The following is a 65,180-nucleotide window of genomic DNA, read 5'->3' as shown; positions in this document are numbered from 1 at the left end:
CGGCTAGCTAGACAATTTTAAGTCATAGAGGAATATAAAAATATATCATTAAGAACAATAAGTAGATCCCTTTGGCTCTATAACCATGTTCCAAATATTGCAATCCATTATTTAGAATTTTTTAAATGGAATAAAGTTTTAAATAAATAAATTAGAAGTTAAAAACATATTATGTTACGATTAAGAAGTTTAAATTAATTTATACACAAATTTTTTTTTCTAAAAAAAGTGTGTGTGATTGTGAATTTAAAGATTTGTGAAAGTTATATATGGGTGGAATGATGGAATAAAGTTTTAAATAAAAATTAGAAGTTAAAAACATTATGTCACAATTAAGAAGTTTAAATTAATTTATATGCAATTTTTTTTCTAAGTAAAGTGTATGTGAATTTTAAGATTTGTGAAAGTTATATATGCGTGGAATGAATTTTAAAATAAAAATTAGAAGTTAAAAACATATTATGTCACGATTAAGAAGTTTAAATTAATTTATACGCAAATTTTTTTTTCTAAAGTAAAGCGTATGTGAATTTAAAGATTTGTGGAAGTTATATATGGATGGAATGACTAAGATGAATCAAAATTTAAAGTAGTATTTATAAAGACACTTCTGGATTAATCTCAAAGTAATCTCAATGTGCTTCGTTACCACATCATGGTTGTGACATCAGAAGTTACTACGAAGCACAAGGTCTCATGGATTACTTCAATATGTTGAATGGTTCAACATACATGACACTGGTTAGACACTTCTGGGTTAGAGCACAGGTCTACGACAGGAAGGTTGCTAATTTGGAAGAAACAGAAAAGGTGCTGATTGATCCTACTCTGGAAGGAAAATCAAGGGAAGAAATGGGTCTGGAACCATTCACATGCACAGAAATCAGGTCAAGCATCATGGGCATCCCTGTTTTCATTTCAGAAGATATTATTTTCTTTGTTCTCAGAAGACCTGCATAAGGAAATTACAAAGGCGATATAGGTAACAGCAAGACCAGTCCTTGGAATGAAGTGGTGAATCAGTCAATGTTCAACAACACAAAGAAAGGTGCACAATGTGATCTGAGCATGGAGAAGAAAATGCTCCTGAAAATCCAAAATGAAAATCTCCTACCAAAAGGTGGTGGTAGTGATCAACCCTCCCTGGAGCACATAATTTTTCTTCATTACTTCATCACTAAGGAAAAAGCAAATGTTCCCAAGTACATTTTAAAACATATGATGAAAGAGCTCAGGGAAAACCAGGATAACAGGAGACGCTAGGTTCCCTATGGAAGGCTTATCTCAGAGATCCTTCATCAATGAGGGATTCTGAAAGCTCTCAAAGAAGTAAACTTCTTCACTGATGAATAGCTTGATACTGAAACTGGCAAGATCATCAATGGAAGAACTTTCAGGAACATGGATTTGATTAAGAAGGAAGCTTATACAAAGCTCGACACGGATTTAAAAGAATCAGATGCAATGTCCAATCTAATGGATTATTTTCCTCCAATATGCAAACAAGATCCTCTTGATGTACAGATGAACTTCATAAAGATTCATTTTGCAGAAACCAATCAGAAAATCATGCTTGAAGATATTCCAGACACCATGTATGGTGGTGCATTGCCTGTAGATAAAAGCAGGAAGACTAAGAGAAAAGCACTTAGAAAGGATGAGTATTTGTCTAAAGAACCTCAGAAGAAGAAAGCTAAGAAAGCCAAAGCTGCTTCTAAATCTGAAGTAACTGGTTCTGGTCTGCCATCTATCCAAGAAGAAGTTCAGGATCTTGATGTTGATAAGGTTCTAAACAAGAGAACAAGAAGTGGCAAGACTGTTAGCATTTCTCAAACTCAACCACCTCAACCTTCAATTCCACAAAAGAAAAGGAAGCCTGCTATCAGGAAGGTGAAGATAACAGATTATGTGTCTGAAGATGAAGAGCAGATTGTAGCTGCTACTGACTTAGTTACAAGAGAATTGAAGAATAAGAAGGCTGACGATGCTGCTGCACTTGCTAAGATAAGGGAACTTGCAAAAGAAATTGGAGTTCCTGTATCAAGCATAGCAAGGGAAGATGCTGGAGTTGGTGCACAGTAAGTTGTGAAGGCTACTGAAAAAGTACAAGAGTTGGTGACTTCAGAAGCTGGAAGCTTGTTGATGATTGCTGGTGAGAAGACTACTGAAGAAGTTCAGAAGATTGATGCTGCTTGTCCAGGAGCTGCTGCTCCAAAAGTTGATAAAGGTAACACTAATCTCCACATAATGCTAATGTTATAGTAGTATAATCTAGTTCAACCACATCCTATCAATCAACCTCCTCAACCTCTTTAGACATGGATGATGTTCCCTTGAACAAAGTCTATGAAAACTTACAAAAAGCCTTATCCCCATCATCATCTACCAAGCACCAGAAAAAGCCCAATGTTGATACTTTTGAGCCTATGTATCCAGTTGTTCAAGAAAGGATACAAGATATGGCTTAAATGAGATTTAAGGTGTGTGAAAGACTACCTGCAAATCACCCTTTTCAACCACCCATGATTGAACCTCTTAGCTTTGTTCCTGCTGATGTAGAGGTCATAGGTGAACATGTAGGTCCCGAGTCTTCAAACCTCAATGAGTCATCATCATCTCACCTCACTACAACTACCCAAACTTCAGAGCCTTCCGTTTTAAAGAATCTTGTAAGTCATTACTCAGGTGAACTACCAAGTTTTAAGCCCAACCTAGAAAGAGCCTTTGAAGTAGCTTCTGGTGAATTTGCTTTAGAAAGCCCCCAACAACAAACATCAAACATACAAATGGCCTCAACAACCTGCCCTAATGTCTCTACCTCTGAACATGTTGTTCCTGGACAACTTGTTCCTGATCAAACTGAGTTTCCTCCATCAATAGAAAAGGTCAATGAACCTGATTTTATGATCACATCAGAAGCTTCTGATGTTGAGCAATCAAACTCTTCCTCTACTGTGATTGTAAACTCTGTTCCTGATCAACCCTTAGAGACCAATATCCAAACTGATACCTCCACAAATGTCCCTCAACCTTCAAACTTAGCCATTCAACCTTGTGCTTCTGCCAAAACAAATGTCCCTTCTCCATCCATCTTGTTTCTAGATTCTACTATCTTAGCAGATGTGTGTGAGAACATATTTCAGGAGCTCAACAAGCTGATTCAAGGTAGGAATAATCTGATTTATAAAGACAGCTATGAGAAGCTATAGAAGAGATTAAAGGATAGAATAGACTATGTCTTGACTGAGCTTCAGAGAACATGTCTTGATGCTCAAGACTCTGCTCAAGAAAAGTTTCAAGATTGGGTGAGGGGAGTTGATAACAATCTGCAAGAAGTGAAAGTTTAAAGAACTTGGGTGCATACTTCTCTATGCTTAAGGTAAACAAATGCTACAGATTTCATTCCAGCAGGTATGCACCCAAGAGAGTTAAATGTCAACTGGTTGTCAAAGGTGAATGTCAATCCAGTCTCTACAGAACTAGCCTTGCTGCAAAGGAATGCTGAGTTGGAAACTGAAAACAGGCAGCTAAGGAAATAAATTCTTGAACAGAAGCTACTTCTGATTGAATACAAGTCTTCTACAGAAGCTAAACTGGAAGAAGCAAGAGTTAGAGAAGAGAACTTGATCAGAAGCAATGAAGATTTCAAGAAGGAAATAAAGCAACAGGCTGAAGAGACAAACAAGTTGATGAAACAGATGATGGAAATGTTCCAGACACAAGCCCAACCTTAGATTGCACACCGTTAGCTTGTTTTTAAAACTGTTGTTTGTATATTTGCATGTTTCTGAATTTTATTTTGCTTCTGAACTAAGTTTTTGCGCTATTAATCAGTTATTATGCTTTTGAACTACTGTTTTTGTCCTATATAAAATTTCTCTCATTATGTTTTTCTCATCTCTTTCTTTTTGTCTTTAGTTTTTATACTTTTTGTTGATGACAAAAGGGGAGTAAATGTATAGTATTTATAGGCTCTGAGCCCCATTGATTTAATTCTAATCAAGTTAAATTTATATGATCTTCTTCTTATCTCTTAGTCTATTAATGTGAGAATATTCTGAGTGTTAATTCGCTTTTAATGATGAATTTAATTAACATGGATAGAACTCAGGGGGAGCTTAGAAACCTCACCTTAAAGTACTATTAGACTCAGGGGGAGCTTACAAACTTCAAACCCTCATAGTCAACTTGTTAATTAGATTAACAACAATTGTACATTTTAAATACTAATGTTTGTCATCAACAAAAAGGGAGATATTGTTGGAACAAAATGTGTTTAACAATACCCTTTCAGAGTTTTGATGATAACAAGGTATTAAAAAATTATCAATTGGATATGTTAATCTTTGTTCAAGTGTACATGACCATAGACAAAAATTTGACATCTTAAATAGGTTTTGGAAGAACAAAAGAGAGCAGTGGAATCAACAAAAAAAGAAATCTTGAAGCATCTGAAGAAAAGTGCTCCTGAAGTTTAGTGCTCTTGAAGTGATGATGTCATCAGAAGCAAATTCATCAGAAGCACCTCACCAGAAGCAAAGGATCACCAGAAGCTGATGTTCATCAGATGATGCAAGACTTAAAGGTTCAAAAGTTGTTCAATGGATTTAATCTCATCTAAGCATTGCAGAAGACCAGAAGAGTGAAGCAACATCTATTTTGAAAGGATTTGAAGGCATTGTATGCTTGTTCTTTGAAAAGCGTTGACAAAGTACAATTGTACGAAGTGTACAACCACTACCTCCACTACTCTGTTTTTGTCCCTGCTACAAGACAAGAAAAACAACTCTGCCTACAACGATGTTCCTTCACAATTGGAATGGATTTGAAATTGATCCTTTATAAAACAATAACCATATCAGGCAAAAGATTATTGGTGATTGATCAAAGCTTCAAACGACTCTATTTTGATGTGCTGGGAATTCACAACGTCTCTTTCACTCCTCTATATAAAGGAGTGAAGACTTATAGAACATCCATTCATGGGGAAAAAAAGTATGTCTTTAGATATAACATTAATTAATACTACTATTTTGTTTTAAAATATGATAAGTGAATTGTAAATACTACACTATCTGTTCTACAACGAGTTATCTCAGTTGATTGTTTCGTACACTACTACAAAATTGGGAAAATATAGCGCCTCATAAATAGCGCTTTTAACACTAAAGCGCTATAAATTAAAACATGGAGGTCTTAGCTAGCGCTTTTTTGAAAAAGCGCTATCTATCATTTTAAGTATATATAGCGCTTTGTATTGAAAGCGTCAGTATAGGCTAAATAAAAATAATAGTTATTTAAATAAAAAACAAGATTAATCGTATATGGCACTTTTTATGAAAAGCGCTATATATAAATCAACCTTAAATAGCGCTTATAGGTTAAAAAAAGCGCTATTGTATGCTTGAGAAAGATAGCGCGTATAGGTTAAAAAAAGCGCCATTTTATTAACTGATTTAATGTACATTAACTAACAGGTCCCCTGTTCGATCCCCTGCATAGCATATTTCAAATATTTTTTGAATTTTTATGAAAAATGGATTGCATCTTTCAAAAAAAAAATGAAAAATGGATTGCAGTAACAAAGCACACCTTTTTTTTTAAAAAAAAATTTGGTACAAACCTTTTTTAATTCTTTTATCATATATATAACAAACCTTTGTTATGTATATTATATATAACAAACTAAATCTAAACTTTTAAAAAAAAAAAACAAATCTAAACTTTTTCCCAAAAAACAAATCCAAACTAAAAAAACAAATCAAATGTCCTGGTCCCACTAAATCCTACTTTTCCATAAATCCTACTTTGCACGTTGCGTTTTTTGTTTTTTTATTTATATTTGAAAAAAAAACGCTTTATACACTAACAACAAAGCGTAACTTCTTTTTGTTATATACTCAAAAGTAACAAAGAATCCCAATTTCAATGGAAATCCCTATTTTAATGCATCCTAAAGATAAAATAAAAACTATAACATAATTTTCATGAAGTTTGTGTTTTTTGTTTTTTTATTTATATTTGAAAAAAAAATGCTTTTTTTTGTTACACAAAAAAAAACGCTTTATACACTAACAACAAAGCGTAACTTCTTTTTGTTATATACTCAAAAGTAACAAAGAATCCCAATTTTAATGGAAATTCCTATTTTAATGCATCCTAAAGATAAAATAAAAACTATAACATAATTTTCATTAAACGTATTTTTTAAAGCAATTAATAACATAACCCAAAACTACTTTACTCAAAACTTTCATTAGATCGTGTGCAGGAAATTCAGTCCAGAACCACCACCTCTATTGATTCATTCATCACCAACCACCTATATCTATCAATTCATTCATCACCATCACTCGCTTCCTTCGATCTATTCCAAAACAATAACCGTCTCTTTCGATTCATTCCAGAACAACCACCTCTATCTCACTCTTAATTGCGGTGCATCATATCGTCGCTGCCGTCGACCAGTTACAACTTTTTCAATACTCGATTCTTCATCTCAGGTACCATCTTCATTCTTTCCTTACCTCAATTTAACTCAAATATTCTTTAATTTTTTCATATTTTCATCTGGATATTTTAGGTTTTCAAGGTTCAAACTAAATTTAAGACTTCACTGTTAGTGATTAGGATGAATTTGACCATCGAAAATTCAAAATTTTTGTTTGATGAATAATTACTGAAATTTGACAATTGTTTATTAAAGATTTTGGGTTTAATTAAACTCTACACAACTAGTAAGATGAATAATTTTTCTTTTGGTTCAATTTTTTTTTATATATATAAACAATAACACTTTTTGTTTGTGACTAGAATTATTTTCTAATAAACTAATTGAATGATGTGATAATATGATATACACTATGCATACGCCTTTTGTATAACCTACTAATCAATTCCATAATCATCCATCGTGACTTCTACATGGCATACCATATAAACTAACTTATACAATTACTTATTATTTTACTTTTTGTAGTGTCCTTGCCAAAAAAATGGTATAGATTGCGGGTACTTTGTGATGAGGTTTATGAAAGATATTCTCATTTCAAAACTAAATGAGATTCCAAAGTTGGTATGTTTTTTTATATTAAAGTATAATATCTATGTATAATTAAGTTTATTAAGTAACATGGTTATTTTTAATGTTATAATATATACAGTACATTGATGATTTCAAGTGTGTGACATACTCAAAAGATAAACTAATAGAAATCTAAGAAGAATGGTGTCGGTTCATGATCAGCCTAAAAGTTATATGATTTTTTTTATAATAAGGTGAGTTTAATGTTTCTAAATATATTTGCTAGAAGTGGTACGTAGTTGTTTTAATTTATAATCTTGCTTTAATTTCTACTCATGATCAGTAGTACTTTGAATTTATCTCTAATATAATATAGCGTTATTGCTTAATGGTGTTTTCTGGTATATATTCAGGTGGAGGAGAGTGAACGAAATTTGGAAATGAATGATGATTTGCGTGCTTGTTTTGGATAAAAATGTTGAGAAGACCAAGAAGATAGATGAAGACTGCATGATACCATAGAAGATATTGATCTTTATGTCAACTAATTAGTTGTAACTCTTAGAGATATCCATGTTACCATATTAGAGGCTATACATTTCTGACTTTTATGCTATATATACATACATTTTTTATGATATGGTTATGTTTTATTCGATAAATAATAGTCTCAATTATAATGTGCCTAAATTATATACATTTCCCTTTAAATTTCAGACTTTATATATATATATATATATATATATATATATATATATATTACTTTAAATTAATAAAAAAAACGCTATCTGGAAAGGAATTTTTTTTTGACAAAAATAAAATAAAATAAATGCTTTTCCTAGCGCTTTTTTTCCTTTATAAAGTGTTATCTAAACCTATTGTTACATAGCGCTTTTAAAACAAAAACGCTGTTTTTAAACTTGTCTTAGATGACGTTTATTTTTGAAAGCGCTGTCTAAGGATAACCTTTGCTAGCACTTTTTGACATAAAGCGCTATATAAACCCTGCTATAGCTAGCACTTTATACAGGAAAAAAAGCGCTATATTACCTTTACCAGCGCCATTTACAATAGCGCTTCAAAAGCGCTACCTAAAGCCAAAAAAAAGCGCTATATAAGCCCATTTTTGTAGTAGTGGTATATATCAATACATAATTCTAACATTTAATATCTTTAATTATATATCAACATAAATTATAAAGTTGATAATTTAAAAAAGGTTCTTGTTAAAGAGTGCTCTGGGACACTTTTTAAACATTTTAAATTATGTAATTATTTTTTTAAAATGTTAAACTTTTCAATTTTCAATGTATTGATTACACTAACTTTGATAAAATTTACCACTCAGGGTTCTTGTTAACATTTCCCTTTAATAAATTTCACCGAGACAAATATAACTGCACATTTATATTTAAATATTAGTAAACAAAATGTGATCAAAATATACTACGTTAATTATGCACGTAATCATATTAAATTCTTTATTGTGAGCCAAAAGAAGTAGTAATTAAATACTAATATTAATAATAATAATTTGTTTGTCAAACTAATAATACTACTACATAAATATATACATTTACACTATGAATCTTCCTTGAAAAATTTATATGCCTATGAATGTTTATAAAAATGGATGGTGGGAGTATTATGAAGGAAGAAAAACAAATAAAGGGGAGAACAAGTTTGGCTAGAAGTGGAATGGAAAGGGAGTGGATAGCTGTTTGTTTCATTTGAAAATTGCTGTTGACACATGTGGTTTGGCTGAGAAACACGAGTAATTTACCTAAATTCCCTTCGGCAGTTTACTGCCCAATTTTGAAGAAATCGGCTGCAGTTAACTACCGAGGAAATCCTCAGTAGTTAACTGCCAAGGACCTTCTGCTACAAGTCTGGCAGAAGCTCTCTCATCTCCATTATTCATCTCATCTTCCAATTTCTTTTTTCAAATCTCTCTCACAAATCTCTCTAAAAAACCTAACCAAATCCAACCAAATTTATTCAACAAAAACACAAGTAAGTAATTATAATGCTATTAACTTAAATTTTAGTTGTTATAAATGTTTTTATTTTTTATTTTTTGAGTAGATTTATTTTATTTTAATTTTTGAGTAGATTTACATGTTATAATTCATTTTTAAAGTAGATGTTAGTTGATTAATGTTGTTAAAATATTTGCATGATGTTTATGTTATAGTTTAAAATTTATTGGTTATATTTTAATTTGGTGTTTTAAATTTATTTTTTTATTTTAGTTTTTAATTAGATTTACATGTTATAAATCATTTTTAGATTAGATGTTAGTTGATTAATTTTATTAAAATGTTTGCATGGTGATTATGTTATAGTTTAAAATTTTAGGGTTATTTTTTAATTTGGTGTTTTATATATATTTTTTTATTTTAGTAATAGTATATGATTTATTTTAAGAGTAAATATAAGTTGATCTATGTATAATTTGCACATCAATTGTTTGATGAAATGTTTGAATGAGTTTTTCATTGATTGTTTTTAATTTCTTATTGTGTGGATTTGAAACAATGGCCGGGTGGATCGACGTTCATGCACAATTCAACGGCGGAGAACCTCATAGGTTGAAGGTTCAGTGCCTTGGTGTAACGTTAAGAGGTCTCAAAGATGAACTGGATGAATTCAACCAAGGAGTCAATCCCACAGACACAAGGAGGGTGCAAAACGTTCGGTATAAACGTCCAACGCTCGACGAGGGGAGGGTATCATTCACTTGGGTGAAGTTAAAGAACGACAAAAACGTGATGAGCATGTTTTGGGAGCACATCATGTTCCAGTGGATCGATATGCGGGTGACGTTGGTGAGATCACCTGAAGATATCATCAAGAGCTTGATTCCGCCAGAAGATCGTCATTAGTTAGGGTAAGGTGCATTCCAACTACAACAATTGTCTTACCTCTGAAATGGGGTAATTCAAACTTGCCAAACGGCCAGGAGTCAAGCATTTCGCTCGGCATTCATGTTTTTCCTTTGAAAAGATTAAATTCTTGTTAGGCTGGTTTAGATGAAGGTATTAGGTGTCAAGGAATGGACCTCATTTCGTTGGCACTTAAATACCATCATCTAAATCAAGCCTAACAAAAATTTATTCTTTTCAAAGGAAAGCATGAATGTCGAGCGAAATGCTTGAGTCCTGTTGTTTGGCTAGTTTGAATTACCCCATTTCAGAGGTAAGACAATTGTTGTAGTTGGAATGCACATTCCAACTATAACAATTGTCTTACTCTGGATGGGGTAATTCAAACTTGTTAATCGGCATGACTCCAACATACGATAAGCATCTTCAATGCTGGTATTCAAGTGTCAAGGAATGAACCTCATTTCGTTGGCACTTGAATACCATCATTGAAGATGCTGATCGTATGTTGGAGTCCTGCTGCTTAGCAAGTTTGAATTTGCCCCATTCAGTGGTAAGATAATTGTTGCAGTTGGAAGGTACATTCCGGAATGTAGTGTATGTTGGAACAAAATGTGTTTAACAATGAACCTTAAAGAGTTTTGATGATAACAAGGTATTAAAAATTGTAAATTGGACTAGCTAATATTTGTTCAAGTGTACAGGACCATAGTTAAATTTTTTACATCATTAATTGGTACTGAAGAACAAATAAAGAGCAAAAGAAATCAACAAAATTGAAGCTTAGACGCTCCTGAAGGCAATATGCTCCTGAAGACAAAAAGCGCTCCTGAAGTCAAGTTGCTCCTGAAGAGAGAAAAGCGCTCCTGAAGTCAAGTGCTCCTGAAGACTAGTGCTCCTGAAGACTAGAGGTCTTGAAGTGCCACGTCATCATCAGAAGCTACATTATCAGAAGCTGCCTCATCAGAAGCCATTTCACCAGAAGCTGAAGATCAATTGAATTTGCAAAATTCAAGGATTCAAGAGTTGTTTCATGGATCGAAATTCATCAAAGGACAACATAAGACTAGTGGAACATTGCAACGGTCGTTTCAAAGGTATTTGAAGGCATTTGCTGGCAAAAGAAACTAAAGCGTTGACATTGTACTGTGTACGAACTGTACAATCACCTTCTCCACTACTCTGTTTTGTGTCCACGCTACAAGACAAGAAAACAGCTCCAGAATACGACTTCGTCTGCAAAGATGTTCCTTTGGATTAGGATGGATTTCAAATTGGTTCTTCATAGGACAACAACGAAATCAGGCAAAAGATCATTGGTGAAAGATCAAGCTTCAACAACGACTCTTTTGATGTGTTGGCAATTTCACAACGTCTCTTTCACACCTCTATATAAAGGAGTGAAGACTTAGAGTTTTATATACAACTCAACTACAATTTACAAGCGCCAAAACTCTGCTAAAATTGTTTTGCTTTCAAAGTTACTTAGAATTTCTGTTTTCAAGTTCATATCTTAGAAATTCTTAAGTTATTGAGTCTGTATCTGATTTGTATTGTGAGCACCTCTGATTGTATATCAAGTGTTCAATCATAAACAATTTTCTGTGTAATTTTGTTTATTTAGAAGTCTCTTGCAGTTGTGCTTGAGCATAGAAGTCTCTTGATTGTGTTCTTGAGCATAGGAAGACTATTGCAAAGTGTGCTTGAGCAAAGGAAGTCTCTTGCTGTGTGCTTGAGCATTTGTAATCAGATATTACATTTTAGTGAACTCTCCTTCGAAGTGCAAGGGGGACAGGACTACTTCCGATTTGTGGAGGGAACCTGTATAATTGCTTTGTGTCTTTCTTCTTCTCTCTCTCTGTTTTTATCCGCTGCATTTAGATTCTGTTTATCACATCAGAAGTTGTCTCACTTAGCTTCTAAACTGTGTGTTCAGTTTCAAAGAGAAACGAAGAATTTTTCAAAACACAATTCAACCCCCCTTCTTGTGTTTTTCTCACCTTCAATTGGTATCTAGAGCCTTAGTCTGTTGTCTGAACACTTAACAGTGTAATAGTAAAAGATCTGAGAAAAACATGTCTGGTGTATCTCCTACTCCTACTCCTGGTCATACTAGCTATAATAATGTCTCACATGATTATAGTGATAGTAAGAAATCCAGTGTTGGAAAGATTCCAAAGTTTAATGGAGATGCTGAAGAATTTTCTTGGTGGAAAACCAACTTCTATAGTTATATCATGAGTTTAGATGAAGAACTATGGGATATACTAGAAGAAGGTGTTGGTGACTTGGTTCTTGATGAAGAAGGAGTTTCTGTTGATAGAAAGAAACATACTCCTGAGTTGAAGAAACTCTACAAGAAGCATCATATTATCAGAGGAGCACTTGTCATTGCTATACCTAAAGCAGAGTACATGAAGATGAGTGACAAATCCACTGCTAAAGCTATGTTTGCTTCTCTCTGTTCAAACTATGAAGGCAACAAGAAGGTCAAGGAAGCAAAAGCTCTTATGCTTGTACATCAGTATGAGTTGTTCAAGATGAAGGATGATGAAACCATTGAGGAGATGTACTCAAGGTTTCAAACCTTAGTCTCTGGACTACAAATACTAAAGAAGAGTTATGTTGCTTCTGACCACATGAGCAAGATACTCAGAAGCTTGCCAGCTAGATGGAGACCAAAGGTGACTGCCATTGAGGAAGCTAAAGATTTAAACACTTTAAGTGTCGAAGATCTTGTTAGTTCACTCAAAGTTCATGAGCTAAGTCTTAATGAACATTAGTCTACTAAGAAGAGTAAATCAATAGCTCTTCCATCCAAAGGCAAGTCATCAAAAGCTTTCATAGTAGTAAAATCTGAAGAAGAAGAACCATCTGGTTCAGACTCTGAAGAAGATACTGCTGAGATGGCTATGATCTCCAACAGACTTCAGTATCTGGTCAGGAAGAATAGAAAGTTTCTGACCAAGAGGAGTGGTTTCAGAAGCTCAAAGAAAGAAGATCAGAAGGAATGCTTCAACTGTAAGAAGCCTGGACATTTGATTGCTGATTTCCCTGATCTTCAGAAGGAAAAGTCAAAGGACAAGTCAAAGAAGTCAACATTCAAACCAAGCAAATTCAAGAAGCAGATTAAGCAGAGTTTAATGGCAACCTGGGATGACTTAGGAAGTGAATCTGGATCTGATAAAGAGGAAGCTGATGAAGATGCAAAGGTAGCTATTGGGTTAGTAGCTACAACAACTTCAGAAGCTGGATCAGAATCAGATTCTGAAGATGAAAACGAGGTATATTCTAAAATTCCCAGAGATGAACTTGTTGAGTCACTTAAAGAACTTCTTACACATTTTGAAGTAAGAACCAATGAGTTGAACGATTTAAAAGAAAAATATGCTGATTTAGTAAAACAACAAAAATCAACTCTATTGGATCTGAAAGCTTCTGAAGAAGGACTCAGGGGCTTTGACTTCATTTGTAAAACTTATGAAGATAAGCTCAGATTCTTGTGTCAGACGCTACAAGATAAGTGTAATGAAAAACTTTTAAGCAACCATGAAATTGCTCTTGAGGATTTTATCATGTCTGGCATTGACAGAAGTAGAGTAGCTTCTATGATTTGCAGCATTTACAGAAACAATGGTAAAGGGATTGGTTTTTCAGGAGGGAAACATAATGAAATCAGTCTCAAAGCATGTTGTGAATGCATCAAGGAAGGATTAAAAACCTTCTTGGTACCTGAAGGTGCTGAGTTGGAAACTGTTGTTCAATCAGAACCTGAAGCTTCTAGCTCTAAGACTAAGATTAACTCAAATCCAAAGAACTCTAAGCTAAAGGCTATGATCAAATCTGATTCCAAGACTTCAAAGATCAGGATCTTAAAGAGATCAGAACCTGTTCCTCAGAGTCTGGTGAAACCAAAATCTGAGGTTCTGAAGTCTAAGTCTCAGAAGAAGACAGTTACAGCTTCTGAAGTACCAAAACTAAGGTGATGGTTAATCAGAAGCAACCCAACTCACAACACAAGGTACAAGAAGCGAAGAGTAAGATTTCCAGCACTAACCTGAGAGGACCCATCAGATAATGGGTACCTAAATCTGAAAATGTCAATGATGCAGGTATGTCTAAGAGCAGTGCCAAAGCAAAGATCATGGTACCTAGACAGCGGTTGCTCAAGACACATGACAGGAGAAAAGTCCATGTTCCTCAGCCTAACAATGAAAGAGGGAGGAAATTTGAAGTTTGGAGGCAACCAGTCTGGCAAGATCATAGGTACAAGAACCATTGGTAATTCCTCTACCTTAAATAATAATGTATGGTTGGTAGATGGTCTTGAACATAACCTTTTGAGCATAAGTCAATTTTGTGACAATGGTTATGATGTGTTATTTGAGAAAACCAACTGTACTGTAATCAACAAGGAAGACAAATCCATTGTGTTCAAGGGAAATAGGGTAGAAAATGTCTACAAAATCAATTTTTCTGAACTGGTTGACCAGAAGGTGATTTGCCTTCTGTCAGTGAATGATAAGAAATGGATGTGACACAGAAGGTTGGGACATGCTAACTGGAGATTAATCTCTAAGCTTAGTAAGTTACAACTTGTCAAAGGGCTACCAGACATTAACTATCATTCAGATGCACTCTGTGGTGCATGTCAGAGAGGGAAAATTGTGAAGTCATCTTTTAAAACCAAAGACATTGTTTCAACCTCCAGACCCTTGGAACTACTTCATATTGATTTATTTGGACCGGTTAGTACTGCATCCTTATATGGAAGTAAATATGGATTAGTCATTGTTGATGATTACAGCAGATGGACTTGGGTGAAATTCCTGAAGAGTAAAGATGTTGCTTGTGATGTATTCAGTAGTTTCTGCACTCAAATACAATCTGATAAAGAATCAAAGATTTTGAAAGTTAGAAGTGATCATGATGGAGAGTTTGAAAATGAGCCATTTGAATCTTTTTGTGAAAAACATGGAATTGTCCATGAATTCTCTTCCCCTAGAACTCCACAACAAAATGGGGTTGTAGAGAGAAAGAATAGAACTTTACAAGAAATGGCCAGAACCATGATCCATGAAAAAATTTAGCAAAACATTTTTGGGCAGAAGCAGTGAATACAACATGTTATGTCCAGAACAGGATCTATATCAGACATATTTTGGAGAAAACAGCATATGAAATCTTTAAAGGAATGAAACCCAACATCTCTTACTTTCCTCAATTTGGATGTACATGTTACATTCTGAATAACAAGCTCTACCTAAAGAAATTTGATGCCAAGGCCCAAAGAGAAATCTTCTTAGGTTACACCGAAAGGTCAAAGGCATATAGAGTGTATAATTCAGAGACACTCTGTGTTGAAGAATCTATGCACGTTAAATTTGATGACAAAGAGCTTGAAGATAAAACTTCAAAGCAAGATGAAGGTTTTGCAGAGATACAGGTTCCTGAAGTTACTCCAGAACCTGATCAGATAGCTGAATTTGAAGACAGTCCAAAAGCTGAACCCACATCAGAAGCTCAAGATGAAGTTGCTTCTGTGATGTTATACCCTAATTTTGGACCTAAAAATACTAGCTCAACTCTTTTCTTACCTTTCAAGTCATTTGAATTTATCTCTGATCAATTGCATCTTTCTCTGCATTTTATTTCAATGTCATTTGCAAAATTCATGGAAAAAGGGTATTTTAGTCATTTCCTATATCCAAACTCATTTTAGTCCTTTAAAAATTGTTTGAGTCTTTTCAAATAGTTTGAATAAGTCCTTGTTTCAATGTCATGTCAAAATTCATTTCAAAAAAATATCAGTTGAGTCTTTTTTAGTCAGTTTAGCTCCTAGGGGGCATTTTGGTCATTTCACATAAAATTTTGGCAGAGAGAGGTTACTTTAAAGTACCTCATTTAGGTAATTGGTTCGTTTTAGTCCGTTTTGTTATTTTTAAAACGTTTCACTTTACGTTTAGTCAAATTTACCAATTTTTTTAGTCCAATTTTATTTTTAATTTTGTTTTTTTTTTCTTAAAAGTCCTCAAACTTCTAAAAATTATTTTCAAGTCCTTTTTTGCTTATTTCGAATTTTATTTTTAAGTTTTTTTACAAATTGCAAAATAGTCCTATTTTTGTCCAGTGTTATTTTTTAGTCCTTTTTATTATTTTGCAGAAAGGTCCTTGTAATTTTCAATTTTGCAGAAAGGTCCTTTTGTCAAAAACTCAGCAAAGCCGAGCCAACCCAGTCCAAAGTCCACATGTCAACATTCTATTGGAGCATTAGAACACATGGCAACCTATATAAGGGCCACATCACCAATTGCACAGGGGGGATCCCAATCACAAGTTGCCAACTCAATAAACACGTTTTCATTTCTCTCTCTCCTCTCCAAACCCTAACCACCGTAACAGAATATCACCACCGTAACAGAATCATATAACCACCACAACAGAATCATAAACCACCGCAACAAACTCTCAAATTCGCACCAATTCTCAACCAAATTCATCACCAAGCATACAAAAATCAATACGAATTTCCAGAAAATCAAAGCTGAAGCATTCAATTCAACAAAATCCTTTTGAATTAGGTTTGTTCTCAGTGATTTTCTACGAGAATCATCATCATCGAACTGTTTTCCTTCATCTTCTTGCAATTCAAGTCAAAGACGATCACAAGAAGAAGGTTTGAGGAAGAGAAGAAGAGAGATTAAAGAGGAATCGAACCGGTGAAGAAGGAGAAGAAGATTCACCGATTTATTTTCGGTTTTGAAGGTTTCGAATACTTACCAGAACAATCAAGAACGAACGCGTGGATCTTTTTGTTCGAATCTCCAAATCAAATCCAGGTATATTCAAAAAACCTTCTCGTTTTAGTTTATAATCTTCATCGAAAGTCCATAAGCGAAAGTAAACGGTGAAACAACGTGGATTAACAAGTTTAGAACTTGTTCATACGAAAAAGTTCAAAAAGATTCAAAAAGCTTTGAAACCGAACCCTAAAAATGTAATTCATAAGGATTCACCGTTTATTTTTCGAATCAGAGTTCAAATTCATCATCAGTGGAGAAGATAGAGTAGATTAGGGGTTTTGTTTCAAGAGATTCGAAAGAGTTTTGAAGAACCTAAACCGAAAAGTTCAATTGTAGATCTACTCTGATCTAAGCATCTTTTCAAGAAAACAGTTTCGAAATTGTAAAGAGGAGACTCAGATGAACACAATGATGTAAAAAGATTTTAGAAAACGTTCAGGTGTGGCGGCGCCGCCGGCGAACCACCACACCTCCGTCGTTGTGTTCATCGGAGAGGATGAAGATCATAAGATGAGAGAACGAGAGGTAGATAGAGAAAGAGTTGGAGGAAATGAATCAGACCGGTGTCTTGGAGCTTTTATAGACACCTAAACCGGTCCGGTTCAGATCCGGTTCATTCTCCCTCCATCACAACCGTCAGATCTCGTCCTGATCCATGTGGATCAATCTGACGGTCCCTGAGTCTTCCCTCTGATCCGTTCCTGCTGGTGTTTGGGCCTTGGGCCTTTGGCTTGCTTTTTCCTGATTTTTTTTGCTATTTGTCTCACTGTCTATGCTTTTCACACTCCTAGTCGTATTAAAATTACTTGGAAAATTCTATAAAAATCTGTGTATGTTTCTTGTTAATTTTGTAGTGTTTTTTTTGCAATTTCTTGTACTGAAAACTTGATAAAAATAATGTGTTAGTTTCTTGCGTTAATTTTGAAGTTGATATGTCAAAGAACTTGTGAAAATTGGTTGATTTCAATTCCCACGCTTGATATGTGTTTGTGATCCATGATGTGTGACTTTGTGATATTTTTTTTACTGTTTAAATGTGTGTTACTGCATGTGAATATTTTTGTGCTTTATTACTTGTTTTACAAGTTTTGTGTGTGAATAAATAATGTGAAATAAGCCTAACTTTCGTCCTAAATGCTCGACATGTTGCACTCCCTTAATCCTCTTTGGGAACTTGTTAAAATATAAGGATTATAGGTTTTGTTCAAGCCTTGCATTGTTGACGAATCTTTAGGCCTATTTTGCACTATTTTCGCCATGTTTTGTAGTATTTTTCTTACTTTTGTTGTAGTGATGTTTCCTTGCTTTTATTTCTTGACGTTATCATACACTACTAACCCTTTTTGTTTCATGCTTCATACACCATAAGCATTCCATATCTCATCTCCTCCCTCACTTTAATTTCTTGCATTTTAATTCATACAAGACTTAGTATGTAAAATTTAGGGATATTTGTACTTTACTTTTATGCAATTTAAATTCTTGCAAGACCATAGAATGTAAACTAGGGCATGATGTAAAGGACAATGGACTCTAATGATGTACACCGACACAAGCACCGACACATGCACACACATCACATTGATAGGTTTAGATGTATGGCTAGGATATGCATGTTTAGATGTATGTTTAGGATTGCATGTTTAGATGAATGCCTAGGATTTACACTTAGAGAAAAATCTTTTTCCAAAAAAACTTGAACAATATCACTCAAACCATTTTCTCAATAAACCTTGGGATCCAAAATCCCATTGTATTTTCTCTTTTATTTTCTTAATCAAGTTTCAATGAAAATTAATCATACTTGACCTTTTTTCCAAAATCACTAATCAAACCTCACTTTTTCTTAAAGTCTCATGCCTTCAAGGCCCCTCAATCTCCATTCTTCAAACTCCAATTTTCAAACTTAAAATCAATCAACAAAAACAAAAACATTTTTTGGAAGAGAACTACGGTGGATTTGATCCCTTAAACGGGTACGTAGGCAAGGAATCAAAATTCCTTCAATTCTTCACTTAGTAAACTTTAGGTTTAAATAAACATTTTCAAATAGCTTTTAAAAATAAAGCGCGCACGTAGAAAATAAAGACGGTTCCTATAGGATACTATAGTCGTTATGGGTGCCTAACACCTTCCCATAGCGAAAACCACTCCCGGACCTCGATTCTCAAGGGTTTTGCTTATTTTTCCCTTCCCAAGAAAAAATGAGATATCAAAGGTTCAAAAGGTTCAAACTTAATCAATGTTTGACACCCGAAAAACCAAGATAAAACAGCTGGCGACTTCACTAGGGAGATTCGAGAGTTACGCCTAGTCTTTATTTCCACGCTTGCGCTTTTTTTTACTTGTTTCTTTTACTTGCTTTCTTATGTGAATAAATGTTTAAATTCTTGCAAACGTGTAGGGTGAGAATATCAAAAGTCCTACACCCGGGCTGAGTGAACTTAGGATTTAGGGGGGATATAATCGACAATTCATTCCGGGGGTTGCCTCGTGCATTGGATTATGCGATCAATCCCACATAGCTAAGGCATTTTGGAGGTGATGTTGTCGGCGCGTGTTGTCGCGTTTAGGCACTTTACTTCTAATTGTTCTATGACGCTATGAACCGTAGATAACCAAACCCATCCATGGCCATTTTCTAGGATGTAGTGCGGAGGCTAAACCGAGTGTTGTCTCGAGTTTTAGTCGTCACGCGATACTACACTCAAGTTAGACCTTCTTACGGATAATCATGGAGCGAGTGTTGTCTCGTGGCACCATGATATACGCAAGAGAGGTTGCAACTTGGGAACCTTTTTAGAACCCAGTTACTATTTCCTAAAGCCCTAGTTTCACCGGACACCGTGTCCACCCATGACTCCTTGACTTTGAATCTCAACCCACCATGTTTTATCCGTACTTGAATGTGATCATGCATACATGCATACATGCATAAACTTTTTCCATGCATTTATCGGAGGACTTAGACAAGTCATCTTTTGAACATCACGGATGTGAACACCAAGTGATACCATCTCAACTGAACTTCTAGGTCTTCAAATAAAACCGTGTTTCTCCGTGATGTTCACAACCACTTTGACAAGTCCTCTGACAAAAAAAGAGTCTTTTCGCATTTGCATATCATGCATCATATGCATCATTCATCGGTCACAAAAGGCTCCCCTATGCTCATTGCCTCCTGGTTTTTCCGCCGCAGTCTGAAAAGTGGCTCGTGCACGCAAGATTCATCAACCAGATAGAGTTCATCACACAAGATTGTATAAGAGAAGAAACATGGCTAATTTTGAAGAAAAAAATGCTCAGCTCCGTGCCGAATTGGCTGCTATGAAAGAAGACTTGGCTAAGGCTCATGACACTATGTCTACTCTGATGGCTGCGCAAGAACAACCAGCCACTTCTGTCCCAGCTTCTACTGAAGGGATTCCCTCTATCCCACTGTCTACTGTGGCTTCTGATGCTCGTTTTGTTATGCCCAATGGGCGTCCTTATGGACTCTCAGCTTTCTATTCTCCTAATACTGCTGCTGGTATCTCTGGTTTTGCTGGTCAAGGACCTATTCCTACAACAACTCTTGCTGGTGCTAATACTTCTATGCCTCAAGTGACTACTGTTGTTACCGATCCTGTTGTACACACTGTGCAATAGGTAATTGATGTTGACACTCCACGCGGACAAGACCCTGTAGTGGAGGCTATGAGAGAACAGTTGAGAGAGCTGGCCGGAGAGCTCCGTGAAGTCAAAGCTAGTCGTGGTAGCGGTGTTTCTGCTAAGGCTCGTGATCTATGCCTGGTATCCCAGTTTGAGGTTCCTAAGAAGTTCAAAGTGCCGGATTTTGATAAGTACAATGGATCTTCCTGTCCACATAACCATGTCATTCGGTACGTCCGAAAGATGGCCAACTATGCAGATCAAGATGCCCTAATGATACACTGTTTCCAAAAGTCTTTTTCTCAGAGGACAGATGAAACTTTCCGTGAATATGCCCAGAGATGGAGAGGGGCATCAGCCCGTGTTTCTCCTCGGCTGGACGAGGAAGAGCTAACACAGACATTCCTGAAGACTCTGAAAAAGGAATACAAGGAAAGGATGATAGTCTCGGCACCGAACAACTTCTCCGACATGGTTACTATGGGAACTCGTCTAGAGGAGGCTGTCAGAGAAGGTATTATTGTCTTTGAAAAGGGTGAGTCCTCAACTAATGCGCCAAAGAGGTATGGGAATGGCCACCATAAGAAGAAAGAATATGAACTAGGGATGGTATCTGGTAACCAATCTACAGCCTTTGTTAATGCTACTCAGTTACCTTTGCCTATCAATACATGCAGTACTCTCAACATCCCTTCTTCCCACCGTTCTACCAGCAATACCCTCTGCCACCGGGTCAACCACCAGCGCCCGTTAATGCCGTTGCTCAGCAAGTACAACAACAGCCTCCTGCTCCACAGCAGCAACAACAGGGTCCCCGACCCAGACCTTCCTTTCCACCAATACCAATGCGGTATGCTGAGCTGCTCCCAACTTTACTTGCTAAAGGGCATTGTGTCACCAGACCAGGCAAACCTCCGCCTACGCCGTTGCCTCCCAAGTTCCGGCAAGATCTTACATGTGAATTCCATCAGGGCGCTCAGGGCCACGATGTTGAGGGTTGCTATGCTCTGAAGTATATTGTAAAGGACCGGATGGAAAAAGGACGGTTGACTTTCGAAAATAGTGTTCCTCATGTTCTTGACAACCCACTTCCAAACCATGCTGTTGTTAACATGATTGAAGCTTTCGAAAGAGTTCATGTTCCTCAAAAGGATCCCATGTTGGATGTCCGTAATGTTGCTACTCCTTTGGTGCCGTTACATGTCAAACTCTGCAAAGCGTCTTTGTTCAACCACGATCATGCTTCTTGTTCAGAATGTCTCCAAAATCCTATGGGTTGCTCTGTGGTACAAGATGATATACAGAGCCTAATGGATGACAGGCACTTGATTGTTAGTGATGTCTGTGTGATTGTGCTGGTGTTCCACAATTCCCCTGTTGAAAGTGTATCTCAGACAAAGAAAGTCGAGCCCTTGGTGATCAGGTTGCCTGGCCCAGTACCTTATGCTTCTACTAAAGCCATCCCTTACAAGTATGGTGCAACTATGATTGAGAACGGGGTAGAAGTGTCTCTCGTATCCCCAGCCACAATTAGCAACATTGCTGAAGAGACTACAACTCTGAGAAGTGGAAGGGTCCGTCCACCCTTATTCCAAAAGAAAGTTGTTACACCTGCTGCTGCAGTAATTCCACCAGTTGTTCCCTCTGTTGACAAGAATGCTAGTCCGTCAGGAAAATCTATTGAAGAGTCCAACCTGGACGAGATCTTGAGGCTCATTAAGAAGAGCGATTATAAGATTGTTGACCAACTGCTGCAAACTCCGTCAAAGATATCCATCTTGTCTCTACTCCTGAGTTCAGAAGCTCACAGGAAAGTGCTGATGCAAGTACTGGAACAGGCCTATGTTGATCATGAAGTCTCTGTGGATCAGTTCGATGGAATAGTGGGTAACATTACTGCTTGCAATAACTTGGGGTTTGGTGACGATGAACTCCCCGAAGCAGGGAAACATCACAACTTGGCTCTGCATATCTCAGTACACTGCAAGTCTGACATGATATCCAATGTGTTGGTGGACAATGGATCATCCTTGAATGTAATGCCTGAGTCTACACTGAGACAGTTGAGTCATCATGGAATCTCCTTAATGGGAAGCAGCTATTTGGTTAAGGCTTTTGACGGATCTCGCAAAGATGTTCTTGGGGAGGTAGATCTACCAATTACCGTTGGCCCCGAGACATTCTAGATCACTTTCCAAGTCATGGACATCAATGCTTCTTACAGTTGTCTCCTCGGAAGACCGTGGATTCACGACGTTGGGGCAGTAACTTCTACTCTACATCAAAAACTCAAGTTTGTGAGGAATGGTAAGCTTGTCACTGTACATGGTGAAGAAGCGTATCTGGTTAGCCAAGTGTCATCTTTCTCTTGTGTTGAAGCAGGGTCTGCCGAAGGGACATCATTTCAAGGATTGACTGTTGAAGACGCGGAGCCTAGAAGAGCTGGTACTGCTATGGCCTCATTGAAAGATGCCCAGAAAGCTGTTCAAGAAGGGCAAGCTGCTGGCTGGGGAAAAGTGATACAGATTCTGGAGAATAAGCGCAAAGAGGGCCTTGGTTTCTCCCCAACCTCAGGTGTTTCAACAGGAACTTTCTACAGTGCTGGGTTTATCAATGCTATTGCTGAAGATGCCGCTGAAAGTAGTCATGTGCCCACATTTGTTGTACCAGGAGGCACTGTGAGAAATTGGGAGGCCATTGATGTTCCTTTAGTCATGCATGCGTCCATGTAATGTGTCTTGTTGCTCATGTTTTTCTTTGTTTTCAAAATAACAATCCTTTCGCTCTGCCCAAGGCGAAAGTGATGTCTTTGTAAGGGCGTGTTTGTTTCGGCATTGCCGTTATCAATAAAAGTTGTCGTCTTTCCCGCGACTCCTTGTTTTTTTTTTACTTTTTAGTGCCTTTTTCTTGGAAATAATGGTAATGCCAGAAAACACCAAAACATCTGTATTTTCTTATTAATTTCAAAAATCTGCATAAAAAAAAAACTTTTTTTAAAATCATCCCAATCATATTATGCAGATTGAACCATGATAAGCCCGTTGAACACAGTGACCCTATGGTTCCTCCAAATTTTGAATTCCCAGTATATGAAGCTGAAGATGAGGATGATAATGAAGAGATACCATATGAGATCACTCGACTGCTTGAGCAAGAAAGAAGAGCCATTCAGCCTCACCAGGAAGAGATTGAGCTTATCAACCTGGGTACTGAAGAGATCAAGCGAGAGATCGAAATTGGTGCTGCACTTGAGCCAGAAGTGAAAAAGAAGATCACTCAGCTTCTCCATGATTATCCAGATGTCTTTGCATGGTCCCATGAAGACATGCCGGGTCTAGATCCCAAGATTGTGGAACATCGGATACCGACAAGACCTGAATGCCCTCCTGTCAAACAGAAATTGAGAAGGTCTCGTCCAGACATGGCTCTTAAGATCAAGGCTGAAGTGCAGAAGCAAATTGATGCGGGTTTCCTCATGACAGCTGAATATCCTGAGTGGATTGCCAATATTGTACCAGTACCAAAGAAAGATGGGAAAGTTCGAATGTGTGTTGATTACAGAGATCTGAACAAAGCCAGTCCAAAAGATAACTTCCCATTACCTCATATTGATGTGCTCGTTGACAGTACTGCTCAATCCAAAGTGTTTTCCTTTATGGATGGCTTCTCAGGTTACAACCAGATACAGATGTCACCTGAAGATAGAGAAAAGACGTCCTTCATTACTCCATGGGGAACATTCTGTTATAAGGTGATGCCGTTCGGCTTGATAAATGCTGGTGCTACCTATCAAAGGGGTATGACAACTCTGTTTCATGATATGATTCACAAAGAAATTGAAGTATATGTTGATGATATGATCGTGAAATCAAGTGATGAGGAGCAGCACGTTGTGTATCTGAAAAAGATGTTTGAAAGATTGAGAAAGTACAAGATGCGGTTGAATCCTAACAAATGTACATTCGGTGTAAGATCTGGAAAGTTGCTAGGCTTCATTGTCAGTCAAAGAGGCATTGAAGTTGATCCTGACAAAGTCCGAGCCATCAGAGAGATGCCGGCCCCTCAAACTGAGAAGCAAGTCAGAGGTTTCCTTGGACGCCTCAACTACATTTCAAGATTTATATCTCACATGACTACTACTTGTGGCCCAATTTTCAAATTGCTCAGAAAGAATCAGCCTGTTGTATGGAATGATGAATGCCAGGAAGCTTTTGATAGCATTAAAGAATACATGTTGGAACCACCTATCCTTGTCCCACCAGTGGAAGGAAGACCTTTGATTATGTATCTGTCAGTGTTAGATGATTCCGTGGGTTGTGTCCTCGGTCAGCAAGACGAGACTGGAAAGAAAGAACATGCTATCTACTATATGAGCAAGAAGTTCACCGACTGCGAGACTCAGTATACAATGCTTGAAAAGACTTGTTGTGCTTTAGCTTGGGCTGCCAATCGCCTGCGTCATTATATGGTAAATCATACAACTTGGTTGATATCCCGAATGGATCCAATCAAGTACATATTTGAAAAGCCTGCTGTTACTGGAAAGATTGCACGTTGGCAAATGTTGTTGTCTGAATATGATATTGTGTACAAAGCTCAGAAAGCAATCAAAGGAAGCATCCTTGCCGAGCATCTTGCTTATCAACCTCTTGATGATTACCAGCCGATCAAGTTTGATTTCCCTGATGAAGAGATCATGTATCTGAAAGCAAAAGACTGTGAAGAACCACTGATCAATGAAGGGCCGGACCCCAATAGCAAATGGGGATTGGTGTTTGATGGTGCTGTTAATGCTTATGGTAAAGGAATTGGAGCCATCATTGTAACTCCGCAGGGGCACCACATTCCTTTCACTGCTCGAATAACTTTTGAATGCACAAACAACATAGCCGAATATGAAGCATGCATCTTGGGCATTGAAGAAGTCATTGATCTGAGAATTAAGCACCTTGACATCTATGGAGATTCTGCGCTTGCTATCAATCAGATAAAAGGTGAATGGGAGACTCATCATGAGAAACTGATCCCCTACCGTGACTATGCCAGACGTCTGTTGACATACTTTACCAAGGTTGAGCTGCACCATATCCCTCGGGATGAAAATCAGATGGCTGATGCTCTTGCTACTTTGTCTTCTATGTTTCGTGTCAATCACTGGAATGATGTGCCCGTGATCAAGGTGCAGCATCTTGATAGACCCGCTCATGTGTTTACTATTGAAAATATGCCAGATCAAGCTGATAGAGATGTGAATGATAAAAAGCCTTGGTATTACAACATCAAACAATTCTTGCAGAATCATGAATATCCACCTGGTGCTTCCAACAGGGATAAAAAGACCTTGAGATGATGGGCTAGCAAATTCCTTCTGGACGGAGAAATCCTATACAAGAGGAACTACGACATGGTCTTGTTGAGGTGTGTTGATAAGCAAGAAGCTGAGAAATTGATGCATGATGTACATGATGGTACTTTTGGGACCCATGCTTCGGGTCACACTATGTCAAGAAAACTGTTAAGAGCCGGCTATTACTGGATAACTATGGAGCGTGACTGCCACAAACATGCTAAGGGATGCCACAAATGTCAAATTTATGCTGACAAGATTCATGTGCCTCCACATGCCCTCAATGTTATCTCTTCCCCATGGCCTTTCTCTATGTGGGGCATTGACATGATCGGAAGAATTGAACCAAAAGCTTCCAACGGACATCGTTTCATTCTAGTGGCAATTGACTATTTCACCAAGTGGGTTGAAGCTGCTTCCTATGCAAATGTGACCAAGCAAGTGGTAGTGAAGTTTATCAAGAATAACATCATATGTCGATATGGTGTTCCCAACAAAATCATCACTGACAATGGTTCCAAACTGAACAATAGCATGATGCAAGCTTTATGTGAAGAATTCAAAATTGAACATCACAACTCTTCTCCTTATAGACCTCAGATGAATGGTGCAGTTGAGGCCGCTAACAAGAACATCAAGAAGATTGTTCAGAAGATGGTCACTACATACAAAGACTGGCATGAGATGCTACCGTTTGCCTTGCATGGTTACCGTACTACAGTGCGCAGTTCAACCGGGGCAACTCCTTTTTCTTTGGTATATGGCATGGAAGCAGTTCTCCCTCTAGAAGTGGAGATCCCATCTCTTCGAGTGATCATGGAAGCAAAATTAACCGAGGCTGAATGGTGTCAAAGTCGGTACGATCAACTGAATCTGATTGAAGAGAAACGTATGGATGCTATGGCTCATGGTTAGTTGTATCAAGTGCGGATGAAAAATGCTTTTGACAAGAAAGTCCGACCTCGTGAATTCAAAGAAGGCGAACTTGTATTGAAAAGAAGGATAAGTCAGCAATCCGACCCAAGGGGCAAGTGGACACCTAACTATGAAGGTCCTTATGTTGTCAAAAAGGCTTTCTCTAGTGGTGCTTTGATTTTTACACACATGGATGGTGTTGAACTTCCGAATCCTGTCAATGCCGATATAGTCAAGAAATACTTTGTCTAAAAAGAAAAGAACAGCGTGGTAGGTCGAAAACCCGAAAGGGCGGCCTAGGCAAAAATGCGCTTCCCGGTGGATCGAAAACCCGAAAGGGCGATCCAGGCAAAAATTAGGGACAAAAATTTTTTTATGAAAAAAGCTCGCTGAGGTTGTACGCAACTCAGGCAAAAATGAGCGCCTCGATGAGCCGAAAACCCGAAAGGGCGGTTCATGCAAAAATGAGGTTGACAATAACAGACAAGTAACTATATCTGGCAAATCACCATCACCCTTTGGGGCATCTGCAACTGGCAATGATCACCTTCATCGGAAGCTTCTGTACTTGTGAATCCAAAATTTCTATGAAATGTAGCGGTCATTGTGTTCAATGTACCACCAACCAATAAAATTACCATTTTCCAAGCTTTGTAAATCCATGGAGTTATGCCTTCGGCTGACTTTCACTCTTCTACATCAATTTGAGCCTGTGCTATTTGTTTGAAACTCTATTTTTTCTTTCTACTTTCAATGCTATATACAAAATATTTTCTTTCTATTTGATAATGACAATGTCTGAAACAAACATTTTTGAAAATTGGAAAATCTTTTTTGTCTATTTTGAAAGCAAACCTGAGCAATAGGGCACATTTCAATGAAACATGCATGAATAAATGAGTGTCAATGTCTATTTCAATACATGTTATGAGCAGGTTATTCCCCAGGATGATCTGTGGTCAATGGCAAGGATGAAAAAACAGAATGAAAATGAAAATTGAAAAAAAATACAAATGAAAAGCTCGCTAAGTTGAAAACCCGAAAGGGCGGCTTAGGCAAAAATGAGCACCCCGCTGATTGACAACCTATGAAGGCAATTCAGGCAAAAATGGGGCAATGAAAAGAATTTTATTCCCCGGTGAATCGAAAACCCGAAAGGGCGGTTCAGGCAAGAATGGGATTGAAAAATGAAAGAATGAAAAATGATGTAAAAGCATTGACCACAGATGCGAACATCCAATGTTTACCCAGCACTGACACGCCTGGCAACGGCGACTCGTTATCAAGAATCTCCCAAGGTTCCCTCTTCTGCAAGTTTTGAATGTGTGATGTGTGATGTCTTGCCCTCAACCATGGTTCTGATACGTCTCTTGACGACGGTCTCTCCAAAGAGGATTTCCATGTACATGTTTCAGCACGAGCCACTATGTGCCCAATCTTCCAATGTCTTGTCTGTCTTTGTGAAACTTCTCTGTTCAAAATACAAACCCCAATCATGCATTTTCAAGCATTCATACATGCATAATCATGCATTTTATGTGCCCATACATTCAATAATCTTGTTATGCCATACATACATGTTGCATTTCCAATTTCAACTTTCAATTTAACCCAAATTCAATCTCAATTCAATTCAATTTCAACTGTCAATTCAATCCAATTTCAACTGTCAAATCAATTCAATTTCAAATTTTCAGTTCAGTCCAATTTCAATTCTCAATCTCAATTCAAATCAATTTCCAATTTCAATTCAAATCTCAATTCAATTCAATTTCAAATCTCAAATTCGATGCAATCTCAACTCTCAAACCTCAATTTCAATTCATTTCAAATCTCAAATTCGATGCAATCTCAATTCAACTCTCAATCTCAATTTCAATTTCAACTCAATCTCCAATTTCAATCCAATCTCAATTTCAATTCAATTCAATTTCAACTGTCAAATTCAATTCAATCTCAACTTTCAATCCAATTTCAATGCCAATTTAACTCAATTCAATTTCAATCTCCAATTCAATTCAATTTCAACTCTCAAATTCAATGTCTATGTCTATGTCTCTAATCAATTTTCAATCTCTCTTTCAATCTCAAATTTTCAATTCAATGTCTTTGTCAATGTTAATCCTCTCTCAATTTGCTTTTGGGCCAACAAAAATGGTCATGTCTATCTTCAAATCAAATCAATATCAACTTACTCTCAATTGGTATCTTGTCAAATCAAACTTCCAATTTGTATCTTGTTACAGGTCAAGTGGCTAGTTCGCTCCACAGAACAGCTTGCACCAGCTTATATACCTATACTTCCGGACAAACGACAAGTTCGATCCAAAGAACGGTTTGTACCCAACTTATGCTTTGTTATCAGTCAAACGACGAGTTCGATCCAAAGAACAGTTTGCACCTACCTATATGATGTGGTGATGATCCAACGGCGAGTTCGATCCAAAGAACAGTTTGTATCTACCCTGGTGTCTATATCTCCAACCAAACGGCCAGTTCGATCCAAAGAACAGTTTGTACCTGTCTATCTGTTTGTAACCTCAATCAAGTGTCAAGTTCGATCCAAAAAACAGCTTGTATCTGCCTATATGTCTATGTTTCCGGTCAAGTGCCAAGTTCGATCCCAAGGACAGCTCGTACCTATCTCCTGTTTTGTATTCCTTGGTCAAGTGGCTAGTTCGATCCAAAGAACAACTTGTACCCTATTTTCTATCCCCTGGTTGGTCTACCCTGTCAATGTCCGCCTGAATCCCCAGTGACATGACATGCTCCATAGACTCCAGTTGTTTGTCTTGCATTCATAATCAAAATATTGCATGACATTCATGATTTTTGAAAATCCGTGAGCGTATTTTTATGTCCAAAAACAGTGCAAATGTTAATATTTAAGTATCTTCGTCCTGTCAACTCAAAGACTTCGTCTTTTGACTCTCCAGACAAAGAAACTTAAATAGGGGCAGCTGTTATACCCTAATTTTGGACCTAAAAATACTAGCTCAACTCTTTTCTTACCTTTCAAGTCATTTGAATTTATCTCTGATCAATTGCATCTTTCTCTGCATTTTATTTCAATGTCATTTGCAAAATTCATGGAAAAAGAGTATTTTAGTCATTTCCTATATCCAAACTCATTTTAGTCCTTTAAAAATTGTTTGAGTCTTTTCAAATAGTTTGAATAAGTCCTTGTTTCAATCTCATGTCAAAATTCATTTCAAAAAAATATCAGTTGAGTCTTTTTTAGTCAGTTTAACTCCTAGGGGGCATTTTGGTCATTTCACATAATATTTTGGCAGAGAGAGGTTACTTTAAAGTACCTCATTTAGGTAATTGGTTCGTTTTAGTCCGTTTTGTTTTTTTTAAAACGTTTCACTTTACGTTTAGTCAAATTTACCAATTTTTTTAGTCCAGTTTTATTTTTAATTTTGTTTTTTTTTCTTAAAAGTCCTCAAACTTCTAAAAATTATTTTCAAGTCCTTTTTTGCTTATTTCGAATTTTATTTTTAAGTTTTTTTACAAATTGCAAAATAGTCCTATTTTTGTCCAGTGTTATTTTTTAGTCCTTTTTATTATTTTGCAGAAAGGTCCTTGTAATTTTCAATTTTGCAGAAAGGTCCTTTTGTCAAAAACTCAGCAAAGCCGAGCCAACCCAGTCCAAAGTCCACATGTCAACATTCTATTGGAGCATTAGAACACATGGCAGCCTATATAAGGGCCACATCACCAATTGCACAGGGGGGATCCCAATCACAAGTTGCCAACTCAATAAACACGTTTTCATTTCTCTCTCTCCTCTCCAAACCCTAACCACCGTAACAGAATATCACCACCGTAACAGAATCATAGAACCACCACAACAGAATCATAAACCACCGCAACAAACTCTCAAATTCGCACCAATTCTCAACCAAATTCATCACCAAGCATACAAAAATCAATACGAATTTCCAGAAAATCAAAGCTGAAGCATTCAATTCAACAAAATCCTTTTGAATTAGGTTTGTTCTCAGTGATTTTCTACGAGAATCATCATCATCGAACTGTTTTCCTTCATCTTCTTGCAATTCAAGTCAAAGACGATCACAAGAAGAAGGTTTGAGGAAGAGAAGAAGAGAGATTAAAGAGGAATCGAACCGGTGAAGAAGGAGAAGAAGATTCACCGATTTATTTTCGGTTTTGAAGGTTTCGAATACTTACCAGAACAATCAAGAACGAACGTGTGTATCTTTTTGTTCGAATCTCCAAATCAAATCCAGGTATATTCAAAAAACCTTCTCGTTTTAGTTTATAATCATCATCGAAAGTCCATAAGCGAAAGTAAACGGTGAAACAACGTGGATTAACAAGTTTAGAACTTGTTCATACGAAAAAGTTCAAAAAGATTCGAAAAGCTTTGAAACCGAACCCTAAAAATGTAATTCATAAGGATTCACCGTTTATTTTTCGAATCAGAGTTCAAATTCATCATCAGTGGAGAAGATAGAGTAGATTAGGGTTTTGTTTCAAGAGATTTGAAAGAGTTTTGAAGAACCTAAACCGAAAAGTTCAATTGTAGATCTACTCTGATCTAAGCATCTTTTCAAGAAAACAGTTTCGAAATTGTAAAGAGGAGACTCAGATGAACACAATGATGTAAAAAGATTTTAGAAAACGTTCAGGTGTGGCGGCGCCGCCGGCGAACCACCACACCTCCGTCGTTGTGTTCATCGGAGAGGATGAAGATCATAAGATGAGAGAACGAGAGGTAGAGAGAGAAAGAGTTGGAGGAAATGAATCAGACCGGTGTCTTGGAGCTTTTATAGACACTAAACCGGTCCGGTTCAGATCCGGTTCATTCTCCCTCCATCACAACCGTCAGATCTCGTCCTGATCCATGTGGATCAATCTGACGGTCCCTGAGTCTTCCCTCTGATCCGTTCCTGCTGGTGTTTGGGCCTTGGGCCTTTGGCTTGCTTTTTCCTGATTTTTTTTGCTATTTGTCTCACTGTCTATGCTTTTCACACTCATAGTCGTATTAAAATTACTTGGAAAATTCTATAAAAATTTGTGTATGTTTCTTGTTAATTTTGTAGTGTTTTTTTTTGCAATTTCTTGTACTGAAAACTTGATAAAAATAATGTGTTAGTTTCTTGCGTTAATTTTGAAGTTGATATGTCAAAGAACTTGTGAAAATTGGTTGATTTCAATTCCCACGCTTGATATGTGTTTGTGATCCATGATGTGTGACTTTGTGATATTTTTTTTACTGTTTAAATGTGTGTTACTGCATGTGAATATTTTTGTGCTTTATTACTTGTTTTACAAGTTTTGTGTGTGAATAAATAATGTGAAATAAGCCTAACTTTCGTCCTAAATGCTCGACATGTTGCACTCCCTTAATCCTCCTTGTGAAAACTGATTTGACACTCTTTGGGAACTTGTTAAAATATAAGGATTATAGGTTTTGTTCAAGCCTTGCATTGTTGACGAATCTTTAGGCCTATTTTGCACTATTTTCGCCATGTTTTGTAGTATTTTTCTTACTTTTGTTATAGTGATGTTTCCTTGCTTTTATTTCTTGACGTTATCATACACTACTAACCCTTTTTGTTTCATGCTTCATACACCATAAGCATTCCATATCTCATCTCCTCCCTCACTTTAATTTCTTGCATTTTAATTCATACAAGACTTAGTATGTAAAATTTTGGGATATTTGTACTTTACTTTTATGCAATTTAAATTCTTGCAAGACCATAGAATGTAAACTAGGGCATGATGTAAAGGACAATGGACTCTAATGATGTACACCGACACAAGCACCGACACATGCACACACATCACATAGATAGGTTTAGATGTATGGCTAGGATATGCATGTTTAGATGTATGTTTAGGATTGCATGTTTAGATGAATGCCTAGGATTTACACTTAGAGAAAAATCTTTTTCCAAAAAAACTTGAACAATATCACTCAATAAACCTTGGGATCCAAAATCCCATTGTATTTTCTCTTTTATTTTCTTAATCAAGTTTCAATGAAAATTAATCATACTTGACCTTTTTTGCAAAATCACTAATCAAACCTCACTTTTTCTTAAAGTCTCATGCCTTCAAGGCCCCTCAATCTCCATTCTTCAAACTCCAATTTTCAAACTTAAAATCAATCAACAAAAACAAAAACATTTTTTGGAAGAGAACTACGGTGGATTTGATCCCTTAAACGGGTACGTAGGCAAGGAATCAAAATTCCTTCAATTTAAATAAAACAAAAAAAAATCAAACATTCTTCTCCCTCCAATTCTTCACTTAGTAAACTTTAGGTTTAAATAAACATTTTCAAATAGCATTTAAAAATAAAGCGCGCACGTAGAAAATAAAGACGGTTCCTATAGGATACTATAGTCGTTATGGGTGCCTAACACCTTCCCGTAGCGAAAACCACTCCCGGACCTCGATTCTCAAGGGTTTTGCTTATTTTTCCCTTCCCAAGAAAAAATGAGATATCAAAGGTTCAAAAGGTTCAAACTTAATCAATGTTTGACACCCGAAAAACCAAGATAAAACAACTGGCGACTTCACTAGGGAGATTCGAGAGTTACGCCTAGTTTTTATTTCCACGCTTGCGCTTTTTTTTACTTGTTTCTTTTACTTGCTTTCTTATGTGAATAAATGTTTAAATTCTTGCAAACGTGTGGGGTGAGAATATCAAAAGTCCTACACCCGGGCTGAGTGAACTTAGGATTTAGGGGGGATATAATCGACAATTCATTCCGGGGGTTGCCTCGTGCATTGGATTATGCGATCAATCCCACATAGCTAAGGCATTTTGGAGGTGATGTTGTCGGCGCGTGTTGTCGTGTTTAGGCACTTTACTTCTAATTGTTCTATGACGCTATGAACCGTAGATAACCAAACCCATCCATGGCCATTTTCTAGGATGTAGTGCGGAGGCTAAACCGAGTGTTGTCTCGAGTTTTAGTCGTCACGCGATACTACACTCAAGTTAGACCTTCTTACGGATAATCATGGAGCAAGTGTTGTCTCGTGGCACCATGATATACGCAAGAGAGGTTGCAACTTGGGAACCTTTTTAGAACCCGGTTACTATTTCCTAAAGCCCTAGTTTCACCGGACACCGTGTCCACCCATGACTCCTTGACTTTGAATCTCAACCCACCATGTTTTATCCGTACTTGAATGTGATCATGCATACATGCATACATGCATAAACTTTTTCCATGCATTTATCGGAGGACTTAGACAAGTCATCTTTTGAACATCACGGATGTGAACACCAAGTGATACCATCTCAACTGAACTTCTAGGTCTTCAAATAAAACCGTGTTTCTCCGTGATGTTCACAACCACTTTGACAAGTCCTCTGACAAAAAAAGAGTCTTTTCGCATTTGCATATCATGCATCATATGCATCATTCATCGGTCACAAAAGGCTCCCCTATGCTCATTGCCTCCTGGTTTTTCCGCCGCAGTCTGAAAAGTGGCTCGTGCACGCAAGATTCATCAACCAGATAGAGTTCATCACACAAGATTGTATAAGAGAAGAAACATGGCTAATTTTGAAGAAAAAAATGCTCAGCTCCGTGCCGAATTGGCTGCTATGAAAGAAGACTTGGCTAAGGCTCATGACACTATGTCTACTCTGATGGCTGCGCAAGAACAACCAGCCACTTCTGTCCCAGCTTCTACTGAAGGGATTCCCTCTATCCCACTGTCTACTGTGGCTTCTGATGCTCGTTTTGTTATGCCCAATGGGCGTCCTTATGGACTCTCAGCTTTCTATTCTCCTAATACTGCTGCTGGTATCTCTGGTTTTGCTGGTCAAGGACCTATTCCTACAACAACTCTTGCTGGTGCTAATACTTCTATGCCTCAAGTGACTACTGTTGTTACCGATCCTGTTGTACACACTGTGCAATAGGTAATTGATGTTGACACTCCACGCGGACAAGACCCTGTAGTGGAGGCTATGAGAGAACAGTTTAGAGAGCTGGCCGGAGAGCTCCGTGAAGTCAAAGCTAGTCGTGGTAGCGGTGTTTCTGCTAAGGCTCGTGATCTATGCCTGGTATCCCAATTTGAGGTTCCTAAGAAGTTCAAAGTGCCGGATTTTGATAAGTACAATGGATCTTCCTGTCCACATAACCATGTCATCCGGTACGTCCGAAAGATGGCCAACTATGCAGATCAAGATGCCCTAATGATACACTGTTTCCAAAAGTCTTTTTCTCAGAGGACAGATGAAACTTTCCGTGAATATGCCCAGAGATGGAGAGGGGCAGCTGCCCGTGTTTCTCCTCGGCTGGACGAGGAAGAGCTAACACAGACATTCCTGAAGACTCTGAAAAAGGAATACAAGGAAAGGATGATAGTCTCGGCACCGAACAACTTCTCCGACATGGTTACTATGGGAACTCGTCTAGAGGAGGCTGTCAGAGAAGGTATTATTGTCTTTGAAAAGTGTGAGTCCTCAACTAATGCACCAAAGAGGTATGGCAATGGCCACCATAAGAAGAAAGAATCTGAACTAGGGATGGTATCTGGTAACCAGTCTACAGCCTTTGTTAATGCTACTCAGTTACCTTTGCCTATCAATACATGCAGTACTCTCAACATCCCTTCTTCCCACCGTTCTACCAGCAATACCCTCTGCCACCGGGTCAACCACCAGCGCCCGTTAATGCCGTTGCTCAGCAAGTACAACAACAGCCTCTTGCTCCACAGCAGCAACAACAGGGTCCCCGACCCAGACCTTCCTTTCCACCAATACCAATGCGGTATGCTGAGCTGCTCCCAACTTTACTTGCTAAAGGGCATTGTGTCACCAGACCAGGCAAACCTCCGCCTACGCCGTTGCCTCCCAAGTTCCGGCAAGATCTTACATGTGAATTCCATCAGGGCGCTCAGGGCCACGACGTTGAGGGTTGCTATGCTCTGAAGTATATTGTAAAGGACCGGATGGAAAAAGGACGGTTGACTTTCGAAAATAGTGTTCCTCATGTTCTTGACAACCCACTTCCAAACCATGCTGTTGTTAACATGATTGAAGCTTTCGAAAGAGTTGATGTTCCTCAAAAGGATCCCATGTTGGATGTCCGTAATGTTGCTACTCCTTTGGTGCCGTTACATGTCAAACTCTGCAAAGCGTCTTTGTTCAACCACGATCATGCTTCTTGTTCAGAATGTCTCCAAAATCCTATGGGTTGCTCTGTGGTACAAGATGATATACAGAGCCTAATGGATGACAGGCACTTGATTGTTAGTGATGTCTGTGTGATTGTGCTGGTGTTCCACAATTCCCCTGTTGAAAGTGTATCTCAGACAAAGAAAGTCGAGCCCTTGGTGATCAGGTTGCCTGGCCCAGTACCTTATGCTTCTACTAAAGCCATCCCTTACAAGTATGGTGCAACTATGATTGAGAACGGGGTAGAAGTGTCTCTCGTATCCCCAGCCACAATTAGCAACATTGCTGAAGAGACTACATCTCTGAGAAGTGGAAGGGTCCGTCCACCCTTATTCCAAAAGAAAGTTGTTACACCTGCTGCTGCAGTAATTCCACCAGTTGTTCCCTCTGTTGACAAGAATGCTAGTCCGTCAGGACAATCTATTGAAGAGTCCAACCTGGACGAGATCTTGAGGCTCATTAAGAAGAGCGATTATAAGATTGTGGACCAACTGCTGCAAACTCCGTCAAAGATATCCATCTTTTCTCTACTCCTGAGTTCAGAAGCTCACAGGAAAGTGCTGATGAAAGTACTGGAACAGGCCTATGTTGATCATGAAGTCTCTGTGGATCAGTTCGATGGAATAGTGGGTAACATTACTGCTTGCAATAACTTGGGGTTTGGTGACGATGAACTCCCCGAAGCAGGGAAACATCACAACTTGGCTCTGCATATCTCAGTACACTGCAAGTCTGACATGATATCCAATGTGTTGGTGGACACTGGATCATCCTTGAATGTAATGCCTGAGTCTACACTGAGACAGTTGAGTCATCATGGAATCTCCTTAAGGGGAAGCAGCTATTTGGTTAAGGCTTTTGACGGATCTCGCAAAGATGTTCTTGGGGAGGTAGATCTACCAATTACCATTGGCCCCGAGACATTCCAGATCACTTTCCAAGTCATGGACATCAATGCTTCTTACAGTTGTCTCCTCGGAAGACCGTGGATTCACGACGTTGGGGCAGTAACTTCTACTCTACATCAAAAACTCAAGTTTGTGAGGAATGGTAAGCTTGTCACTGTACATGGTGAAGAAGCGTATCTGGTTAGCCAAGTGTCATCTTTCTCTTGTGTTGAAGCAGGGTCTGCTGAAGGGACATCATTTCAAGGATTGACTGTTGAAGGCGCGGAGCCTAGAAGAGCTGGTACTGCTATGGCCTCATTGTAAGATGCCTAGAAAGCTGTTCAAGAAGGGCAAGCTGCTGGCTGGGGAAAAGTGATACAGATTCTGGAGAATAAGCGCAAAGAGGGCCTTGGTTTCTCCCCAACCTCAGGTGTTTCAACAGGAACTTTCTACAGTGCTGGGTTTATCAATGCTATTGCTGAAGATGCCGCTGAAAGTAGTCATGTGCCCACATTTGTTGTACCAGGAGGCACTGTGAGAAATTGGGAGGCCATTGATGTTCCTTTAGTCATGCATGCGTCCATGTAATGTGTCTTGTTGCTCATGTTTTTCTTTGTTTTCAAAATAACAATCCTTTCGCTCTGCCCAAGGCGAAAGTGATGTCTTTGTAAGGGCGTGTTTGTTTCGGCATTGCCGTTATCAATAAAAGTTGTCGTCTTTCCCGCGACTCCTTGTTTTTTTTTACTTTTTAGTGCCTTTTTATTGGAAATAATGGTAATGCCAGAAAACACCAAAACATCTGTATTTTCTTATTAATTTCAAAAATCTGCATAAAAAAAAAAACTTTTTTTTAAAATCATCCCAATCATATTATGCAGATTGAACCATGATAAGCCCGTTGAACACAGTGACCCTATGGTTCCTCCAAATTTTGAATTCCCAGTATATGAAGCTGAAGATGAGGATGATAATGAAGAGATACCATATGAGATCACTCGACTGCTTGAGCAAGAAAGAAGAGCCATTCAGCCTCACCAGGAAGAGATTGAGCTTATCAACCTGGGTACTGAAGAGATCAAGCGAGAGATCAAAATTGGTGCTGCACTTGAGCCAGAAGTGAAAAAGAAGATCACTCAGCTTCTCCATGATTATCCAGATGTCTTTGCATGGTCCTATGAAGACATGCCTGGTCTAGATCCCAAGATTGTGGAACATCGGATACCGACAAGACCTGAATGCCCTCCTGTCAAACAGAAATTGAGAAGGTCTCGTCCAGACATGGCTCTTAAGATCAAGGCTGAAGTGCAGAAGCAAATTGATGCAGGTTTCCTCATGACAGCTGAATATCCTGAGTGGATTGCCAATATTGTACCAGTACCAAAGAAAGATGGGAAGGTTCGAATGTGTGTTGATTACAGAGATCTGAACAAAGCCAGTCCAAAAGATAACTTCCCATTACCTCATATTGATGTGCTCGTTGACAGTACTGCTCAATCCAAAGTGTTTTCCTTTATGGATGGCTTCTCAGGTTACAACCAGATACGGATGTCACCTGAAGATAGAGAAAAGACGTCCTTCATTACTCCATGGGGAACATTCTGTTATAAGGTGATGCCGTTCGGCTTGATAAATGCTGGTGCTACCTATCAAAGGGGTATGACAACTCTGTTTCATGATATGATTCACAAAGAAATTGAAGTATATGTTGATGATATGATCGTGAAATCAAGTGATGAGGAGCAGCACGTTGTGTATCTGAAAAAGATGTTTGAAAGATTGAGAAAGTACAAGCTGCGGTTGAATCCTAACAAATGTACATTCGGTGTAAGATCTGGAAAGTTGCTATGCTTCATTGTCAGTCAAAGAGGCATTGAAGTTGATCCTGACAAAGTCCGAGCCATCAGAGAGATGCCGGCCCCTCAAACTGAGAAGCAAGTCAGAGGTTTCCTTGGACGCCTCAACTACATTTCAAGATTTATATCTCACATGACTACTACTTGTGGCCCAATTTTCAAATTGCTCAGAAAGAATCAGCCTGTTTTATGGAATGATGAATGCCAGGAAGCTTTTGATAGCATTAAAGAATACATGTTGGAACCACCTATCCTTGTCCCACCAGTGGAAGGAAGGCCTTTGATTATGTATCTGTCAGTGTTAGATGATTCCGTGGGTTGTGTCCTCGGTCAGCAAGACGAGACTGGAAAGAAAGAACATGCTATCTACTATATGAGCAAGAAGTTCACCGACTGCGAGACTCAGTATACAATGCTTGAAAAGACTTGTTGTGCTTTAGCTTGGGCTGCCAATCGCCTGCGTCATTATATGGTAAGTCATACAACTTGGTTGATATCCCGAATGGATCCAATCAAGTACATCTTTGAAAAGCCTGCTGTTACTGGAAAGATTGCACGTTGGCAAATGTTGTTGTCTGAATATGATATTGTGTACAAAGCTCAGAAAGCAATCAAAGGAAGCATCCTTGCCGAGCATCTTGCTTATCAACCTCTTGATGATTACCAGCCGATCAAGTTTAATTTCCCTGATGAAGAGATTATGTATCTGAAAGCAAAAGACTGTGAAGAACCACTGATCAATGAAGGGCCGGACCCCAATAGCAAATGGGGATTGGTGTTTGATGGTGCTGTTAATGCTTATGGTAAAGGAATTGGAGCCATCATTGTAACTCCGCAGGGGCACCACATTCCTTTCACTGCTCGAATAACTTTTGAATGCACAAACAACATAGCCGAATATGAAGCATGCATCTTGGGCATTGAAGAAGTCATTGATCTGAGAATTAAGCACCTTGACATCTATGGAGATTCTGCGCTTGCTATCAATCAGATAAAAGGTGAATGGGAGACTCATCATGAGAAACTGATCCCCTACCGTGACTATGCCAGACGTCTGTTGACATACTTTACCAAGGTTGAGCTGCACCATATCCCTCGGGATGAAAATCAGATGGCTGACGCTCTTGCTACTTTGTCTTCTATGTTTCGTGTCAATCACTGGAATGATGTGCCCGTGATCAAGGTGTAGCGTCTTGATAGACCCGCTCATGTGTTTACTATTGAAAATATGCCAGATCAAGCTGATAGAGATGTGAATGATAAAAAGCCTTGGTATTACAACATCAAACAATTCTTGCAGAATCATGAATATCCATCTGGTGCTTCCAACAGGGATAAAAAGACCTTGAGACGATGGGCTAGCAAATTCCTTCTGGACGGAGAAATCCTATACAAGAGGAACTAAGACATGGTCTTGTTGAGGTGTGTTGATAAGCAAGAAGCTGAGAAATTGATGCATGATGTACATGATGGTACTTTTGGGACCCATGCTTCGGGTCACAATATGTCAAGAAAACTGTTAAGAGCCGGCTATTACTGGATAACTATGGAGCGTGACTGCCACAAACATGCTAAGAGATGCCACAAATGTCAAATTTGTGCTGACAAGATTCATGTGCCTCCACATGCCCTCAATGTTATCTCTTCCCCATGGCCTTTCTCTATGTGGGGCATTGACATGATCGGAAGAATTGAACCAAAAGCTTCCAACGGATATCGTTTCATTCTAGTGGCAATTGACTATTTCACCAAGTGGGTTGAAGCTGCTTCCTATGCAAATGTGACCAAGCAAGTGGTAGTGAAGTTTATCAAGAATAACAACATATGTCGATATGGTGTTCCCAACAAAATCATCACTGACAATGGTTCCAATCTGAACAATAGCATGATGCAAGCTTTATGTGAAGAATTCAAAATTGAACATCACAACTCTTCTCCTTATAGACCTCAGATGAATGGTGCAGTTGAGGCCGCTAACAAGAACATCAAGAAGATTGTTCAGAAGATGGTCACTACTTACAAAGACTGGCATGAGATGCTACCGTTTTCCTTGCATGGTTACCGTACTACAGTGCGCAGTTCAACCGGGGCAACTCATTTCTCTTTGGTATATGGCATGGAAGCAGTTCTCCCTCTAGAAGTGGAGATCCCATCTCTTCGAGTGATCATGGAAGCAAAATTAACTGAGGCTGAATGGTGTCAAAGTCGGTACGATCAACTGAATCTGATTGAAGAGAAACGTATGGATGCTATGGCTCATGGACAGTTGTATCAAGTGCGGATGAAAAATGCTTTTGACAAGAAAGTCCGACCTCGTGAATTCAAAGAAGGCGAACTTGTATTGAAAAGAAGGATAAGTCAGCAACCCGACCCAAGGGGCAAGTGGACACCTAACTATGAAGGTCCTTATGTTGTCAAAAAGGCTTTCTCTGGTGGTGCTTTGATTCTTACACACATGGATGGTGTTGAACTTCCGAATCCTGTCAATGCCGATATAGTCAAGAAATACTTTGTCTAAAAAGAAAAGAACAGCGTGGTAGGTCGAAAACCCGAAAGGGCGGCCTAGGCAAAAATGCGCTTCCCGGTGGATCGAAAACCCGAAAGGGCGATCCAGGCAAAAATTAGGGACAAAAAATTTTTTATGAAAAAAGCTCGCTGAGGTTGTACGCAACTCAGGCAAAAATGAGCGCCTCGATGAGCCGAAAACCCGAAAGGGCGGTTCATGCAAAAATGAGGTTGACAATAACTGACAAGTAACTATATCTGGCAAATCACCATCACCCTTTGGGGCATCTGCAACTGGCAATGATCACCTTCATCGGAAGCTTCTGTACTTGTGAATCCAAAATTTCTATGAAATGTAGCGGTCATCGTGTTCAATGTACCACCAACCAATAAAATTACCATTTTCCAAGCTTTGTAAATCCATGGAGTTATGCCTTCGGCTGACTTTCACTCTTCTACATCAATTTGAGCCTGTGCTATTTGTTTGAAACTCTATTTTTTCTTTCTACTTTCAATGCTATATACAAAATATTTTCTTTCTATTTGATAATGACAATGTCTGAAACAAACATTTTTGAAAATTGGAAAATCTTTTTTGTCTATTTTGAAAGCAAACCTGAGCAATAGGGTACATTTCAATGAAACATGCATGAATAAATGAGTGTCAATGTCTATTTCAATACATGTTATGAGCAGGCTATTCCCCAGGATGATCTGTGGTCAATGGCAAGGATGAAAAAATAGAATGAAAATGAAAATTGAAAAAAAATACAAATGAAAAGCTCGCTAAGTTGAAAACCCGAAAGGGCGGCTTAGGCAAAAATGAGCACCCCGCTGATTGACAACCTATGAAGGCAATTCAGGCAAAAATGGGGCAATGAAAAGAATTTTATTCCCCGGTGAATCGAAAAACCCGAAAGGGCGGTTCAGGCAAGAATGGGATTGAAAAATGAAAGAATGAAAAATGATGTAAAAGCATTGACCACAGATGCGAACATCCAATGTTTACCCAGCACTGACACGCCTGGCAACGGCGACTCGTTATCAAGAATCTCCCAAGGTTCCCTCTTCTGCAAGTTTTGAATGTGTGATGTGTGATGTCTTGCCCTCAGCCATGGTTCTGATACGTCTCTTGACGACGGTCTCTCCAAAGAGGATTTCCATGTACATGTTTCAGCACGAGCCACTATGTGCCCAATCTTCCAATGTCTTGTCTGTCTTTGTGAAACTTCTCTGTTCAAAATACAAACCCCAATCATGCATTTTCAAGCATTCATACATGCATAATCATGCATTTTATGTGCCCATACATTCAATAATCTTGTTATGCCATACATACATGTTGCATTTCCAATTTCAACTTTCAATTTAACCCAAATTCAATCTCAATTCAATTCAATTTCAACTGTCAATTCAATCCAATTTCAACTGTCAAATCAATTCAATTTCAAATTTTCAGTTCAGTCCAATTTCAATTCTCAATCTCAATTCAAATCAATTTCCAATTTCAATTCAAATCTCAATTCAATTCAATTTCAAATCTCAAATTCGATGCAATCTCAACTCTCAAACCTCAATTTCAATTCATTTCAAATCTCAAATTCGATGCAATCTCAATTCAACTCTCAATCTCAATTTCAATTTCAACTCAATCTCCAATTTCAATCCAATCTCAATTTCAATTCAATTCAATTTCAACTGTCAAATTCAATTCAATCTCAACTTTCAATCCAATTTCAATGCCAATTTAACTCAATTCAATTTCAATCTCCAATTCAATTCAATTTCAACTCTCAAATTCAATGTCTATGTCTATGTCTCTAATCAATTTTCAATCTCTCTTTCAATCTCAAATTTTCAATTCAATGTCTTTGTCAATGTTAATCCTCTCTCAATTTGCTTTTGGGCCAACAAAAATGGTCATGTCTATCTTCAAATCAAATCAATATCAACTTACTCTCAATTGGTATCTTGTCAAATCAAACTTCCAATTTGTATCTTGTTACAGGTCAAGTGGCTAGTTCGCTCCACAGAACAGCTTGCACCAGCTTATATACCTATACTTCCGGACAAACGACAAGTTCGATCCAAAGAACGGTTTGTACCCAACTTATGCTTTGTTATCAGTCAAACGACGAGTTCGATCCAAAGAACAGTTTGCACCTACCTATATGATGTGGTGATGATCCAACGGCGAGTTCGATCCAAAGAACAGTTTGTATCTACCCTGGTGTCTATATCTCCAACCAAACGGCCAGTTCGATCCAAAGAACAGTTTGTACCTGTCTATCTGTTTGTAACCTCAATCAAGTGTCAAGTTCGATCCAAAAAACAGCTTGTATCTGCCTATATGTCTATGTTTCCGGTCAAGTGCCAAGTTCGATCCCAAGGACAGCTCGTACCTATCTCCTGTTTTGTATTCCTTGGTCAAGTGGCTAGTTCGATCCAAAGAACAACTTGTACCCTATTTTCTATCCCCTGGTTGGTCTACCCTGTCAATGTCCGCCTGAATCCCCAGTGACATGACATGCTCCATAGACTCCAGTTGTTTGTCTTGCATTCATAATCAAAATATTGCATGACATTCATGATTTTTGAAAATCCGTGAGCGTATTTTTATGTCCAAAAACAGTGCAAATGTTAATATTTAAGTATCTTCGTCCTGTCAACTCAAAGACTTCGTCTTTTGACTCTCCAGACAAAGAAACTTAAATAGGGGCAGCTGTTATACCCTAATTTTGGACCTAAAAATACTAGCTCAACTCTTTTCTTACCTTTCAAGTCATTTGAATTTATCTCTGATCAATTGCATCTTTCTCTGCATTTTATTTCAATGTCATTTGCAAAATTCATGGAAAAAGAGTATTTTAGTCATTTCCTATATCCAAACTCATTTTAGTCCTTTAAAAATTGTTTGAGTCTTTTCAAATAGTTTGAATAAGTCCTTGTTTCAATCTCATGTCAAAATTCATTTCAAAAAAATATCAGTTGAGTCTTTTTTAGTCAGTTTAACTCCTAGGGGGCATTTTGGTCATTTCACATAATATTTTGGCAGAGAGAGGTTACTTTAAAGTACCTCATTTAGGTAATTGGTTCGTTTTAGTCCGTTTTGTTTTTTTTAAAACGTTTCACTTTACGTTTAGTCAAATTTACCAATTTTTTTAGTCCAGTTTTATTTTTAATTTTGTTTTTTTTTCTTAAAAGTCCTCAAACTTCTAAAAATTATTTTCAAGTCCTTTTTTGCTTATTTCGAATTTTATTTTTAAGTTTTTTTACAAATTGCAAAATAGTCCTATTTTTGTCCAGTGTTATTTTTTAGTCCTTTTTATTATTTTGCAGAAAGGTCCTTGTAATTTTCAATTTTGCAGAAAGGTCCTTTTGTCAAAAACTCAGCAAAGCCGAGCCAACCCAGTCCAAAGTCCACATGTCAACATTCTATTGGAGCATTAGAACACATGGCAGCCTATATAAGGGCCACATCACCAATTGCACAGGGGGGATCCCAATCACAAGTTGCCAACTCAATAAACACGTTTTCATTTCTCTCTCTCCTCTCCAAACCCTAACCACCGTAACAGAATATCACCACCGTAACAGAATCATAGAACCACCACAACAGAATCATAAACCACCGCAACAAACTCTCAAATTCGCACCAATTCTCAACCAAATTCATCACCAAGCATACAAAAATCAATACGAATTTCCAGAAAATCAAAGCTGAAGCATTCAATTCAACAAAATCCTTTTGAATTAGGTTTGTTCTCAGTGATTTTCTACGAGAATCATCATCATCGAACTGTTTTCCTTCATCTTCTTGCAATTCAAGTCAAAGACGATCACAAGAAGAAGGTTTGAGGAAGAGAAGAAGAGAGATTAAAGAGGAATCGAACCGGTGAAGAAGGAGAAGAAGATTCACCGATTTATTTTCGGTTTTGAAGGTTTCGAATACTTACCAGAACAATCAAGAACGAACGCGTGGATCTTTTTGTTCGAATCTCCAAATCAAATCCAGGTATATTCAAAAAACCTTCTCGTTTTAGTTTATAATCATCATCAAAAGTCCATAAGCGAAAGTAAACGGTGAAACAACGTGGATTAACAAGTTTAGAACTTGTTCATACGAAAAAGTTCAAAAAGATTCGAAAAGCTTTGAAACCGAACCCTAAAAATGTAATTCATAAGGATTCACCATTTATTTTTCGAATCAGAGTTCAAATTCATCATCAGTGGAGAAGATAGAGTAGATTAGGGTTTTGTTTCAAGAGATTCGAAAGAGTTTTGAAGAACCTAAACCGAAAAGTTCAATTGTAGATCTACTCTGATCTAAGCATCTTTTCAAGAAAACAGTTTCGAAATTGTAAAGAGGAGACTCAGATGAACACAATGATGTAAAAAGATTTTAGAAAACGTTCAGGTGTGGCGGCGCCGCCGGCGAACCACCACACCTCTGTCGTTGTGTTCATCGGAGAGGATGAAGATCATAAAATGAGAGAACGAGAGGTAGAGAGAGAAAGAGTTGGAGGAAATGAATCAGACCGGTGTCTTGGAGCTTTTATAGACACCTAAACCGGTCCGGTTCAGATCCGGTTCATTCTCCCTCCATCACAACCGTCAGATCTCGTCCTGATCCATGTGGATCAATCTGATGGACCCTGAGTCTTCCCTCTGATCCGTTCCTGCTGGTGTTTTGGCCTTGGGCCTTTGGCTTGCTTTTTCCTGATTTTTTTTGCTATTTGTCTCACTGTCTATGCTTTTCACACTCCTAGTCGTATTAAAATTACTTGGAAAATTCTATAAAAATCTGTGTATGTTTCTTGTTAATTTTGTAGTGTTTTTTTTTGCAATTTCTTGTACTGAAAACTTGATAAAAATAATGTGTTAGTTTCTTACGTTAATTTTGAAGTTGATATGTCAAAGAACTTGTGAAAATTGGTTGATTTCAATTCCCACGCTTGATATGTGTTTGTGATCCATGATGTGTGACTTTGTGATATTTTTTTTACTGTTTAAATGTGTGTTACTGCATGTGAATATTTTTGTGCTTTATTACTTGTTTTACAAGTTTTGTGTGAGAATAAATAATGTGAAATAAGCCTAACTTTCGTCCTAAATGCTCGACATGTTGCACTCCCTTAATCCTCCTTGTGAAAACTGATTTGACACTCTTTGGGAACTTGTTAAAATATAAGGATTATAGGTTTTGTTCAAGCCTTGCATTGTTGACGAATCTTTAGGCCTATTTTGCACTATTTTCGCCATGTTTTGTAGTATTTTTCTTACTTTTGTTATAGTGATGTTTCCTTGCTTTTATTTCTTGACGTTATCATACACTACTAACCCTTTTTGTTTCATGCTTCATACACCATAAGCATTCCATATCTCATCTCCTCCCTCACTTTAATTTCTTGCATTTTAATTCATACAAGACTTAGTATGTAAAATTTTGGGATATTTGTACTTTACTTTTATGCAATTTAAATTCTTGCAAGACCATAGAATGTAAACTAGGGCATGATGTAGAGGACAATGGACTCTAATGATGTACACCGACACAAGCACCGACACATGCACACACATCACATAGATAGGTTTAGATGTATGGCTAGGATATGCATGTTTAGATGTATGTTTAGGATTGCATGTTTAGATGAATGCCTAGGATTTACACTTAGAGAAAAATCTTTTTCCAAAAAAACTTGAACAATATCACTCAAACCATTTTCTCAATAAACCTTGGGATCCAAAATCCCATTGTATTTTCTCTTTTATTTTCTTAATCAAGTTTCAATGAAAATTAATCATACTTGACCTTTTTTGCAAAATCACTAATCAAACCTCACTTTTTCTTAAAGTCTCATGCCTTCAAGGCCCCTCAATCTCCATTCTTCAAACTCCAATTTTCAAACTTAAAATCAATCAACAAAAACAAAAACATTTTTTGGAAGAGAACTACGGTGGATTTGATCCCTTAAACGGGTACGTAGGCAAGGAATCAAAATTCCTTCAATTTAAATAAAACAAAAAAAAATCAAACATTCTTCTCCCTCCAATTCTTCACTTAGTAAACTTTAGGTTTAAATAAACATTTTCAAATAGCATTTAAAAATAAAGCGCGCACGTAGAAAATAAAGACGGTTCCTATAGGATACTATAGTCGTTATGGGTGCCTAACACCTTCCCGTAGCGAAAACCACTCCCGGACCTCGATTCTCAAGGGTTTTGCTTATTTTTCCCTTCCCAAGAAAAAATGAGATATCAAAGGTTCAAAAGGTTCAAACTTAATCAATGTTTGACACCCGAAAAACCAAGATAAAACATGTGAAGCACAAGATGGCTCACATCAAGTAGATCCTCACAGAAACACATTCAAGCATAAATCTTCACATCTTGAGGAGCTAATCATTGAAAACAAAGATGATTGAACCTACCACAGGCGATGAAGCACTTTCAGATGATGGATGGATCCTAGCTATGCAAGAAGAGTTAAATCAATTTCAAAGAAATGATGTGTGGGATCTGGTACCCAAACCTCAGCACAAGAACATTATTGGAACAAAATGGGTATTCAGAAACAAGTTGAATGAGGAAGGGGAAGTAACAAGAAACAAAGCAAGACTTGTTGCACAAGGGTACAGTCAACAAGAAGGCATTGATTATACTGAAACATTTGCTCCAGTTGCAAGATTGGAAGCAATCAGGTTACTTCTTTCCTATGCAGTTAATCATGGCATTATATTATATCAAATGTATGTCAAGAGTGCATTTCTTAATGGTGTCATTGAAGAAGAAGTGTATGTCAAACAACCTCCTGGTTTTGAGGATATTAAGTATCCTGATCATGTTTTTAAACTGAAGAAATCACTATATGGCTTGAAACAAGCTCATAGAGCTTGGTATGATAGACTAAGTAATTTCTTGAGAAGGACCCTTGAGAAAGATATTCTTGTTGTGCAAATATATGTTGATGATATAATATTTGGTTCTACTAATGCATCTTTTTGCAAGGAATTCTCTAAGTTAATGCAGGATGAATTTGAAATGAGCATGATGGGAGATCTGAAGTTCTTCCTTGGCATTCAAATCAATCAATGCAAAGATGGAGTTTATGTTCATCAATCAAAGTATACAAAAGAGCTTCTGAAGAAGTTCAAGCTTGATGATTGTAAAATGATGAACACTCCAATGCATCCTACGTGCACCTTAAGCAAAGAAGATGAAGGAGCTAAAGTAGATCAGAAGCTGTACAGAGGTATGATTGGTTCCTTGTTATACCTCACTGCATCTAGGCCAGATATTTTATTCAGTGTATGCTTGTGTGCAAGATTTCAATCAGATCCTAGATAATCTCATTTGACTGCTGTCAAAAGAATCTTCAGGTATCTGAAGGGAACAACTAATCTTGGACTCCTTTATAAGAAATCCTTAGATTATAAGTTAATTGGATTCTGTGACGTTGATTATGCTGGTGATAGGATTGAAAGAAAGTCAACCAATGACAATTGTCAATTTTTGGGTGATAATCTTATATCCTGGGCTAGCAAAAGACAAACAACTATTGCTATGTCAACAGCAGAAGCAGAATACATTTCAGCTGCAAGTTGTTGTACACAACTACTTTGGATGAAACATCAGTTGGAAGACTATCAGATAATTGCTAACAGTATTCCCATTTTTTGTGATAATACTGCTGCTATTTGTTTGTCTAAAAATCCAATTTTGCATTCAAGAGCTAAGCATATTGAGATCAAACACCATTTTATCAGAGACTATGTTCAAAAAGGAATTTTAGATATACAATTCATTGATACTGAGAATCAATGGGCTGATATATTTACTAAGCCTTTAACTGTTGAAAGGTTTGATTTTATAAAGAAAAAGCTTAAATGCTCTTTTGGTCCCTTAACTATTTATTTGGTATCGCTTTGGTCCCTTAACTAAAAAAAAGATTGTTTGAGTATTTTATCTATATCTCCGTTACCTGTTTTGGTCCCTTCCGTTAAATAAATCCAAAAAAACGTTAGGGTTTGTACTATTCATCTTCTTCCTTCTCCTTCCATGCTGTTCTTCATGATCTTCATCATCATCAACACACCAACCCAGATTTTGGGACCAAAATGATACCAAATAAATACTTAAGGGACCAAAAGAACATTTAAGTTTTTTTTCTTCTCATTTCTTCATTTTCTTTCTTTCTCATCTTCATCATTTTCTTCATCATATTCATCATACCTTCATCATCTAAACCTTGAAATTAAAAAATCAAAAATTAAAAACCTTCAAAAATCAAAAAACCATTATTTCGATGCCCATTTATGAATTTCCATCTTGGATCTTTGCTTCTTCCTTCATCATGTTTTTGCAGCAAATCCCTAAATCATTCAACACCTAATATTCAAGCAAAAGTGCAGCAAATCCCTCCTAACTCTTTTTCTCTGATTGTCCTCACCAAACCAATTCTTTTATACCAACTATTCTTCCTCTTCCATTCATCAATTCCAGATTCGAGTGTATATAAAACAAAGGAAGAAAAAAATTCAAGGTTTTTTTATGGATTTAATCGAATTCATTTGGGTTTGAGGAAGAAGATGATGAAGGAAGAAGCAAAGATCCAAGATGGAAATTCATAAATGGGCATCGAAATAATGGTTTTTTGATTTTTGAAGGTTTTTAATTTTTGATTTTTTAATTTATGGGTTTAGATGATGAAGGTGTGATGAATATGATGAAGAAAATGATGAAGATGAGAAAGAAAGAAGATGAAGAAATGAGAAAAAAAACTTAAATGTTCTTTTGGTCCCTTAAGTAATTATTTGGTATCGTTTTGGTCCCAAAATCTGGGTTGGTGTGTTGATGATGATGAAGATCATGAAGAACAACATGGAAGGAGAAGGAAGAAGATGAATAGTATAAACCCTAACGTTTTTTTGAATTTATTTAACGGAAGGGACCAAAACAGGTAACGGAGATAAAGATAAAATACTCAAACAATCTTTTTTTTAGTTAAGGGACCAAAGCGATACCAAATAAATAGTTATGGGACCAAAAGAGCATTTAAGCCTAAAGAAAAATTTGAACATGCATTTTGTGTCTGATTAAAAGCTTGCTTGCTCCTGAGTAGGATTTTAGATTCTGAAGTCAGTTCAGAAGCTGTGGTCCATCAGAAGCTCTTTATTGAGGTTCTGAGGAAAATGCGCTTCTGATGATGACGTCAGCTTCTGAAGTCCAGAAGCTGGATTTTCTACTTCTGAATGGTGGAGTTAGTGGAAACGGTGGAAGTTACTTTAATTGGTAACACTGGCCCACTAACTTGACAGTTACTCTGAGAACTTCTGACGTGGCTTATCTGTATTGGTGTATAACTTAAAAGGGCAATGATGATTTAATAGCTTTGAAAGTATTTTCACGCGCCCCCAATGTCATTAATGTTATGTTTGTTTGTCTCTTTTGAATTGCAATCGTTTTACTTTTAACACTTTGTCAATTCACACACTGCTCACTTCACAACAAACACTCTACTTTCAAACCTCTTGCGAAGTAAGCGCTATTCTAAAACCCTAGAACCCTAAATCTTTTTCAATCTTCATCAATGGCAACCTCAAGCTCAAACCGAAGTATTCTAGAATCAACTTCAAGTATGCAACAAAGAGCACCAGGATCTAGTTCCGTAAGCAAACCTAGAACAATGTCCATTCCTTTAAAATCACTGATCATTCAAAAGGAATCACTAGTGGATTTCGTTTCGCTCAAAAAGTATAAGGTGGATATGTAAGCGTTGGTAGAAGCTCAGAAGCTGTCTGAGTACTTCAAGATGTTGAATGGGCCGACGTATGAGAACTTGGTCAAAGACTTCTGGGTGAGGGCTGAAGTTTATGAAGGGAAGGACGCAAAGGTAGAAATACAAGCTGTGTCGAAGAAAGGAAAGACGAAGATGGAAAAGAGTCTTACTTCATTCAGTAGATTAGAGATCAGGTCTGAAGTGATGGGTATTCCTTTAACCATCACTGAGGAGGTTATAGCAAAAGCAAGCAGGGTGGCTGCTGAAGGAAAATTTCAAGAGATGGTGAAAAAGGATGATATCCTGCTGAAGAGCTACTACAACTTGCTGCTAGATGGAAACTTAGAAGCCAAGACTTCAGAAATGGAAATTCATCGCAGGATGCTGGTGAAGTTCTGCACAGATTGCTTCTTTCAGAGACGAGGAGGGTCTGACCAACCTAATCATGAACAAAAGCTGGCAATCTACTTCATGGTTACCTGTGAGAAGATCAATTTTCCAAGATACATCATGAATCATTTATGCTGGGCAATAAATGAGGGCATCAACAAAGGGAGAAAGCAAGTACCTTATGGGTGACTGTTTTCTGAAGTCTTCCACCAAGGTAGAGTGCTGGAGACTCTGAGGAGATCAAAGGATGCATCTGATAAGTGTTTTGAAGTTTCTACTGCTGATAGAACTATCAGTAGCAGGAGCTTATACTCTATGAAGTTCATCAAGAAAGTCCCTCAAGATGAGAAGTGGATGGAAATGACCACAGCTGAATCTGAAAGGATCAGGGATTTCCCTTCCATCATTTAGGAAAATGATCCTGAAATCCTAGCTGGAACAATAGCTGCTTATGTCATAGATTCAGGTGACAACTCTCAGGAGGAAGCTGTTCCTGTTAAGGTCAAAGGAAAGAAGGCTAAGGCAGTTACTGTATCAGAAGCTGCTTCTGGAAAGGCTAAGCAACAGAAGGCTGCTAAGAAAAAGAGAAGTAGAGAAGAAACTATCATCACCAAGGAACATTTGGAACATGTTCTTGATGATATAGTAGAAGAAAAAGATGAGCCCAAGAAGAAGAAGAAGGCTGCTGCACCTATTTTCACGCCAATGAATGAAGTGACTCCTGACATGGAGCAAAAGGCTAAAGAGCAAGCTGATCAGATGTTAGTTGATCATAAGAGAAAGGAAGCTCAATACAAACAAGAGAGGGATGCAAAGCTCAAGGAAACTGGGCCAGATAAGAATGAAATCTTTCTTATGGAGAAACTGGCAGAAGTAAGGGAGATTGCTAATGAGACTGCACATATTTCTAGTTCAGAAGAACAAGGTGTTAGAGGAAAGGAATAAGGAACTGGAAAGAGAGCTACAAGAGCAGAAACTGAAGCTGATCAAGTTTGAAGCTGAAATGGAACAAGCAAGAATCAGGGAAGAGAACTACAAGTCAGAAATGGATCGAAAATATGCAGAAACTCAAGAGATTCTGAAGAAGATCTTAGAGAATCAAAATAATCGAAACCCTTAGTTGCATACCTAGAGCTTGTTTTTGTTTCTTTATGCTTCTGATTTATATTGTTTTATTTCTGCTTCTGACTTAGTTTTTCGCTTCTGACTATCTTTTTGTGCTTCTGAACTCTGTGTACCTGTTTTTGCTTCTGAGTAATACTGATTGTCATATATTGTTCATATTACTTAGTTTTTGCTCTGATAATCTTGATTGTTTTTTTTATGCTCTGATTATTTTTTTTTAAAATGGTTTACATGCTTATATACTGCTTTGAACCTTTATTCTATGTTTTTCTCATCTCTTTTCTTTTTGTTTATTTCTTTTTGTTAATGACAAAAGGGGGAGTATATGTGATAGTATTTAAAGGCTCTGAGCCCCATTAATGATATTTGAAAATTATTTTTGAAAAACTTCTATCATTTTTTTACCTGAAAGGTATAAGCTATGAACGAAAGAAGGAGTATCAAATTTCAAATAAAATTAATTGAACCATTCTTCTTATCTATAATCTACTTCCTTCCAAATTATTTAAGCTCTGATATTATTATTGAAGGAAAATCGAATAGAAGAAAGGAGTAGAAGCACCGGAAAATTTTGATTTTCTTTCCTTGGATCATTACGAAATTCAAACGTGAATCAGTGATTCGATTGTTACCTCGAAGTGTGAAATCTGAAAGCTTGAAAACTGGAAACTGGAATCTCGATCACAGCCAAGCAAGCAGCAATCAGCAAAGCCTCTAGCAAGTCCACACGAACAGTGCTCCTCCAAAACTCGGTGCTAGCCAAGGAATCAGAAGTGCAGAGAAGAGGGTTGCTTCAAAACGTGTAACCAAAAACTTCAGCACTAGAGTTCTATTTATAGAACTTCTAGTGTGCTCTGCAAGTCATAAGTCACTATTGGGCTTCAGTAAGCCCAACAACGAGTTTAGTAATTTTGCCAACTAATTAGCGTTATTTACTAAACACACCCCTTATATAAGTCATACTTATATATTTCTCTTTTGACTGTTCTTTGTGTGTGACCCTATAGGTTCCAGTCACGTTGGCAATAATATTAAATCTAACATTTAATATTATAAACAATGAGCGGTATCTAGCAACACATCATTGCTACCCAAGTGACAAGAATGTCAAGTGATCTGACGATACCTTTCCATGATAATACTCATGTGTACAATTACTCTTTTGTCTCGATATCTTTATTGATCCCAAGGCATAGATATTGTCACCCTTGTATAGATCAATATTTTTATTTCTTGATTCTGAAATATACTGAATAACGAATAAGTCCAATATATTAATTATATTGACTTAGTTCGGCATGGCCATGCAGTTTTACAGTCATATTTCATCAAGAGGCCTAAAGATATATCTCCTGTTTATGAGGAGGGACAAATCCCATCTAGGACACTCATGTCCCTCAGCATGCTTCATCAAGTACCCATCAACCAACGTTATGGTTATCCTTTTACAAACAACATTAGAATGGCAACAAAGCACTTGAGTCCACATCTAGGGATCATAGTGGTTTCAGGTCTAAGAGCGATATACACTATTATCACTGTGAGAATATCTTATGACAATTGCATAACTTACTATGTAGTATTCTCACGGTGGGTCAATCTAGTATAAATATTACTCCTAATATTTATACCTATGTATAGACTTAATATCTCATATCTATGACCCATGAGATGCGGTCATCAGTCTACATACATAATAGTCTCGATGCTTTATTATTATCCTTTATTCATATTAAAGCTTTGACTACTGATACATTTAAGATTAGCGTTCTTTACGATAATGTAATCTCATGATTAAGTCACAATTAATTGTATTATTACACGAACTATCTATTCTAAGGACTTTATTAACATTACATAAATATAATAAAGAGTGCCATATATTATTCAATAATAAAAGTCATGATACATAAGATAATGTTTAACATAAACTATTGGCCTCTAGGGCTTACACCAACAATCTCCCACTAGCACTAGAGCCAATCAGGCATAAACCTAATACCCATAGATCTAGTATGACCGTCATGCTTCTGTTGGGCAAGAGCTTTAGTAAGTGGATCAGCAACATTCTCTAATGTTGGTACTTTGCATACTTTAACATCTCCTCTTTCGATAATCTCTCGAATAAGATGATAGCGCCTTTGTATGTGTTTGGATTTCTGGTGAGATCTAGGTTCTTTGGCTTGTGCAATTGCTCCATTGTTATCACATAGTAATGCAATGGGATCCACAATACTTGGAACTATTCCAAGATCATAAATGAATTTCTTAATCCAAACAGCTTCCTTTGCGGCATTAGATGCAGCAATATACTCGGCTTCTGTTGTAGAATCAGCGACTGTTTCTTGCTTTGAACTCTTCCAGCTCACAGCACCGCCATTTAAGCAAAACACATATCCAGATTGCTATTTAAGGTCATCATGATTTGTCTGAAAACTAGCATCAGTGTAACCAATTACAGAGAGCTCTTCTTGACCTCCATAGATCAAGAAAGTATCCTTAGTTCTTCTCAAGTACTTGAGGATGTTCTTGACAGCAATCCAATGATCATTGCCAGGATTAGACTGGTATCTATTCGTAGAACTCAAAGCATACGAGACATCTGGTCGAGTACATAACATAGCATACATGATAGACCCAATTGCTGAAGCATATGGTATATCACGCATTCGATCCCTTTCTTCGTTAGTTGAAGGGGATTGAGTCTTTGATAGATTTATACCTGACGACATAGGGATGAATCCTTTCTTGGAATCATGCATATTGAAACGTCTCAGGACTTTGTATATATATGTACCCTGATTTAAGCCAAGCAATCTCTGTGATCTATCTCTATAGATCCTGATTCCTAATATATAGGAAGCTTCACCTGAGTCTTTCATAGAAAAACATTTCCCTAACCAAGTTTTGATTCCTTGTAATGTAGGGATGTCATTTCCGATTAACAATATGTCATCCACATATAAAATCAGAAATGAGACTATGCTCCCACTAACCTTCTTGTAAACACAAGGCTCATCTTCATTTTTAATGAATCCATATTGTTGTACAGTTTCATCAAAATGAAGATTCCAACTTCTAGAAGCTTGCTTCAATCCATAGATTGATCGCTGTAATTTGCATACTTTCTTGGGTGCTTTAGGATCGCCAAATCCTTCAGGTTGTGTCATGTACACATCCTCAAGAAGATTTCCATTAAGGAAAGTAGTCTTAACATCCATTTGCCAGATTTCATAATCATGGTATGCAGCGATAGCAAGTAAGATCCGAATGGATTTAATCATTGCAACTGGTGAAAAGGTTTCTGTTGGAGTAAGCCCTAATAGCCAGTCTATATTGATTGGGTTTGGCTTTGTATCATGATATTGATATAAATATATATATTGTGAAAATATAAATTATAAGGCGTTTCTTTATTGATTTTGTTTTGTTTCAAAATAATAAAGTCCCTAGAATAGTTAGTCCGTTTAATGGAACATTAAGTATAACTTAATTGTGAGACCCCGTTAAACATAAGGAAACTATTCTAAAAGTATCTGTAGTCAAGATTTATTGAGAAGTGGGATATCATTAAAGCATAGAAACTATTATGTGGGTAGACTGATGATCACATCTCACAGATCATGGATAAAGAGTTATCAAGTATTCACATCGATATAAATATTAGGAGTAATATTTATATTGGATTGACCCGCCGTGAGAATACTACAAAGTAAGTTATGCAATTCGCATAAGATATTCTCACAATGATAATAGTGTATATCGCTCTTAGACCTGAAACCACTATGATCCCTAGATGTGGACTCAAGTGCTTTGTTGCCATTCTAACGTTGTCTGTAAAAGGATAACCATAACGTTGGTTGATGGGTACTTGATGAAGCATGCTGAGGGACATGAGTGTCCTAGATGGGATTTGTCCCTCCTCATAAACAGGAGATATATCTTTAGGCCTCTTGATGAAATATGACTGTAAAACTGCATGGCCATGCCGAACTAAGTCAATATAAGATATTGGACTTATTCGTTATTCAGTATATTTCGGAATCAAGAAATATAAACATTGATCTATACAAGGGTGACAATATCCATGCCTTGGGATCAATAAAGATATCGAGAGAAAGGAGTAATTGTACACATAAGTATTATCATAGAAAGGTTTCATCAGATCACTTGACATTCTTGTCACTTGGGTAGCAATGATGTGTTGCTAGATACCGCTTGTTATACCCTAATTTTGGACCTAAAAATACTTGTTCAATTCCTCTTTTCTTATATTTTAAGTCATTTGAACTGTCTCTGATCAATCACATCTTTCTCTGCATTTTATTTCAATATTACTTGCAAAATTCACATAAAAGGGTATTTTAGTCATTTCCTGCATTCAACTCATTTTAGTCTTTGAAAATTGTTTGAGTGTTTTAAATTGGTCTGTATAAGTCCTTGTTTCAATCTCATGTCAAAATTCATTTCAAGAAATATCAGTTGAGTCATTTTTAGTCAGTTTAGCCCCTAGGGGCATTTTATTCATTTCCCATGATAAAATCTCTTTCAATCTTTAAAAATTTGTTTGAGTCTTTTCAAATGGTGTGAATAAGTCTTCATTTCAATTCTATGTCAGAATCCATTTTAAAAATTGCGTTTGAAGTCATTTTGAGTCAGTTTTGCCCCTAGGGGCATTTTAGTCTTTTCATGTGTCAAAGCTCTGTTTAAATTCTAAAAATTGTCTCTGAGTCTTTCAAATTAGTTTAAATAAATTTTTGTTTCAATTCCCTGTTAAAAATCCATTTTTAATTTGCATCTGAGTCATTTTTAGTCGTTTTAGTCCCTAGGGGCGTTTTGGTCATTTCACATAAAATTGCTGATTCATTTCAATTTGCTTTGTTGTTTTAATCGTCTCGCTTTACGTTAATTTTCAATTTACTTTTTCAATTCAATTTTAGTTTAATTTTCATTTTAGTCCTCGTACGTTTGTTATTTACATTTTAATCCCTTTTAAGTTTGTTAGAGTCCAAGTGCCATGTGTCCAAATGTTATTGGTCCTTAAGAGTTTGTTACAAGTCTAGTCCATGTGGCATTTCCTCATTGGTCCAAGCATCCCTTTCATCACCTATATAAGTCAAACTTGTGGTCAAAGTTATGGATTCAATCATTTTTTACAAATTCCACAAAAAAGTCATAAAAATTTTCTCTCTTTTCCCTCTTTTTTTTCTCACGTGTTCATTCTTCTTTCTCCTCCCTAACCAACTATTTCTCCACCACTCCTCCTCCCTAACTAACTCTATCATCACCACAACAACCTCCTCCACCACCTTTAACCACCCTAACCACCAAAAAACCACCACAACTTCACCACAAAACCACTCAACCACCACAATCCACCATAACCATTCTTCCATCACCACCGAATTCAACAACAAACCACATCAATTCATCCTCAACTACTCATAACCAAATCACTACCGAATTCAACAACATTTTCGTAATCCGTAACTCAAGAACGTGAGTCTCAGCCACGGAAGAAGCAGCAGTCCGATCGGATTCATAACAGAGTCGAAGCAACGGTAACAAAAGCAAGGAAAAAGGTTCATCAACACAAACTGGTTTGAATTCGGCATATAATAGCAAGCAAGGCGGGTCTGAGTTTGAATTGGTGAGGCAAGCGAATTGAAACAGGGAAAGAGGAGGTACTGATGGCAGAATCGGCTTCAAGAAACAACAAGGAAGAATCACCAGAAATTGAATCTCTCCCGTTTTCGTAAAAGCTCACGCAAGAAACAACAAACTGAAGTCCAGATCGACGGCAAAGAGGTAATCCTTTTCTCCTTTTTTTTCTCAGAGTTGTGTTCGATTTTGAATCTAGTACTTGTATGATTGTTTGAAAATTTTAAGAATGGATTTGAAAAGAGGAGGGGATTCTGATTCTAACTGTGCAATTTGTTTTCGAAACGGAGAAGTTTTACTCTCCGACGCGGCGGCGCCGCCACCTTTCGCCGGCAGCCACCGCGTCGGAGTTGGTTGTGCCCACCGGAGAAGATGAAGTTCATCTTCATGTTCTTCTTTGTTTCCAGCGGTTTTAGTGAGAAGGGAGAGAGCATGTGTAGTTGAAAATTTTTAGAGAGAGAATGAGATGAGGAAAATGATTTAAGAAAACCAGAAAAGCCTCTTATACTCCCTCAGCCCAATTCGAAAATTGCTCTAAGCCCATTCCCCATGCTGTTTTCTGATTCTTCTCTGCAGTTTTGCTATGCGCCCCCCCTGTCCTGCATGTTTCTTGCTGTTTTCTTGCTATTTGCACCCTTACATGTCCAAACTTTTCTAAAAAATTCCTAAAATTTTTTTATGTATTCTTGATCATTTTCTTGACTTTTTTTTTGGTGTTTTTATGTGTTAAATCTGGATTAAAAAATGTGTGGTTTTTTCTTGTTAATTGTTTACTATTTTTGCTAAAAAAATTGTGAAGTTTCATATGTTTTTGTGTCTAAAAATTCTTTAAAAATTCCAAAAAATTCATGTGTGTTTCTTGATAATTTTGTGACCTTTTAGTGTTAATTTTACATAATAAAATTGGTAAAAGATAATGTGGTGTTTCTCTTACTATTTTTGTGATATTTTGTGCTAAAAATGAACGAGAATTTGCTTGATTTCAATCCCAATTGCTTGATGAACGTTTGTGACCTATGCCACTTGATTTGAGGGAGTTTTAGCCACTGTTTGTGTTTGATATTGCTGCATAATTGTGAATCTTGGTTAATTGCTTAGGTTACAAGTTACTTGTGTAAATAAACAATGTTAATATGCTTAAAGTTTGCTTTGAAATGCCAAGTTAATCATGTTGCCTTAATTCCCATTCCAAGATTTGATTCTAAACCTTTAAAATGTATTGGAATGTGAGAATTATAGGTCATATGGTTCTTGCATTCTATGAACAAATTTTAGTCATGTTTGCACTCATTTTGCCTTTATTTTGGTTTATTTTCTATCCTTTATATTCTAGTATTTCTCTTGCTTCATTTCCTTTGATATTGTCATGTGTTACTAACCATTTCATTTCATGTCTCATATTCTCCATAAGCATTCCCATTTCATTCCACATCCCATCTCTTTCTTCACTTTAATTTCTTGCACTTTAAGTTTCAATTTCATGCAAAAATTAGAATGTAAAGATTTAGGAATTCTTGTAATATTTTACTTTCGTGCTTTTAATTTCTTGGCAAAGAGGCCATAGAATGTGTCTAGGGTGTGATGTAAAGGACAATGGACTCTAATAATGTACACCGACACAAGCACCGACACACACACACACATCACTATAATATAGCTAGAATATGCATGTTTAGATGAATGTTTAGGCTTTATACTTAAAAAAATCAATTTTCCAAAAAAAATATGAACAACATCATTCAAACCATTTTCTAAATAAACCTTGGGATCAAAATCCCATTGTAATTTTCCCTTTTATTTTCTTAATCAAATTTCAATGAAAAATAATCATACTTGACTTCTTTTGCAAAATGACTAATCAAACCTCACCTTTTCTTAAATTCTCATGCCTTCAAGGCCTCTCAATCTCCATTCTTCAAAATCCCATTTTCAAACTTAAAATCAACCAACAAAAACAAAAACATTTTTGGAAGAGAACTACGGTGGATTTGATCCCTTAAACGGGTACGTAGGCAAGGAACAAAATTCCTTCAATTCAACTAAAATAAAAATCCAAAAACATTCTTCTCCCTCCAATTCTTCACTTAGAAACTCTTAGGCTTAATATCATTTTTCAAAATAGCATTTAAAAATAAAGAGCGCGCGTAGAAATTAAAGACGGTTCCTATAGGATACTATAGTCGTTATGGGTGCCTAACACCTTCCCGTAGCGAAAACAACTCCCGGACCTCGATTCTCAAGGGTTTTGCTTACTTTTTCCCTTCCCAAGAAAAAATAAGATATCACCGGTTTAAAAGGTTCAAACGTAATCAATGTTTGACACCCGAAAACCAAGATAAAACAGCTGGCGACTTCACTGGGGAGATTCGAGAGTTACGCCTAGTCTTTATTTCCACGCTTGCGCTTCGTTTTTACTTGTTTCTTTTACTTGCTTTCCTATGTGAATAAATGTTTAATTTCTTGCAAACGTGTGGGGTGAGAATATCAAAAGTCCTGCACCCGGGCTGAGTGAACTTAGGATTTAGGAGGGATATAATCGACAATTCATTCCGGGGGTTGCCTCGTGTTTTGGATTATGCGATCAATCCCACATAGCTAAGGCATTTTGGGGGTGATGTTGTCGGCGCGTGTTGTCGCGCTTAGGCACTTTACTTCTAATTGTTCTATGACGCTATGAACCGTAGATAACCGAACCCATCCATGGCCATTTTCTAGGACGTAGTGCGGAGGCTAAACCGAGTGTTGTCTCGAGTTTTAGTCGTCACGCGATACTACACTCAAGTTAGACCTTCCACGGATAATCATGGAGCGAGTGTTGTCCCGTGGCACCGTGATATACGTCGGAGAGGTTGCAACTTGGGAACCTTTTTAGAACCCGGTTACTATATCCTAAAGCCCTAGTTTCACCGGACACCGTGTCCACCCACGACTCCTTGACTTTTAACCCACCATGTTTTCTCCGAACTTGAACATAATCATGCATACATGCATACATGCATAAACTTTTTTCCATGCATTTATCGGAGGACTTAGACAAGTCATCTTTTGAACATCACGGATGTGAACGCCAAGTGATACCATCTCAACTAAACTTTTAGTTTTGCTCAAGATTTTCAAATAAAACCGTGTTTCTCCGTGATGTTCACAACCACTTTGAAGAAGTCCTCTGACAAAAAAGAGTCTTTTCGCATTTGCATATCATGCATCATATGCATCATTCATCGGTCACAGATGGCTTCCCGTGCTCATTGTCTCCTGGTTTTGTCCGCCACAGTCTGAAAAGTGGCTCGTGCTCGCCAAGTTTACCAACCAGATAGAGTTCATCAGACAAGATTGTACAAGAGAAGAAACATGGCTAACCTTGAGGAAGAGAATGCCAGCCCCTCGGGCCAGCCCATTGAAGAGTCTAATCTGGACGAGATTTTGAGGCTCATCAAGAAGAGCGATTATAAGATTGTAGACCAGCTGCTGAAAACTCCGTCAAAGATATCCATCTTGTCTCTGCTCATGAGCTCAGAAGCTCAGAGGAAAGTGTTGATGAAAGTACTTGAGCAAGCTTATGTTGATCATGAAGTCTCTGTGGATCAGTTTGATAGAATAGTGGGTAACATTACCGCCTGCAACAACTTGGGGTTTGGTGATGATGAACTCCCGAAGCAGGGAAACATCACAACTTGGCTCTACATATCTCGGTGCACTGCAAGTCTGACATGATATCCAATGTGTTGGTGGACACTGGATCATCCTTGAATGTAATGCCTGAATCTACACTAAGGCAGTTGAGTCATCATGGAATTTCTCTCAGGGGTAGCAGCTATCTGGTTAAAGCTTTCGACGGATCTCGCAAAGATGTTCTCGGGGAAGTGGACTTGCCAATTACCATTGGTCCCGAAACATTTCAGATTACCTTCCAAGTCATGGATATCAATGCTTCTTACAGTTGTCTCCTCGGAAGGCCGTGGATTCACGACGCTGGAGCAGTCACTTCCACTTTGCATCAGAAGCTCAAGTTCATGAGGAATGGTAAGATTGTCACTGTGCATGGTGAAGAAGCATATCTGGTTAGCCAAGTGTCATCTTTCTCTTGTGTTGAAGCAGGGTCCGCTGAAGGGACGTCGTTTCAAGGCTTGACCGTTGAGGGTGCAGAACCCCGGAGGGCTGGTACTAGCATGGCTTCATTAAAGGACGCCCAGAAGGCTGTTCAAGAGGGGCAAGCTACTGGCTGGGGCAAAGTGATACAGATCTTGGAAAACAAGCGTAAAGAAGGCCTTGGATTCTCCCCAACCTCTGGCGTTTCAACCGGAGCTTTCTACAGTGCTGGGTTCATCAACGCTATTACTGAAGATGTTGCTGAAGGAGGTCATGTGCCTACATTTGTTATACCAGGAGGCACCGTGAGAAATTGGGAAGCCATTGATGTTCCTTTAGTCATGCATGCTTCCATGTAATGTGTTTTGTTGCTCATGTTTTTTTGTTTTTCAAAATAACAATCCTTTCGCTCTGCCCAAGGCGAAAGTGATATCATTGTAAGGGCGTGTTTGTTTCGGCATTGCCGTTTTCAATAAAAGTTGTCGTTTTTCTCACGACTCTTTGTTTTTTTACTTTTTAGTGCCTTTTCTTGGAAATAATGGTAATGCCAGAAAAAACCAAAACATCTGTATTTTCTTATTAATTTCAAAAATCTGCATGAAAAAACTTTTTTTCTAAAATCATCCCAATCATATTATGCAGATTGAACCATAATAAACCCGTTGAACACAGTGACCCTATGGTTCCTCCAAATTTTGAATTCCCTGTATATGAAGCTGAAGATGAGGATGATGATGATGAAGAGATACCGTACGAGATCACTCGACTGCTCGAGCAAGAAAGAAGAGCCATTCAGCCTCACCAGGAAGAGATTGAGCTCATCAACCTGGGTACTGAAGAGAACAAGCGAGAGATCAAGATTGGTGCAGCACTTGAGCCAGAAGTGAAAAAGAAGATCACTCAGCTTCTCCATGATTATCCAGATGTCTTTGCATGGTCCTATGAAGATATGCCGGGTCTAGATCCCAAGATCGTGGAACATCGGATACCGACAAGACCTGAATGTCCTCCTGTCAAACAGAAATTAAGAAGGTCTCGTCCAGACATGGCTCTTAAGATCAAGGCTGAAGTGCAGAAGCAGATTGACGCGGGTTTCCTCATGACAGCTGAATATCTTGAGTGGATTGCCAACATCGTACCAGTACCAAAGAAAGATGGGAAAGTTCGAATGTGTGTTGATTACAGAGATCTGAACAAAGCCAGTCCAAAAGATAACTTCCCTTTGCCTCATATTGATGTGCTTGTTGATAGTACTGCTCAATCCAAAGTGTTCTCCTTCATGGATGGTTTCTCTGGTTATAATCAGATACGAATGTCTCCTGAAGATAGAGAAAAGACGTCCTTCATTACTCCGTGGGGAACGTTCTGTTATAAAGTGATGCCGTTCGGCTTGATAAATGCTGGTGCTACCTATCAAAGAGGTATGACCACTCTGTTTCATGATATGATTCACAAAGAGATTGAAGTATATGTTGATGATATGATTGTGAAGTCAAGTGATGAAGAGCAGCATGTTGTGTATTTGAAAAAGATGTTTGAAAGACTGAGAAAGTACAAGCTGCGGTTGAATCCTAACAAGTGCACATTCGGTGTACGATCTGGAAAGTTGCTAGGCTTCATTGTCAGCCAAAGAGGCATTGAAGTTGATCTTGACAAAGTCCGAGCCATCAGAGAGATGCCGGCCCCTCAAACTGAGAAGCAAGTCAGAGGTTTCCTCGGACGTATGAACTATATTTCAAGATTCATATCCCACATGACTACTACTTGTGGACCAATTTTCAGATTGCTCAGAAAGAATCAGCCCGTTGTATGGAATGATGAATGCCAGGAAGCTTTTGATAGCATTAAAGAATACCTGTTAGAGCCACCTATCCTTGTCCCACCAGTGGAAGGAAGGCCCTTGATTATGTACCTGTCAGTATTAGATGATTCAGTGGGATGTGTTCTCGGTCAACAAGATGAGACTGGTAAGAAAGAGCATGCTATCTACTATCTGAGCAAGAAGTTCACCGACTGTGAGACTCGGTATACGATGCTTGAAAAGACTTGTTGTGCTTTAGCCTGGGCTGCCAAACGCCTGCGTCATTATATGGTGAATCATACAACTTGGTTGATATCCCGAATGGATCCAATCAAGTACATCTTTGAAAAGCCCGCTGTTACTGGAAAGATTGCACGTTGGCAAATATTGCTGTCTGAATACGATATTGTGTACAAAGCTCAGAAAGCAATCAAAGGAAGTATCCTTGCTGAGCATCTTGCTTGTCAAACTCTTGATGATTACCAGCCAATTAAGTTTGATTTCCCTGATGAAGAGATTATGTATCTGAAAGCAAACGACTGTGAAGAGCCACTGATCAATGAAGGGCCAGACCCCAATAGCAAATGGGGATTGGTGTTTGATGGTGCTGTTAATGCTTATGGTAAAGGAATTGGAGCCATCATTGTAACTCCGCAGGGGCACCACATTCCTTTCACCGCTCGAATAACTTTTGAATGCACAAACAACATAGCTGAATATGAAGCATGCATCTTAGGCATTGAAGAAGCCCTTGACCTGAGAAACAAACACCTTGACATCTATGGAGATTCTGCACTTGTTATTAATCAGATAAAGGGTGAATGGGAGACTCATCATGAGAAGCTGATCCCGTACCGTGACTACGCAAGACGTCTGTTGACATACTTTACGAAGGTTGAGCTGCACCATATCCCTCGGGATGAAAATCAGATGGCTGACGCTCTTGCTACTCTGTCTTCCATGTTTCGTGTCAATCACTGGAATGACGTGCCCGTGATCAAAGTGCAGCGTCTTGATAGACCCGCTCATGTGTTTACTATTGAAAATATGCCAGATCAAGCTAATGAAGATGTGAACGACAAAAAGCCTTGGTATTACAACATCAAACAATTCTTGCAGAATCATGAATATCCACCTGGTGCTTCCAACAGAGATAAAAAGACCTTGAGACGATGGGCTTGCAGATTCCTTCTGGACGGAGAAATCCTATACAAGAGGAACTATGACATGGTCTTGTTAAGATGTGTTGATAAGCAAGAAGCTGAGAAATTGATGCATGACGTACATG

The 65,180-nt window shown here is 37.7% G+C and overlaps 1 long non-coding RNA gene and 2 pseudogenes across 1 annotated transcript; all 3 read left to right on the top strand.

Moving 5' to 3' along the window:
• Window positions 1–7,174: 7,174 nt before the first annotated feature.
• On the top strand, window positions 7,175–7,662 carry LOC146899001 (uncharacterized). Its single transcript, XR_015023288.1, has 2 exons — window positions 7,175–7,278; window positions 7,438–7,662. It is a non-coding gene; the product is annotated as an uncharacterized LOC146899001 (long non-coding RNA).
• Window positions 7,663–8,653: 991 nt separating this feature from the next.
• Window positions 8,654–23,095, top strand: LOC146899000 (uncharacterized; annotated as a pseudogene).
• An 11,694-nt stretch (window positions 23,096–34,789) lies between these two features.
• LOC146898999 (uncharacterized) lies at window positions 34,790–37,359 on the top strand (annotated as a pseudogene).
• Window positions 37,360–65,180: the final 27,821 nt, after the last annotated feature.

Source organism: Medicago sativa, chromosome 8 (genome assembly GCF_051527215.1).
Source record: "Medicago sativa cultivar Bolivia chromosome 8, Bolivia_mono, whole genome shotgun sequence".
Classification (NCBI taxonomy): Eukaryota; Viridiplantae; Streptophyta; class Magnoliopsida; order Fabales; family Fabaceae; genus Medicago; species Medicago sativa.
This window is presented reverse-complemented; position numbering and strand designations above follow the sequence as displayed.